Genomic DNA, 60,948 nt, shown 5'->3' on the forward strand with positions numbered 1-60,948 from the left:
AGAGATATACTTTGCACCATACATTGATTCGTAAGTGTTTTTGCTAATAATATTTTGTGAAGTATTATTAATTATTTTGGCTAAGTACTTGTGATTGATGGTAGGTATCATTGGCAACTTTGTCTCATCATTCCAAGACAATGCCTAGTTGTATGGTTTTGTTCATGCCATAGGAAGATTCCACCAGCTTTTAAAAACATGTTACAAGAGTAAGTATTTTTTTTTCAATCCTAACTTATATATCTATTTAGTTATAAAAACTTACATATGTTTTATGTTTCCAAAATTTCATTAGAATTGTGGGTAAGCCTAGAGGCCAACAACTTAAAGTCATATATCCAAAGGTTAGAACTCATTCATTTTAAAGTTATTAATTTCTGTATGTCAACTTATGACTTTGATGTGTTTATTTTATTTGTAATGTTCAGTGTAACAAGCAAGAAGATTCATGGGAATTTGGATATTATGTCATGTCTTGGATAAGAATAATCATTCGAGCTGCAGTTAAAGATGAATGGATAGAGGTAATTATATATATCTTTCACATATTATAAATCATATCAAACTTTAAAGAATGATATTCATACATAATGAAATTGTATTACTTTTTCAGCGATTTAAGAATCCATCACCTCTGCCAGATGACATTATCCACACACTAAGACAGGAATGGGCGGCATATTTATTGGAGATATGGAGTTGATACCACATGAATTAGAACTCCTTTCAAAAACTTTATTGTACAAGAATTTCATGTTGAAATTTTTAGTTTGTTGTTATTTATATTAGTTTAGAATATATGTTGAAACTTAAGTTCTATTATATATAACTGTAACTCTAGAATTGTGCTAAAAGTATTATGAAATTGTTCTGGGAATTTTCTGATTTTCAGGTGTATGGATGTTGTAAAAACAGTCAAATTTTTTTAAAAAAATGGAGCAGTTTGACGTTTGGTGTACCCTGACAGACGTTATTTAACGTCTGACTGTACCAGGGCCGACGTTATTTAATGTCTGACGGGCTCTGACAGACGTTAAATTGCTCAGGTTTTTCCTTCATTTTAGCGCGAAAATTGACGTCTGTGTTACTAGCCCCGACGTTGGATAGCGCCGAACTCCTAAAAGACCGACGTCAAGTGACGTCTGCTATTTTTCCGACGTTATTTTGACGTCACCCGATATGACGCCGGTGTTTGGGCAGACGTCAAAGGTCGAAAATGTCGGACGTTAAAAGGCTTTTTTGTGTTAGTGATACATCTGATTTTTCTTTATTTCTACTCGGGCTACTAGCAAACTGTGCTTGTCCTTCAAGAACAGTACTCGGTCCTTCTCCAGAACTGAGTTTCCTTTCTCCATCATTTGACCCATGCTTAGAATAATACTCTTAAGCTTGGGAACATGGTAAACATCCATGATTTCTCCAACTTGTCCATCCTTTTGCATGTGCTGGATTGTTGCACATCCTTTTACCGCCACATTGGAATCATCTCCAAATGACATGAATACGACCTCCATCTTGGTGAGTTCGTCACAGAAACTCTCGTCTCCACACATGTGATTGCTTGTTGCAATGTCTAGATACTAGACAAAGTTGTTTGAACAGCCTGGACTAAGTTCATCACTTGATTTCCTTTCCTCCACACAGCCTGAACGTCACTCGACATCCGATTTATAGCTCCTCAGTTCGACATCCGAGTTCTTATTAGTGAAAAAAATGACAAGTGTACCGGTCGCACATAGCAAGTAATAAATATCGTTCTCTTCATAAGGACTTATGCAACTCATGACAAATCTCACATTCAATAACCTAATTAGACCACAAAGTTTACATAAACACAATGGAAAATATTTTTTTATTTTTATCAAACAAGAATTTAACATAGTGTATTTACAAATTGTTAAGACTAGACTTTATCCATTTCATTCTTATGCATCATCAATCATCTCAATTTCATATTCATGTTAAAATCAACTCACAAATATACTCAAATCCTATCCCTAGTGACTTTGAGCCTATGATTACTCATCAAGTTTCAATCCATTGAATCCTCAAGAAATGAAATCATGCATTAATTTCAAGAGTCTAAAATTACTAATGAAACAAGTTCTATTCATAGATACAAGCATCCATTAGGTATACAATTTCAAGTCTAGATTCTAAAGATATTTTCCAACACCTCAAGAATCACAAATCAAGCATTGGAACAATCCACATCAAGCATTAAGCATAAAAATTAAATACTAACTTGAATTGGAAAAGCATATATATATATATAAGTATAATTTTACACAAGAATTCAATATTTTACATCTAATCTCAATAAATAGAAATTTCTCTCTATGGTGGAGAACCTAGGGATTTTCAAAATTGAAGAATAGAGATGAAATTGGAACCATAAAGTAGAAATAATCCCTCTCCCAAGGTTCTTGACATCTGCTTCATGCTCCAATTGTGCCTCTCATTCGCATCTTTGTCTCCAATTTCGTAGCCATCATCTTCTCCGACCCAAAAGGGATAAAACCTCCATTGATGAAGAAAGAGACCTAAGAAGGAGAAGGGAGAGTTTCCCAACACCCCTAGCACCCTCAAAGAGCCTCTCCCAAGCACCCAAGGTGTTTCTATTTGTGCAAAAAGAGGAATACCCTCAAACTCTCGTAGAAACATGATTAAATAATCACATTCGCGTATTGGGGTTGATATTCTCGCCCAGCGGCTTCATTCTCACCTAGTGAAGCCAAAAATCGACACTCTCTGGCTTGTAACTCACTGGGCGAGTAATATTTTCGCTCAATGTCTCAAATACTACAGTTTTGTGCAGTCATTTTCGCCCAATGACCCACTAGCTCGCCCAACGAGTCAGTCTAACGCCCAATGGTGGGTTTTTGGCCTTCCAAGGGTGGTCCAAGGTAGTATATACCTATAAGTGAGTCCTTTCTCCATGTTTGCAGTGTTGAGCGCGATTATAGTGCCACCTAACATGGGTATTTGTCTAAAAATCAATATTTCTTGTCCAATCATGCTTCTTTGAGTTTCAACTTGTTTTCCTCCACCAAAATTGCTTCCTATTGACTTATCACACACACACTCATAGTATAGATTAGAAGTAAAAAAACATAAAATAACTAAAATACAAAACAATGCAAAAACAACATAAACTTGAGGGTTAAACAAGATAAAAGCTATGGAGAAGTTGATTTATTCACAAAACTTAACACCAATAAAAGGTAGGAACCAACGTTATCAGTTCTTTATCATCATTAAAATCCCTATCTCGTCGTTGTCTTCCTCTATGAGAAGATTTTTCTCATTTTTTTTTTCAATTTGACAAAACTTCGTTATATGACTAGCCTTGCCACAGTTGTAGAAGCTTGTCGATATGCATTCTCTTGCGTAGTGGTCGTGCTTGCCACACTTGTAGCATTCCACTTCTAACTAAGACCGACCTCCTCAGCCCTTTCCTTGACCACGACCACGCCAATTCTACAGCTTGGTCTGATTTGTGTCAGCTTCAACATCACCTTGACCACATCCACCTCGTTCTCGGCCACCTTGTCGTCTGCCTCCAAGACCTCGACCCTGAGTGTTCCGAGTTCCATTCAAATCAAGTTGTGCTTGTAGTGCTTGGTCAAGCAATTCCTTCTTCTTCCTTCTCCTTTGTTTGTGGGCCTCAAGTGACCCAACAAGTTCTTCCACTAAGAGAATTTGCAAGTCCTTTGACTCTTTGATGGTGCATACGATGCTCTTGAAATCATCTATCAGTGATCTCAAGATTTTCTCCACAGTCTGGCTTACTGGCATTGGCTCTTCATTCCTGCCGAGTTGGTTGACCACCTTCTCTACTCGAGTAATGTACTCGGTTACCCACTATTTATCCTCCATCTTCAAGCATTGAAACTCTCCTCTAAGAGTTTATAGTCAGACTTGTCTGACACGGTCACTGCCTACGTATGCAACCTTTAAAATCTCCTATGCTTCTTTTGAAGATGCAACATTTGCAAATTTCTCGAAGCCGGACTCATTTCCCGCATTGTACAAGAAATACAAGGCCGATTTGTCTTTCACTTGCATCTTTCTCAGTGTGACAATCTTGGCCGCCGTCTGGTTATTTTCTTCCACGGGTTCTAGGTACTCGCTCTCCACTATGTATCCCATATATCTTGGGATCTCAGAAGGGTCTTCATTTGTAAACACCAATTATCATAATTGGTTTTCTTCGACAATTGTGACACAATCATTCCATTAGCAACTTTTGTCATTGCTTTTTTTTTTTTCAAAGCACTCAAGCGCACGTTATTTTCCTCACACTGTTTCACTCTCTCTCCTTTTTTCTCTCACTCGGTACTCACAGCATAAGAACTCTTATACCACTTTATAAAAGAAATTGCCACTTTGTGAATGAAACTCACGCACACGAGATAAAAAATGGGACACGATGGACACTATAAACAAAATGCAATCCATTGTGTATATTAGTATTGAACTAGGATAGGCTTTAAATAGTCGTATACAATGTAACAAAATAATCACTCTCTGATGACTAGTCATGTATAACATTGCAATATCTCAACAACGAATATTTCAATCACTATAAAAGAAAATTAACTTAATATGTTTAATAAAAATTGCAACTAACACTAAATAAAATTGCCATATTTTTAATTTAAGATTATCTTAACAGTTGAATCATCCAAAGTGATGCACTAGCACTAGTGTTAATACAATTATAGAGAAAAACAATTCATGAATGCAATCCCCTATTTAATATCAATATCATAATTATAACCCTAAAGACAGTTGTTTATGAGAAGGTATTAGGTAGAAGCAAGTGCAAAAGGTTGATAACAATGTTAGTTCCTAACAACTTGGTAACCAATTGTTTCCAAACATTATTTCCTTTAAACAAGTTGAATAACATAGATTAATAGAGTTTGTACCAGAGAAAAGAAAAAGAAACTATGTATTGTTGTTTTGAGAAAAGAGATTACAAGAAGATGTAAAAAGGAAAACAGAAGCGAGAATGAAAGCATATGTCTTAAGAAAGAGGGAGAGAGCTAAATATATACACACTCCAAAGCTAGGAAGCCGAGAAAGCCCAAAAAGAGAAGTGTTGACAGTTGGTTACAACTGAGCGAACCAGGGCTTGTAAAAGCATCAGGCAAAGGAGAGATGGAGAGTTTATCAGCCCCCCTCAAGATGGGAATAAATATTCTACATTCTCAGCTTCGAGAAGTGTTGGGTGAAAGAGGGCAACGATAACAGTTTGGTAAAAATGTCTGCTGCTTGCGGAGCAGAAGAAATAGGGAGGAGTTTGATTATACCACATGCCACTTTTTCATGGATGAGGTGACAATCTATTTCTATATGTTTTATGCGTTCATGGTAGACCTGGTTAGAGGCTATTTGAATGGCTGATTGGTTACCACAGTATAGCAGAGCAAGTAAGGAAAACGAGGCATCAAGGTCTTGAAAAAGATATATGAGCCACTGGATTTTTCAAGTTATGGAGGCCAAAGCACGATATTCAGCTTTAGAGGAGCTCTATGATATGGTTTGCTATTTTTTTGATTTCCAAGAGATAACCGATTGGCCAAGGTAAATGGAGAATTCGGTAATAGATTTGTGTGTTTCTGGGTAGGTTACCCAATCAGAGTCACTATAGGCCTTGAGTTCAATGGGTGTGTTGATGGGGAAAAATAGACCATTTCCAAGAGAGTTTTTGAGATATCGAAGGACACGAAAGGCTGCTTGCTTGTTAGAAGGAGTGGGAGCAGCAATGAATTGGATTAGATTATTGATAGAGAAGGAAATGTCAAGTCGCGTGCTTGTAAGGTATATGAGACGACCTGTGAGCCGTCTGTAGGATGAAGCCTCATCTGGATTAAGAAGTTGGCCAGTGTGTTAGAGATGGGATGTTTGAGCCATAGGAGTAGGGCTAGGGGAGGAATCTAGCATGCTAGTGTCGTGAAGAAGATCTAAGGTGTATTTACGCTGGCTGAGATGAAGGCCAGTGTTGTTGCAAGCAACTTCAAAACTGAGAAAATACGTGAGGTCGCCTAAGTTTTTGATACGAATGGCAGCATGGAGAAGGTCCGCAATGTGATTAATCTCGGCAACATTGTTTCCCGTGAGAAGAATATCATCGGCATACACAAGGAGAATGGTAATGTAAGGATTAGTATAATTAATAAAGAGAGAATGATCGGCATAGGAACAAACATAGTTGTGTGAAGTTAAGAACTGAAAAAGTTTGGCATACCATTGTCTGCCAGCTTTTTTTAAACCGTAAAGAGAGCGTTGAAGTTTGCATACGTGATTGGGTTGAGAGGATGGAAAGCCAAAGGGAGTTTCATAAAAACCTCTTCATGGAGATCATCGTGGAGAAAAGCATTGTTCACATCGAGCTGTTTAAGGAGCCAATTCTAAGAGGTGGCTAATACAAGAAGAAGACGAAGTGTAGTGAGTATAGTGACAGGAGCAAATGTATCTGTGAAGTTGAGTCCTTCAAGCTGATTGAATCCCTTAGCCACTAGTCTGGCTTTGAAATGTTCAATTGACCTATCGGATTTATGCTTAACCTTATAGACCCAACGACATCCAATAGCAGATTTGTCGGGGGGAAGGGTGGTAATGGTCCAAGTGTTGTTGGTTTGTAAAGCTTCGAGTTCATCAGCCATGGCCTTGAGCCAACGAGGGTCCTTACAGGCTTGGGCATAAGTGCGAGGTTCAAGAACAGAATTGATTGAGAAAACAACATGTTGAAAAGATGGGGATAGTTTGGCATAATTAACGTAGTTAGAAATAGGATATCGGGTATGGTTATGAGTTTGAAAATCATGATGGTAAGATGGGACCTTTTTGGGACGTGTGGAGCGGCCAAGCGGTGTAGGAGACACAATATCAGAGGCAACATTATCGTGGAGAGATGTAGCAACATCAATATGAGTGGGGGACACATCAATTACGTCGGTAGTGGATTGGGCAGAAGAATCAAGAAGTACAACAGTAGTGGTGGCGTCAGATATTGTAGAAATGGGTGCAGGAATGTTGGTGACATCAGTAGTATCAAAAGGGTGATAGTCATTTGAGTAATAGGTGGGAATATATGAAGAAATGTGCTGATAGGGAAAGTGTGATTCATGAAAAATAACATGGCGTGATACATCAATTTTGTGATTGTGAAGGTTAAGAAATAAGTACCTTTTGGTGTGGGGCTTAAAGCCTAGGAACACGCCTGAGACAACTCGTGAGTCAAACTTTGTCTGATGTACAACAGGGGTGTGAGCATAGCAAAGGCAACCAAAAACGCGTAAGTGAGAAAGGTCACATTAGAAACCATACAAGCGTTCATAAGGGGAATCATTGTTTAATAGAGGGGTGGGTAAGCAATTAATAAGAAAAACAACATGCTTAACAGCAAAGCACCAAAAAAGGGAAGGAAGATGAGCATGAAAAAGGAGAGCACGAGTGGTATTGAGGATGTCTTGGTGTTTGGTTCAACAATGCCATTTTGCTCAGGTGTATAGGTGCATGTGGTTTGGTGAGTGATGCCTTTTGTAGAGTAGAAATCATGCAGATAAAACTCAAGGCCATTATTAGTGCGGATATTTTTAATGACAGTGTGAAAGTGTGTTTCAATTTTAGTGACAAAGTCAATGATATGCTTGTGGATAGATGTTTTATCAGGCAATAATATGACCCATGTATAACGAGAGTAATCATCCACGATAGTCAAAAAGTATTTGAAACCATTCATAGAAATAGTGCAAGGTCCCCATATATCCATGTGAATAAGGTCAAAACTACGAGAAGAACTAAGGGGAAAGGGGGGTTTCTTATGTTTAGCCTTGTGGCAAGCATCACACACATAGTTTTTGTTAGTGCTAATATAGGAATATTTCTTTTGCAGTAAAGTCAATCTGTCATTGGATGGATGGCCTAAGCGTGAATGCCAAGATAAGGGAATGGTGGCATAACAGAAAGAGGAATTATGGAGAAAGTCTTGTGAATGAAGAAGATATAGGCCATCGTGAAGTTTAACTGAACCAATCCTCTTGTTGGTTGTTAGATCTTGTATAACACAGCTATAAGAGGTAAATGTGAGGGTATGATGAAGAGAAGAAAGTAGTTTGGAAACAGATATTAGATTAAAACAAAAGGAGGGAACATATAAGACATTGTAGAGTTTAAATTTTTTAAAGAAAGTAACGGTGCCACTGTAATGAGCATTGATTGAACTACCATTTGGAAGGCTAATAATAACAGGTGTGATGCCTTTGAAAGAAGAGAAATAGTGCAGGGAAACACAAATGTGATATGTGGTGTCAGAATCAACAATCCAAGTGTGATTGGAATGGAGAGGGAGAGGTTTTGAGGGAATATTACCAGTATTGGATTGGTTAGAGGTAGCAACACCAATTTGGTTAGCGTGAACAACATTATTGGTGTTGGAAGCATTCTTGAATAGGTCTGCTAAAATCTGGTATTGTTGTGGTGTTAAACGAATATGATCTTTATCAGACTGGTCTGTCGCGGTTGGGGCATTATCTTGGGTGGAGACATTATTGATGTGAGGCTGATGACCATTGGGAAACTTGTATCTGAGAGGGCAACCATGCTTATCGAAGAAAACTTCAATTGTGTGACCAGATTTGTTGAAAAAGGTGCATAGTTTTCGTGTAGATTGAGGTTTACTATTTTTGTTGTCTTGACCAGGAAATCCATGCTTGCGGTAACAAACGACTTCTGTGTATCCAGATTTGTGACAAAAGGTGCAGACTAGAGTAGATGATGCAGCAACAGAGTGAGTGGAAGAAGAATTGTAGTTGCCCGAAGATGGTGCAAGGGTGTCACGATTGCTGACGGAAGGATGAGCAGCAGCAAGTTGACGTTCTTGTTGTAGAATAGAAGAAAAAAATTTGGTGACAGCAGGCATTGGATCCAAAAGAAACATCTGAGGCTTGATGTTGGTGAATTGATCGTTAAGACCGCGGAGGAACTGCATCGACTGATCTTCAAGCTTTCTTTGATTTAAGATAGAAGAAAGAGGGCACGAACACTTGGGTTTGCAGGTGCATATAGGGTCAGGTCGGAAACTTTCTAATTCATCCCACAAAATTCTGAGTTTAGTGAAATAATCAGAAACACAAAGATCACCTTGATGAAGAGTGTTGGCTTGCATTTGGAGATCCGAGATTCGAGAACGGTCGCCTTAGGAAAAACGATTGTGCAGATCAGACCAAATGGCAGAGGCGAGGTCCATCCAGAGAATACTTTGTCGAATGGAAGGAGAAACTGAATGGGAGAGCCATGACACAACCATGTTATTACAGCAGTACCAAGATGCAAAAGAAGAATCGGTTTTGTTAGGCTGAATAGGAGTTCCAAGAACAAACTCAATCTTGTCTTTGGCGTTGACTGCAGTGAGCATATTGCAGCTCCAAGAATGGTAGTTGGAAACATCAAGAACAGGAGAGACTAAGGCAGTGGCAAGATTCTCATTATGGTGCAGATACATGTAACTATGTGACGATTGGGCTTGCTGATCTTTGGATGTGTCAGCCATGAGGATAGGCAAGAAGGAAAGAAGGAAAAAAAAAAGGATCAAGAAAAAGGTAAAAAGGATCTACTGGCTAATGATACCATAACAGAGTTTGTACCAGAGAAAAGAAAAAGAAACTGTGTATTGCTATTTTGAGAAAAGAGATTACAAGAAGATGTAAAAAGGAAAACAGAAGCGAGAATGAAAGCATATGTCTTAAGAAAGAGGGAGAGAGCTAAATATATACACACTCCAAAGCCAGGAAGCCGAGAAAGCTCAAAAAGAGAAGTGCTGACAATTGGCAACAATTGAGCGAATTGGGACTTGTAACAGCATCAGGCAGAGGAGAGATAGAGAGTTTATCATAGATGTTGCTGTCATTCATCAAAAAACTTCGGAAAACATAATATATTTTCATTACGAAACAAAACTCAAAACACATATGGTCCTAAACCTTAAGGTTGGTAAAACAAAAAATAGAACATGAGAGGAACATTGAATAGCCCAAAATCATTGTGCTAGGGGTGATATAAATGCTTTTAGAATAGAAAAGTCTGCACTGAAAGTTTTTTTTTTATGTTTGAAAAATTAAAATTAGAAAGCTTTCTTTCCTTCTATGGACACACGTCCAGTTACTTTTTCAGCATTGTTAATGTGAACAATAAAAGCATACTCATCTGTTGTTAAAGTAACATGCAAAAGGTTCAAAGTTATGTTCTTTATGAATTCAAACACAAGTATTCATTGAGGCTTATCTGTGCATATTTGAGGATAAACTAATAAGTGGCTTCATTGAAACTATGCGAGGAAACAAACATTTATATACAATTGATAGATCATAGTACGTGAAGAGCCAATAATAAACTGAAGTGACAATAAGGAAGAGGGTGACATCAATGAATGCTTCGACAACCCTCAACCACTCAGAAAAATAAGTTAACTTAATACTTAACAATATATATGGTACCATAATTTTTCCTCCTCCTACGCAATATTGGATATAGAGGATGAAGATTTTGTTAGTTAAATTATTTTCAAAGTTACAGCAAAGAAAGAAAAAGAAAAACCTTTCAAACATTTGAACAAATCAAGAGATAAATAACAACTATATGTGTATTTTTAGGGCTTGCCAAATACAACACCCTGTAAATCTGTATCTTTTAATTTTTGAATATACGCTTGATTTAATGTTATAAGTATTGATATATATTTTTTAATATAATAATAATAATAATTTTAATTTTAATTAATTAATGATTAATATGATTGACTATAACCGAATACGTATTTGATATTTAATAATAGTAACATGTGTTTATTAAATGTGTATTATTTTAATCATTAATATATTGAATGTGTTTAATATGTATTAATGGTTAAATATATTTATTAAATGAACAATTAAAGTTAATATATAGTTAAATTTTGGATAGTATTAAAGATTTAAATTATTTTTAAAATTAATTATATATTAACATTAGCTTTTTCTCTAAAAAAATATGAAACAATTATTAAAGATAAAATATATAAGATAAATTATTATTAATAAAATTCAAACAAGATTAACGAAATTAGTTTTTTTCTTATATTAAACTATAAATAAAATATGTAACCTTTTATCTATTCCTTTTAATTTAATGATATCTGTAACGTCCCATTTAATTTATACACGAAATTAAAGGAACGCCACACATAAGATAGCATAACAACGCATATAACAACCCAGCATGTTATGACTCCTCATTCAATACACTACGACTCGACTCGACTCATCCGGATACGTATAACTTAGTCGGATTCAGCGGACGCTTGCACTTGTGGTGGATACCTCTGCTCAACCCTGAGCTGCTCACCCCCAAGCTATGTGTTACAAGTGTTACGATGAATCAATTCTCCCTCACCACAAGGTTAGCCCTCAATGAATTTCGGGCCTCCTGCTACTCTCACCACAGGAGTCAGTCCGCTCTAAGTGAGACTAACTGGCCCCTTAGAGTGTCAGGATACAGTCCTTACCTTGAATCCTTACTTAGTTATACAGATGGAGCACCACCATGGACACCCACTAACAGGGGCCATGGGATTACGTCCCGACCACTGAAGCGCAACCCTGAAAGTCTCGCCTAGAGACCCCAAGGAATTATGCACTGACGCATACCAAACAAAATCCCGCAGCCAAAATAATATTCATCATGCACGTATACGTTAATTGTGCCAATGGTTAAAGCCAACGCCTTTCATGTTCCAGGCCCAACCCTTTCATCTCGTCATAAACCATCCATGTACCAAGGATTTCCAAATCATATCGTTATCATACCTTTTTCACACCAACCATTTCATTACAATCTCATGCGAAACTCATGCTCACCCATTATTCACAATTCATGACTTGTATCACCCAATCATACTCATTCATATCAGACCTTTATCACAATACTCAAAACAAGCACGCATAATCCACACAAAGCCAAGAAAGTCATCCCACATTGCACTGTCTCGCTCAGTCCCTCGCCCAGGCTGAGGGGTCTCGCTCAGGCGAGACGTGCTCGCTCAGGCGAGCCCCCCCTTCGCCTAGGCGAGGGTTCGATGGTGCACTCAGGAAACATCACGGGATCTCGCTTAAGCGAGATCCCTCTCGCCTGGGCGAGGCGTTCCCTCGCTCAAGAGTTCAAGCAGGTCGCCTGGGCGACCTTTCGTGCAACAGCCCTGGGCGAGCTCCCTGTTTCATCTCGCTTAGGCGAGATTGACTCGCTTGGGCGAGATTTACAGGTCTCGCCACTGTTCTCCACTGTAACAGCCACGTATATCAATCAACCAAGTATAACAGGCATTTTAATCACACAAAAACGAAGGAGGCATTCGTGAAATCATTAACTCACTCAAGAACAACCAAGATAACATCAAAGACTGAAACCCTAACTTCCCGTACCTGGGATTCAAGCTAGAAAATGCTCCGACCCGCACAGCGAAGGTAGAACTGCTCCTAGGGCGGTTAGCAGCGGAAGTGAACAAGGACTGAGTTCGAGCTTGAAGGAAGGGGACCTTAGGGCAAACCCTAGCAGAGCTTTTCGTGAGAGCAAGGGAAAGGATTGACGGCTGCTGCGTTTCTGTGAGAGTGAAAGTGAGAGTGGAATTAGGGCAGACCTTAGGACCTTATACGTTGGGCCGGCCTTAGGCCCACTAACTTTAGGGCAGAAAAGTTGACATATTTTAAATGGGCCTTACATTCCCTCCAACAACAAAAATTTTCGTCCTCGAAAATGAAAGACTCACCATGTAAACAGATGTGGATGTGATTTTCTCATGTCCTCCTCTAACTCCCAAGTCGAGTCACCCGTTCTCCGATCCCAGATGACTTTAACAAGATTAACGGTCTTTCCACGGCGTTCTTCAACCTTGCTGTCCTCAAGAGCGATGGGTGGTACTTCCACCGTGAGATCTTCCCTGATTTGTATATCTTCAGCCTCCAACACGTGAGCCGGATCGAACACATACTTCCTCAGCTGCGAGACATGAAACACCGGATGAAGGTTCGCCAACTGCGGGGGTAAAGCTATCTCATAAGCCACTGGTCCAATCCTCCTCGTGATCTGATACGGGCCAAGGAATTTAGGCGAAAGCTTCCTTGAGCGGAGAGCCCTTCCCACGCCCGTGGTTCGGGTCACCCTCAAGAATACATGGTCTCCCGCTGCAAACTCCAAAGGCCTCCTCCTGCGATCCGCATAAGCCTTCTGCCTACTCTGAGAAGCCAGCATCCTGTCTCTCACCATCCTCACCTTCTCGGTGGTCTGCTCTAACAACTCTGGTCCAACCAACACCGCTTCCCCATCCTGATACCAGCAAAGAGGAGTCCTACACCTCCTGCCATAAAGAGCCTCGTATGGCGCCATGCCAATGCTCGCATGAAAACTGTTGTTGTAGGTGAACTCTATCAAGGGCAACACCTCATCCCAAGCCCCCAGATGATCCAATATGCAAGTTCTCAACAAATCCTCTAATGACTGGATCGTCCTCTCAGACTGACCGTCGGTCTGAGGGTGATAAGCTGAACTCATGGTGAGCTTGCTACCCATAGCATTCTGTAGCGTCTGCCAAAACCGGGATGTGAACCGTGGGTCTCTGTCGGAAACTATGCTCGAGGGCACCCCATGAAGTCTCACTATTTCTCTAATGTATAACTGGGCCAACTTGGCCATGGACATCCTCAAGTTCATCGCCAAAAAGTGAGCACTCTTGGTCAACCGATCCACTATCACCCATATAGTGTCATGTCCTCTAAAAGTTCGTGGAAGATGAGTCACGAAGTCCATGGAGATGCTTTCCCATTTCCACACCGGTACCTCCAACGACTGCAGAACGCCACCGGGTCTCTGATGCTCCACCTTCACCTTCTGACACGTCAGACAGGCAGATACAAACTGAGCCACATCCTTCGTCATCCCCTGCCACCAGAAAGTTTCCTTGAGGTCCTGGTACATCTTAGTCATGCCAGGATGCAAGCTAAGACGGCTCTTGTGTCCTTCCTCAAGGATCAACTTTCTCACCTCAACATTACCCGGTACACATATTCTGCCTCGAAACCTTAGTATGCCATCATCACTTACGGTGAAGTCTCTGGCTTCCTCCGACCCAAGCTGTTCTCTAACCCTGTTCAGACCGGCATCCAACAACTGTTTCCCTCTGATCGAGTCCAAGAAGTCACTAGATATAGTAAGGGTACTACACCTAATGGACTCGGACCCCAACTCCACCTGTATCCTCATGTCTCTGAACTTCTCTAGTAGTTCCACCTCCTTAATCATAAGGTGTGCAGTATGTACTGTCTTCCTACTCAGAGCATCTGCCACCACATTTGCCTTCCCTGGATGATACAGGAGCTCAAAATCATAATCCTTGAGGAATTCCATCCACCTCCTCTGCCTCATGTTCAGCTCCTTCTGATCAAACAAGTACTTTAAACTTTTGTGGTCGCTAAACACCCGAAACTGAGCACCGAACAGGTAGTGCCTCCAGATCTTCAAGGCAAAAACTATAGCCGCCAATTCCAAGTCATGAGTGGGATAGTTACGTTCATGTACCTTAAGCTGCCTCGAAGCATATGCCACCGCCTTCTTCTCTTGCATCAAAACACAACCAAGTCCAAGATGAGACGCGTCGCAGTAGACCTCAAACGGCTTCCCGACATCCGGGATCACTAGTATCGAAGCGCTAGTCAGTCTTCTCTTCAGCTCCTGGAAACTTTCCTCACACTTATCCGTCTAAGTGAAAGGTTGGTCCTTCCGAGTAAGCAAGGTCAAAGGTGCCACTATCTTGGAGAATCCCTCTATGAACCTCCTGTAGTAGCCTGCTAGTCCCACAAAGCTGCTGATCTCCGTGGCAGATTTAGGACTTTCCCATTTTACCACCGCTTCAACCTTTGCTGGGTCCACAGCAATCCCCTGGGCGGATATCACATGCCCCAAGAACTGAACCTCATTCATCCAGAACTCGCACTTGGACAACTTGGCATACAGCTGCTTCTCTCTCAACACACCCAGCACCAACCTAAGGTGTTCTGCATGCTCCTCCTGTGTCCTGGAGTAGATAAGGATGTCGTCTATGAAGACCACGACAAACCTATCTAGGAAAGGTCGGAAGATCCTATTCATGTAGTCCATGAACACTGCCGGAGCGTTGGTCACACCGAACGGCATAACCACATACTCATAGTGGCCGTACCTTGACCTGAAGGCTGTCTTCTGTACATCATCAGCTTTTACCAAAATTTGATGATAACCCGATCGCAGGTCTATCTTCGAGAACACTGATGACCCATGCAACTGATCCATCAAGTCGTCAATCCTCGGAAGCGGATACTTATTCTTGATCGTCATCTTGTTTAGTTGCCTGTAGTCCACACACAGGCGCGAACTCCCATCCTTCTTCTTCACCAACAACACTGGCGCTCCCCAAGGCGAAGTACTGGGTCAGATGAACTGTTTCTCCATCAGATCTTCTATCTGTTTCTTGAGCTCTACCAACTCTGCCGGGGCCATGCGGTACGGGGCCATCGAGACTGGGCCTGTTCCTGGGACTAGGTCAATAGAGAACTCCACCTCTCTACTGGGAGGCAACCCTGGTACCTCCTCTGGAAACACGTCCCCAAAATCCTGGACGACTGGTATCACAAGCGTCGTCTCTTCTTTCTCCACCTCCATATGCGTGAAGACCATGTAACACTGCGCACCGTTCTGTAGTTCCCTCATGACACTTTGGGATGACACCAACTCAGGCTCCTCTGAGTCGGGAAACAACAACTTCTTCTCTCGACAGTCTATCAGAATGCGATTGGCAGAGAACCAATCCATTCCTAAGATCACCTCTAACTCCTGTAGAGGTAGGCAGATTAAGTTCACCCTGTACCTGCGCCCCTCTACCTCCACCGGAAGCCTAACGCACAAGGACGACGTCCTGACCAAACCCGACGCTGGAGTAGACACCGCAAGCTCACACTGCAGCTCGCGTACCGGTAGACCCAACCGTTCCACACATGCATTTGACACAAAAGAGTGTGTCGCTCCAGAATCATACAGCACACATAAAGATTCACCCGCTATCATGCATCGACCTATAACAAGATTACCTGAACCTGCAGCCTCTGCTCCGGTCATGGCATAGACCCTGCCTGTCGCTTGAGGCCGGTTGCCTCTATCTCTCCGCTGGTGCTGGTGAGGGATCTGAACTGGAGGGCGTGCTGCTGCCCTAGCAAGTGTGGGACAATCCTTCCCAAAGTGACCTTCCTTGCCATAGTTGTTGCACCGACGGTAACCTTCCATACGCGGGCAGACACTCCTCAGATGAGGGCCCCCACATATGTAGCACTGCACTCTACCCTGCTGGGGAGGAAGACCCCTAGGCCCCTGAGGCTGATGAGGAGGTCTGTCATACGGTCTCCTCCTCTCGTCGTGTCTGGGCTTGGACCCAGATGGTCCACCGATCCTCTGAGGCTGGTGAGGCCGCTGACCCTCTACCTCGTTCTTCATCTTCTCCATTACCCTGGCCTTCTCCACCAGGGCGGCAAAGTCCTTGATGGACAAGGGTGCCACCATCAAGCGAATGTCGCCGCGGAGCCCATTCTCGAACTTGCGACATCTCCACTCCTCATCGAGTGGCAAGGTTTAGAAACGGCTGAGGTGCTTGAACTTCTCAGCATACTCAGCTACTGACTTCCCTCCCTGTGTGAGCTGGAGGAACTCCACCTCCTTAGCGTATCTGACGCTATCTGGGAAGTACTCGGAGAGAAATCTCCCCCTGAAGGCCTCCCAAGTCACTGGCTCGTCTCGCTCCTCCATGATGGACTTCATGCTAGTCCACCAATGTTCAGCCTCTCCGGTTAGCATATAAACTGCGAACGCCAACCGGTTCTCTGCCGGGCACATCTTCGCATCGAAGATCCTCTCCAGGTCTTTCAGCCACTGGTCGGCTGCATCTGGGCTGGTCTTCCCGTTGAACTTCACGGGATGGTGTTTCAGGAAGTCTTCCAGACTCCACTCCCTGACTGGCGGTCGTGGCTCGGGACCAAACACAGGGGTAGCCGCCGTGTTCTCCTCCAGCTGGCGAAGGGCCTCCATGTGTTGCCGGTGAGCATCCTCGGCAGCCACCCTTGCAGCTTCCATCTGCTGCATCACCAACTGCTGCTACTCCAGCGACGCCGCCTGTCGCTGCATGGATGCCTCATGCTGCTGCATCATTGCAGCACCCTGCTGCGCCATAGCCGCTACCATCGCCTCTATGGCTCTGGCGATATCTGGTACGTCCCCTTGGGATGATTGCGGAGTCCTACGAGGAGGTGCCATAGTCCACTGGCACACAGAAAAATCACTTGGTCAGACTTGATAAAAGCAAGAATTTATTTAACTGAACACTCAGAGATACACAGAGAAAGCTAGGCGGACAACCCAAGTCCACAGACCTAAGGAATGACCGTTCTGATACCATAAATGTAACGTCCCATTTAATTTATAAACGAAATTAAAGGAACGCCACACATAAGATAGCATAACAACGCAGTCTTGGGGTTCGCAACATCACCCCTACAACACTAGGCACACCACGATGCCAACAAAAGTAGAATAACTGTTTAACTAGAAGTTTACAATCCAATAGCCTCGAATACAGGGGCCATAGCCCTAAGGAAAACATGACGGAAAGAAGTATAGGATCCATCCCAGATGGCTAAGCAGTGGAATCGCCATTCCCTTGTTGACCACGAGGACCTTGCCCATCTGCTCCCATCAACCAAATTGATGATCATCGCAAGGAAGAACAGCCACATACAACACAACCATGCAACAAAACGGGTAAGCTAGAGCCGATAACAATTTCATCATACAGTCAAATATATTTTCATCATCTCAAATCCATATAACAACCCAGCATGTTATGACTCCTCATTCAATACACTACGACTCGACTCGACTCATCCGGATACGTATAACTTAGTCGGATTCAGCGGACGCTTGCACTTGTGGTGGATACCTCTGCTCAACCCTGAGCTGCTCACCCCCGAGCTATGTGTTACAAGTGTTACGATGAATCAATTCTCCCTCACCACAAGGTTAGCCCTCAATGAATTTCGGGCCTCCTGCTACTCTCACCACAGGAGTCAGTCCGCTCTAAGTGAGACTAACTGGCCCCTTAGAGTGTCAGGATACAGTCCTTACCTTGAATCCTTACTTAGTTATACAGATGGAGCACCACCATGGACACCCACTAACAAGGGCCATGGGATTACGTCCCGACCACTGAAGCGCAACCCTGAAAGTCTCGCCTAGAGACCCCAAGGAATTATGCACTGACGCATACCAAACAAAATCCCGCAGCCAAAATAATATTCATCATGCACGTATACGTTAATTGTGCCAATGGTTAAAGCCAACGCCTTTCATGTTCCAGGCCCAACCCATTTCATCTCGTCATAAACCATCCATGTACCAAGGATTTCCAAATCATATCGTTATCATACCTTTTTCACACCAACCATTTCATTACAATCTCATGCGAAACTCATGCTCACCCATTATTCACAATTCATGACTTGTATCACCCAATCATACTCATTCATATCAGACCTTTATCACAATACTCAAAACAAGCACGCATAATCCACACAAAGCCAAGAAAGTCATCCCACATTGCACTGTCTCGCTCAGTCCCTCGCCCAGGCTGAGGGGTCTCGCTCAGGCGAGACGTGCTCGCTCAGGCGAGCCCCCCCTTCGCCTAGGCGAGGGTTCGATGGTGCACTCAGGAAACATCACGGGATCTCGCTTAAGCGAGATCCCTCTCGCCTGGGCGAGGCGTTCCCTCGCTCAAGAGTTCAAGCAGGTCGCCTGGGCGACCTTTCGTGCAACAGCCCTGGGCGAGCTCCCTGTTTCATCTCGCTTAGGCGAGATTGACTCGCTTGGGCGAGATTTACAGGTCTCGCCACTGTTCTCCACTGTAACAGCCACGTATATCAATCAACCAAGTATAACAGGCATTTTAATCACACAAAAACGAAGGAGGCATTCGTGAAATCATTAACTCACTCAAGAACAACCAAGATAACATCAAAGACTGAAACCCTAACTTCCCGTACCTGGGATTCCAGCTAGCAAATGCTCCGACCCGCACAGCGAAGGTAGAACTGCTCCTAGGGCGGTTAGCAGCGGAAGTGAACAAGGACTGAGTTCGAGCTTGAAGGAAGGGGACCTTAGGGCAAACCCTAGCAGAGCTTTTCGTGAGAGCAAGGGAAAGGATTGGCGGCTGCTGCGTTTTTGTGAGAGTGAAAGTGAGAGTGGAATTAGGGCAGACCTTAGGACCTTATACGTTGGGACGGCCTTAGGCCCACTAACTTTAGGGCAGAAAAGTTGACATATTTTAAATGGGCCTTACAATATCTTTTATCTATATGTATCTATCTCCTTCGTTCTTAGCCACCGATGCCCTATTTCAGCATGCCGGAATCTCCATAGATTGCATGAATGAGTTCTCACCAGGGAACACAAAATCAAAGTCTGTGTCTGAACCCTTGCATCTAATTAAGGGACCAAATTCGGAGTTCGAAATGAATCGCTATGGACAATGGAATAGAGATTCTGTGTTAGAAAATTTTCTCAAGAAAATTGAAGAGAAAGCACGTGAAAAGAAAACAAAGTATGAGAAATCTTAAGATGCTTGAAAAGTAAATTGATGGTTTGGCATTATTTATTCAAATATATGCACTTCTTGCTTCTATCATGACCTACGTGCATAAGTCCATTCATAGGCAATTCAAACCTTTGATACCATAAAAAATAATGTTCAATCCCTTATAAAAGTTGTTAAGCAATGATTACGGGTCTACCATCAAAATATTTTTTTAACTCAAAATAATGAGACAAATATTGTTTGATTAAGGAAGCTTTTTATCAATGTAAAAATTGATTTCAACTCGTGAATCAACTCGGTCAAGTTGGGTTGGGTTGAAAAAATTTTCACTTTTTTCGAAAGTAGGTTGAATTGAACCTGATTCACTTAACCTGCAGGACCTACTGGTTAAACGAGTTCGAGTCGGATTGAAGGTTGGTTGACCCACTTAACCCATCAACAATTTTTTACAATTTTTTTGTTATAATTATTTACTACTTCTAATTATATAAGTTTACTATTTCATATTTTTAAATACCAAAATGTTGTTTTATAGTATTTGAATAGTTTGAATGTTTAATTTATTCTTTTGCAAAATTATATATGTTGATACTTTAATCTTTAATTACTATCTTTATAATAATATTTCAAAAATTAAGTGAACATTTTGATTCTACTATCATAAAAAATAAATTGAGTTAATTCATTCTCATTATAATGTAATAAATATATAAACTAAAGTGCAAAAAAAAAAATCGTAAGTGAGCCAACCAACCAATCCATGGTGGGTCGAACTAGATTGCAAAATTTTCTAACTCACCAAAAAAGTGAGTCAGGTTAAACTGACCCTTTTTTAGCTCAACCCGTGGTAAGCCAACTCGTGTGAGCCGGGTTGGCTCACTATGACACCCCTAGGTTTAATAAATTTATCAGCAAATGGTATATTATTGGCCATTTTGATTTTAAAAGAAAAATTTGAAAAACTTAATTGTCTATTGGATAAATAATAAAAGTGTTCTTATTTATTATAGGAATATGCCACATGTTCCACGGGATCAAGCACATACATGTTTTTTTTTTAATAATAACGAGGTTCAATAACTTACGAATTAAGACTTTGGGTTTGCTTAATATCGAAAAAAGGAACAAGAAACTATAACATGTTAATTGACTATTTGTTTTACTTTAGAAGAATATTTCATTGACATTTCCGAAATGCACTTGTTGCTTTTCAGAAAAGGTGACGCTACAAAGGACAGACATTATGATTGTATAGGAGCCCAAAAATGTTAAATGACAGGTTTCACTTATATCAAATTTATTCCATAAACTAAAAAAGAAAAAATCTAAATATATATAACCTTTATTCCTGGTTCTCAATTTGGTAAAGAAGTTCTTTATAAAAATAAGTAGAAAAAAAATAGGAGAAATAAGATACTTTGGTGGTTAAATCAGAAGAAAAGGTTGAGAGGTTAACTCTTCCAAATCAGAAGAAAAGGCGAAAGAGTTTATGAGTTTGAACTCTTCCAACTAACATGTAGGAGTTATAAGGTAGGAGTTATAAGAGTTATAAGTTGGTTGCATGAGCTTGGAAAGAAGGTATAGAAGTCGTGGATTTAGCTCTCTTCACTAACAAAATTTTAAAAACTATAACATTTATCGATAAAAAAAATATATAAAAATGCTTTTACATTTTTCAGTCACACAAATTAAAAGTATTAGATTGTTCATCTAAGAAAAGAAATTATAAATTTATTTGTTTTATAGACTAATTTTTGTAGGTAAAATATTTTTATGATTTAATTACACATTTGGTCATCGTATTTGTTCAATTGGTTCAATTTCGTCTCTTATTTCATTTTTTTTTCAATTTAGTTCTCTAATTTTTTAAAATGGTCCAATTTGGTTATTTCCATTAAATTGACGTCAACACCATACGTGCCAAGTGTCAATTCATGGATTTTTCAATCTTTCATTATTGTTTTTTAATTCTTTTAATTTTTTCTTAATTTTATAAAAAACAAACATAAACTATCACGTGTTAAGTTATGGTTATGCCAAGTAGCAATATAGGGCCATATGGCAGTGCAATGCCACATGGCAGTGTAGTGCCACATGTCAATGTTATTGCCACATGGTAGTGATTGTTTTTAATTTCGTCATATATTTAAAATTTTGATTTAATTTAGTCCTCATATTTTTTAAAACTATCCAATTTGGTTTTCTTCATTTTGGACCAAACTATTATACATGTTAAAATATTTTTTTAGAATTTATGCATCAAATCACTTCATCTAAATACTCAAGTCATTTTTCTTTTATATTTTTAAACTTGTAAAAACGTAAAAAATAAAATAATTTGAGTATTTAGATGGAGTGATTTGATATATAAATTCTAAAAACATTTTTTAACATGTATATATAAGTTGTAATTATGCTTAATCACTAATTTGGTCTTAAATTGGGGAGGAACAAATTGGATCATTTTAAAAAATAGGGGAAAATTGAATCAAAATTTTAATATCGAGACTAAATTGAAAAAAACTAGTGACAATAACACTAACACATGACACTGCACTTTACTGTCACATGGCAAGACCATGACTTGACACGTGACAATTTATTTTTTAAATTAATTTTTTTTTTTAAAAATTGAAAATTCCATAATTGACACGTGGCATGTACGAACACGACCATAACGTCAACTTAACAGAAAGAACCAGATTGAACCATTTCAAAAAATTGGAGGACTAAATTGAACCAAAAAAAATAAGGGGAGTAAATTGAACCAAAAAAAATAAGTGGACAAAAATGAACCAATTGAACAAATACGAGAACCAAATATGTAATTGAAGCATTGAAAAATGTATGAATTTTAGATAAACTTTAAATTAAATTGATCTCGCCAGTAAATGATACTTGAAGTTGTCAGCATTTCGTTGAATTTCGTTATATAAAGAACCTCATAAATTAATGAAGAATAAAACTAAGCGCTTTTTTGAAACTAGAAAAACAAAATAGGCTTAAATATATTTGAAGTCCCTGAACTTGAATGTGAAATTGGAATTCATCCTTGTCCTAAATTTTGATACATTTTGTCTCTAAACATTGAAAATGAATGAATGTATATAGTCCTTTTAATCTAATAGAGTTAATTTATATTATGTGATAAATAGCATCGCAGACTAGCATTTGACCTATAACGTGTCAAACGGTATAAACAACTCAATCACCAATTTGAACTATTGTTAGATATGTCAGGAATTTTTAACTCAATTGGGTTAGAATGATTATATTCATTTATTTTTAAAGTTCAGAGACCAAACTACATCAAAGTTTAGGACAATGACGAATTCCAATTTCGCGTCAAAATTCAAGGACTAAAAAAATATTTAACCCAATAGGAAGCAAATCAACAATGATAGTTGTACTTCCCCTCCATCCAAGCTGGAGAATATTATTAAATAAATATAATATTCTCATAATATCCTACCATATGTACATATTATTCTCGTAATAAATATGATTATAATATATCATAAAATATTACACCATAATCAATATAATTATGAGCACAATATGTCACTAAATATGATAATTAATATACATATACAAAAATAATAAATTAAATGGAGTATAAACTGTCAATCATGATATTACTAAGTATAATTTTCCAATCATATCGCATACTCATATAGAGTACTCACATTCTATCTCATATAATTTTATTTTCTCATGCTCATAAAGCACTCTTATATTTTGCATGTGGATCTTCCCATACCCGTCTGAAGTATCAAATAAAAGACTAACTATAATAAATGAGATTATTTCACTATTTATTTTAGACATTTGGGAAAATCTTATGTGCTTTTCTATTACTTGTATTATACGAAGTACAACACAAAAAGTAAGACAAAAACAAAAAGTAAAATAAAATGTGGCTAATTATCTAATCCTTGGTCTTGCAAGAAATGAGTTTAACTTAAAACAAAATTATTTTTTATTCCAATTACAATTTAATTATTTGCATGAGATTATGTTGGCTAATTTTGCTTCATTTATATGTTTTAGTATTTTTCTGGTCTAAATTGTTTGATTACTATATCATCTTATTCTACATATTCTACCTTTATATTATGTGTTTTAGTTTATGTTTTTCTTTTCCCTACCAACCAAGGTAGAATTATAAAACCCTACCAATCAAGTTAGAAGTATAAATCCCTACAAACCAAGGTTGAAATATAAATTTCTACCAATCAATGTAGAAATATAAATTCCTACAAACAAGGTAGAAGTACCCGAGACTCTCTAAATTTGGAAGATCATATACTCGTTTTTAATATGACAATCCATATCATTTTCAATGGAAAATTTAGGTACACTTTTGCATTCTATTGGGGTATGTCTCAAAATTTATAAGTTCCAAATGTAACTCCAATTGCAAATGATATTAATATTGATATTGGTTTGTGAGAAGATCGTTTTCTTGATAATGATCCCTTCTTTCATATATTCCTTAGTTTTTGTAGTACTTAGCTCACACAGTTTGCCATCATGTAGATTTAGACATTGGAAACCCCATTTGACGAATATGAGAATGAATGGGTTTTGATGATAATAAAACATATGATGAAACAAACAAAGATAAGTGAGTACACATATGATCCAAATAACTAAGAATGATTAAGATTAATATTCAAATAAGCATTGGACATAGAAAGGTACAACTAAGTCAAAGTATTTTTAGACACTCATAAGTAACCATTAGACAACCATGTTCTTTATTGTGAATATATATATATATATATATATATATATATATATATATATATATATATATATTATGTGTGTGTATGTATTGTTTGTTCAATTTAACTTTTGGAAATATCTAAAAAATATATGTTCAAGTGTGTTTTCAAAACTGCAACATATACATCCTTTTGAGTGCTTTTAAATCGCATCTTTGAGTTCATACTTGTTATTATTTCATTAACAAGTTCATAGAGTTAGGTTTCCATTATCTTTGCTTGAGTTTTATATTCTCTATTTTGCTTCCATTAGGTTTCTTCCATGTTTTGTGCTTCTTGTTTTCTTTGAGTTTAAAGTAAATATATACTGCATTTTGGTGACTAGTGGTCTCAAATAGCCTACAAAAAAAAGGAGTGAAAAATAGTTTGCAAAAGATCAAAAGAAAAGATAGAAAAGAAGTACTCAAAGAGTCATGAAAAATATGCAAATGACCACCACTACTATTGTTTTTAGTATGCTTGAAATGCTTGCATTTGGAACTATTTTGGAGTGAACTAAAATTACTTTCTAATAGCGTAGTCTCGACCTTGATGCTAAAAGAGTGACCTAGGGCACCATTATCTCATTGATTGTGTAGACAAGAAGCACACCACTTCATATTCTAGTTGATTTCAGTTTTGTTCATATATTATAGTGTCTTTCCTTAGGTGACTCTATTTGTGTAATTAACATTTTTTCTTAGCTTTTATTTTTATTGCTTGTCATTCCTTGTTGCTCTAGGAATTTTCAAGTTGAATTCCTTTTGAATGAGCTTTTATTCATTTTAGACCTTTTCTTGCTTTCTCCTTAGCTTCTTCTTAGTTTTTGTGCTTATTTTGTGTGCAGGCTCTCTTTTGAGTTGCACCAACCCTTGAGGTAGCATCTTAGGGGGTGGAATCCTAAAGTGGACTTAAAGCCTTGGTGTAGGAAACAAAAAGAAAAAGAGAGAAACACTTGAGGAAAACACTTCATTTGGTTGTATTCTCATATCTTATCTTTATTTAAGTTGTAATTTGTTTCTTGTTTTACCTCTTGTAATCTTGACCTAATAAGGTGCCTTGAGGGAGCCTTTGGTGTTCAATCTCATCTCCTAATTAGAACCTTAATTTCTTATAGTGAATTGCTTTTAGTTGGTGAGAGTTTTAAAGGTTCTAAGTGCCTTCTAACCTTACCATTAGGTCGCATAGTTAGTTTACTTGCTTCCTTTAATTTCTTATAGTTTAGTGTGTATCTACTTGCTTATCAAACATAATTTCGTTTGAGACGTTTGGTGCAAAAGGGCTTGAGGTAAACTTTGGCTAGTAAAGACTTGGTTATTATGTAATCCTTTATGATTCACCTCTCTTTTCTAGAAGTCAACTTGAACTTCTTTTGCCTCCTTAAGTCTCTTGAGGAATTCCTTTTGAAATTCAAGTTTTTGTTGTATTAGAATGCATTGGAGTTTTCATCTCCTTTGCATCTTCTACGTTAACTTCTTAAGAAGTTCTCTAACATATATGGTTTGATGGATGTATATATGATCCTTAGCTTGTTTTATTTGCAGATCATGGAAAAACTTTAACTTTCCCATCATACTCATCTTGAACTATATTTTCATTATCTTTGAAATTCTTCACACATTTTCTCATTGGTTGCACCTAAGATAATATCATATACATAAATTTGCACAAGTATGTAATCATCTAAATAGATTTTGATGATACAAAATGTATAGTGAAACAAACAAAGATAACTTAATATACATAAGTTCCACATAAGCTTGTACCAATTAATTAGATCTTAGATAAAGCACTGGACATTGAAAGGGTTGGTCAAGTAATAAAATTCATTAGCCATATGAACATGAACATTAGATGACCCAAGATATTGTGAAATGATTGCTAGTGAATATTAATATGTATGTGTATGTGTTTTGATAAGCTAATGTGTATTCAATGAGTTTAAACCAAGCATAACACAATAAAGAAAAATTTAATGTTTGAAAGAAAGAAGCAAAAGCAAGATTTAGACAAGCTCAACTGAAAGCACTAGTTAGACGAGTTGAAGGTTGGATTAGACGATCAAGCCATCAGATGACTCTAGTTCTACACAAGTGTTAGATGACTTGGATTAGTTGAATGTATTAGAAAACTCAAGACTACAAGTTAAAATAAAAGGATCATGTGACTTTAATAGTGTAGAGCGAAATGAGTGAAATAGACAACTACATTGACCAAACACTCGTTTACGTTTTTCCCAATTTCTCAAAGTGTCACATTCATTTTCGTTTTGGATCTCCCAAATCGATTTCATTTCGCCAAGAATGGATCGATCTCATCATTACTACGAAAAATGAATTCCTAGTTGTTCTCCTCCTCTTCTCTCACTCTCTATCTTCACTCTTCAGGTGAGAAATTCTTTCTCTCTATACTATTTTTTTTCTTCTCTTTCCATTATTAATGTTTGATTATTCTATTTTAGTTGAGAAGTTTTGTGTCCTCTTGTAGCAGATTTAATCGAGCAAAGTTACAAACCCTAGTTTTTGAGAATGGGTCAGATTTAGTATTTTGAAAAGTAATTCAATGACACGTATGAATACAGGTATACACGCTTGAATCCATTTTCTTTACCTTTCTAATATTATTTTTATTTCAATGATTTGTATATTGATGTTAATTTTGTTGTTTAGACACATGGTTCTACCTCCTGAAGTGGCTAAAATGCTTCCTAAGAATCTGCTTCTTTCTGGAGTAAGTTGATTGTTTTTTTTTTCTGTTTTTTTTTTCAATTTGATTTTGTGTGTTTGATAGCCATTCATGTTTTATATTTTTAAATTTAAAGTTAGTTTACAGAGAACCTATCCTTGAAAAGTGAAGAAAACTTTAATAGCATTGGTTTAGGTATAGCTCAAAAGAATCAGAAAGTGAAGCAACTTATGAATTCACTACTTCAATTTTTTTACATCATTAGTCATAAAAATCTTGTTTGTTTATAACTTGAATTAAATTTATGATTCTCTTTAAATTTTTGTGATATGTCTTCTATGTTGCCAATTTCGGGGATGCTTTTTTAGGCAATTTTATCGGTGTGTGGGCAAGGTTGACTACTTGGCTTTGCGCAATGGATTTATCACTGTGAGACTCCGCAATATTACATGTTCTTTTAAAGCTGAATTTGCCTTCCTCTTTTGACAGTGCATTATGTGTAGGTACACCTGTTGGAAGTAAATTTAATTTCCAAAAGTATATCAAAAGATCCTTGGGGGATGACTTCAAGGTTGTTGTTAGTGTGAGGTAACTCTTGTAAACATTGAATTAGTAGCATTATATTGTATATATGATTTTTCCTATGGTAACTTGTTTGACATACTTGCTCACTATGTTGTTGACAGTCCCATCCTCTAGGCTTCATTTGTTGTATTCCCGCTACTAAATGTTAATGGTGAGCAACAGTTTTCTTAATGGAGTTTTATGGAATTCACAATTATTCAGTTGAAGGATAACAGTTGGTTTACCTTGTAAAAATTTGCAGGATGGCATGCTATGTTTTGGGCATCCTTAATTCCTATTGTGGTAAGTATTCTATTTCTAATAATATAATTTTTATTTAGACTGATTGGTAGACTTAGTAGAATTGCTTTCATAGTGGTTTGTTTTTGGAAAGTTGCCTTAGTTGCATGCAGTCATCCCTAGCTTGCCTTAATTATAGTCTCACGGGTTGTGTTTAGAACACATTGACTAGAAATGTGACTTAAATATAACTTAATTTGGGTTATTCTAATCTTATAAATGGATTTTTTTGGGTGAGTTAGACCCTAGGCCAAAATTCTATAATATTATTAGAGCCTCAACTATATATGACTTATATAAAGCTTATAAAGCAAGGGTAATCCTTCCCTTAAAAACCAATTATGTAGAATTGACTAAAAAGAGAACTTAGATCTAATTGGGTCATCCTAAACTCCTATCACAAATAATGTGACTGAAGAGTGGTAGGTTTCTTATGTAATTGTTTCTTAGAAAATTCATGTTAGATTCCTTTTTTAATCTTAATTATAGTTATTACTTTAGCTTCTCCCCCTGAAGGTTTATTAGGCTCTTTCTAGATGCATTTCTCCACAAGCCTTTGTAGGAAAAGAAAATTAGAAGGTAAAATGACATAATCTTCTTCCATAAATTAAAATTCATGAGTTAAAAATAACTTTTACAAAACTATTTGAAAGAAACATCACAAATTAACATATGTATGGACTAATATTAACTTCTAAGAGTAATCTATTCCCTTTTACCTTGTTCATTTTCCTGTATGTGCTTATGGATAAATTTATCCAAACCTTAATCTATTTCGACTAGCTACACTTGATAGATTTTTGGTTTGAAATCTTGTTCTCTTCCTAACTGCATTATCCTGATTAAATTCTTTTGTCTCCATGATTGATGGATCTGAATTCAGGTTTTTTATGAAGACATTGGGCAAGATAAGCGATTAGGAATAGCAAAATTACCACTTATTGGCCTGAAAGTAGAAACTAAAAATGAGTTTGAGTTGAGATTGCTGTCATCACTTGATACACTGAAAGCGAAAGACAAAAGACACTTAAATTTCACTTATTTTACTTTGTACACAAGTCTCTTATGATGTATTTTATTTTTTCAACATTATGTATTTTTTTAAATTTACATTATAATTGTTGATACTTTATCAAATCATTAATCAAATTAATTTTGTTTAATTTTTGTATAATTTATGAATTTATATATTTTATTTATTTTATTATAAAATTAATTTCATTAAATTAATAAATTATAAATGCAGATGGATAATTACAAATAGAGGAGGTTTCAAACCTCCACAAAGTAATAGTCACCAATTGAGAAGGTTAAAACCCTCCACAAATCAACCTCCGCAATATAACTCGGATACCAGGGGTTATCTAAAACCTCCGCGAATAGCTTATGGCAACTCTAATTGTGGAAGTTTAGAAAACCCCCGCAAATTAATTTGCGAAGGGTGAAAACCCCTGCAGATCGAAAAAAAACCCTCCACTAAATAATAATTTTTTTGTAGTGTTATCCTGTCACATTAAATTGTTAGAGAGTGATATTGGATTAAGCAAAACCATCGTAAATCCTTCACTATGTGAAGTGAACACTGTGAGCATTATTATAACTCTCCTACATGAGAGACCATTTGATTATTGCATTGTGAGTTCTTGATCTCAAGGGGAGATTGAGATAGAATAGCTGGAGAGGTTTGTGCTCATGTTCATACTAAACTTGTGAACCTAGATAGGTTGATACTCATTGCTATTCAAAGGTTTCGATTAATGAATTTCTTAATCAAGTGACTTAAGATACTAGATTTAGCCTCAAGTAGAGGTGAACTAGTATAAATCCTTGTGTGTATTCTTCTCTTCTTTACTCCTTACTAAATTTTAATTATTGTAATATGTATGCACAAAATTAAATATCAAATGTCCACAAGCTTTATTCAACACCCTTTCTAGATCCACTTTGTACTAACATAGCTTTGATCAAGGATAGGTATTGCATCGAGGGAGAGCTCTTATTCTATGAGTTTTCATGCTTTGTACTTGTGTTTGAAGACTCGTTGCAATGAAAGAATCACGTTCAATGTGGCCATCACAAAGAAGGGGAGATTGTTAGTCAAGTCATGCTTCTTGGAAGAATTTATAAAATCTATTTTTTGTGGTGATGTTTGAAGATGATATTAAAGATGTATTACTTGTTATTACTTTCATTGCATGTGTTTTTTAGTTTTGTACATGAGGTAAATTACCATTACCTCAATCTAGTACACAATCTTAATCATAAAACTTGTTTTGAAAAGATAAAATGGTTTGGAAAAAAATAATTTTAGTTTAATCGATGAAGCTTTTATGTAATTGAATATTTTATTAGTATAGTAAAGGGTTTTAGTCGTGATGATTTTGGTTATGTGGCTTCGGTTCTACAACTGAGGTATATCAGGGCAAGGTGAAAATGGGTAGCTTTTCTATCTCGATTGAAGACTAAGGTAGAAAGGTCCATATTATGCTTCAATTTTGTAAAACTGAAGCATAATACCATTTAAATTAAAAAAAATAAAAAACTAAAGGACCTATTGCCTTTGTTGTGAGCATAACTGAGGCGGAATAGTAATAAAATTAAAAAATAATAAATCTAAAAGGACATTATGTCTCAGTTTTAACTGTTGACATGAGAAGCCAAGGTGGTATGCTTCTTGAAGATTTGGTGAAGATTTAATGAAGCCCTTTTGAACTATCTTGAAGCCATTATCATTGGAATGAAGCCTACATTGATAAAGGAAAGGAGATTTAATGGTATTCATGTTGATCAAGGCTGGAACGTGTGCTCTCCACATAGTTACATCATTAAGAAAGTGTATTTGAAGTTTGTAATTCATATTATAGATCTTGGATCAATTCGTGATCTTGGATCAATTCTTGGACCTTTTTGCTTGGTTTGAAGCTTGGAGAAGGTGGTTTGTGGTAGGCTGGGTTGTGCTACCACTGAGGTTTGATCTTTCTCAAGCTTTGTGTGTGTGCCTGGTGGTTTTCCAGGTCTGTAAGAGGGTTTTTGTTGTGCTGGTATGATTCTTGTGTGATTCAAGAGTCTTTTGTGTGGTTTTTGCATATTTTGAAAGTGTAAAGGTGGATACTTTGTAAGTCTTTTGAAATAGTGCAAAGTCAAGCTTAGGTTACCTTGACAAACTAGATGTAGCTTAGGTTTGAGTGAACCAATATAAAAATCTCATGGTCTCCTCTCTTCTCTAACCTTTCTCTCTTGCATATTCATTTTAAAGTTTCAAGAACTTGTGTTTTAATCATCTTTTTCATGTTTTTGCATGTTTTCATGACATCTGCAGTATTGAGCATGTTTGCATAATCATTTAGAACATGTCTTGATCATTCTTGTGCATTGTTATTGGTTTAAAACTCGAATATGCATTTCTGCATTTTTTCCAGTATTTCAGTCGATTGTTTTTCTATTTCAATCGGTTGATTATACCAGAACATAATCTGTTTAGTAAAATCAATCAATTAACTCTGTTTTTAACCGATTGAAAGTATACAGTTCAGTAGTGTTTGCATCCTAACTTGGTCATCTAATTGATTCAATTAAAGGTGGTTTTTAGCTTTCAAAGATAGCCTAAATTTTTAACTAGCCAATTCAACCCCTCCCCCCTTCTTGGCATTTCAACCATTTCAAAACTAACATTAACTACAACTAAGGAAGAATAGTTAAAAAAATTAAAAACATTATTAAATCTAAAATGACATTATGTCTTAGTTTTGACCACAACCAAGGCAGAATGCCCCTTTTTTGCTTCATTCTTGGTATGACTTGAGGAAAAATGTGGTCATTTTTTTAATGCAATTTTTGTTTCTAATACATTCTACACATTAAACCTACAAACAAAATACCAAAAACCATCCAGAAACATAACATTATATTGTTTAAACCAAAATAAGACAAAAATGTTCTTAATATTATTCATTACAAGATCCTGTCCTTCCAATTAATAAATGTATTAAATATTATTGTACATTTGTATAATGTGCTTTGCACAAGCTATTCTTAAATATTTAATAGACTTCTGAGGGATTGGTGTAGTAGTGTCAAATTTCTGCACACAAGACAAAAATTTCAATTAGTATATAAACCAAGACAAAATAACTTATGAGTATTTGATATAATGAAATTATTACTATTTCCCAACTACTTGTCATACGAGCACAAACAATAGTTGACATCCATTGCATTACATAGTAACTGCATTCATATAAATCGGTTTGTTTATTACACTACAAGGAATACATAAATATAAATATTGAGGAAGAAAATAAATCGAACAATTATAATACTATAGACCAAAACAACCAAACTTGGAGAGCCAACAATCCAAGCCTTTTTGCCTTAGGAGTTGATTTCCCTAATAACATGCATTGTCCAACAAATGAACTATGAAAAGGCTAATGTTTTAAAATACACTTATATAAGAAAGAAAGTTCATCAAATTGAGGTTCTTACCAATCTATTACTTGTCTAAGATGGTTAGGGGGAGTCCTATGCAAGGAACAAAGCCACACATCATTGCTGTCCTTTATGGAAACCACAAAAGTTGCCAATGACGCTTCAATTTAAAACAAATTCATTGTTATACCTTAAAATGATAGATTATAAAGTCCTCTAATTTGTCTTCTTGAAGTCGATCTTCCATAGTTGAAACAACAACATTTTCAGTTTGAGCGACAATTAGAAAGTTTATTAATTTGTATGTCCATGTTGTATAACTTCGAAGGAAACCATCACAAATAATGTGTTCCCTAATTTTGGATGCATTCAACTTTCTCTCGTTCAAACAGTAAACATAAGGACATACAAACTTCATTTCATCATCACTTTTACCCTTATTACGTTGCGCAAATTGTATAAATTCTTTGGTTAAATTACTCTTTTGGTCCCTCTATTTGTCAAGAAATTTCAGTTTGGTCCTCAAGTTTTTCGTTGTCTCAACTTGGTCCTCATTTTCTTAAAAATGATTCAATTTGGTCCTTGTTGTTAATTTTGACCAGACGATGTTAAAGTCAACGACACATGTCAATTTTTGGTTTTTCTTGAATTTTTTTGAATTTTTTTTTTTGAATTTTTTTTTAAATTTTTTTTATTTTTTACACATGTCACTTCATAGTTGTGCCACGTGTCAAAATGACATAATTTGTTTCCTATATTTGTTTTTAGTTTCAATTTAGTCCCATTTTTTGTAAAAATGAAGCAATATTGTCCCTTCTTAGATTGACACTCAATTTAATCTTTGTATACAACTTATGATGATATTCTTAATAAAATTAACGTTTTTATTAAATATTTGTAGAAATATTTTTAAACAAGTTTTTTTTTAAGTTTTATTATTAAACAAAGTTAAACCCCAAACTTAATTTCAAAAAAATTAACAATTTTGTCATCATATATAAAGGCATCAAGTGTATCATATTATACAAACTTAGTGAAGATTAAAAATCAAATAAATTGTCACACATAAGTTTTGGAACTAAATTTCAAGTTCAAAACAAAATCAAAGTCTAATGTTTTGTATAGAATTTAAAGTTAACTTAAAATATTTATAGACATATTTAAGAAAAACGTTAATTTTAGTAAGAATATCACCATAAGATTTATAAAAAAGGTAAATTTAGTGTCAATTTAATAAAGGACAATATTAATTAATTTTTACAAAAATTGTGACTGAATTGAAACTAAAAATAAATAAAGACCAAATTGAGTCATTTTGATATGTGGCACAATTGTGAAATGACACGTGTAAAAAAATTTTAATTTTTGAAATTAAGTTTGGGGTTTAACTTTGTTTAATAATAAAACTTAAAAAAAACTTGTTTAAAAATATTTCTATAAATATTTAATAAAAACGTCAATTTTATTAAGAATATCATCATAAGTTATATACAAAGATTAAATTGAGTGTCAATCTAAGGAGGAACAATATTGCTTCATTTTTACAAAAATTGAGACTAAATTGAAACTAAAAACAAATATAGGGATCACATTGAGTCATTTTGACACGTGACACAACTATGAAATGACATGTGTAAAAAATTAAAAAATTCAAAAAAAAAATAAAAATTCAAAAAAACTAGAAATTGACACGTGGCGTTGACTTTAACACTGTCTGGTCAAAAAACTAGAAATTCACACCTTTAATAACCTTTAAATGAATGACCACCTCACTTTTGTATTCAAGGTATGACCTATTCCATTCAAGAACATTCACTTTCTTTATTTTACTGATACATATTAATTTTAATAAATATATCTAAAATTTCATGAAATTTTGTCAGCATTTAGCATTGGTCTTCAAGTTATATGAAATTGAAGTGATTATCAACCACAATCAAATGTGCACCCGAAGATCAATACAAAACACAATTAACAAATATTCATGAATATTAATATATATATATATATATATATATATATGCACTAATAAAGTACTAAAAAGTTATTACATTCAAATTATTAATATTATTTCCTTTGTAAAAAAATACACATTCCTTCAAATAAAAACTAGGATATAGTAAATAATTTTCGTATTCAATCTTGAACGAGAAACTAAGGCTAACTCCACACAACAACGATCTCAGATCAAACAAAAGAAATCAATTTATTTAAGCATATAATTAAATAAACATACAACAACATACAATTATTTTAACATATAATTAAATCAATTTATCTAACATACAAAAAATAAACAATATACTAAAAAATTATAGGCTCAAAGTAAAAATAAGAACCTGGGAGCATGATTCGTTAGCAACAATGGAGGAGAATGCAATTGTACCCACGTTTTGGAGAGCTACACACAGTCCTACCACAATGCAACAGTACCTGAACATAGAGGTATCAAAAATGTAACCATCAAAAGTAAACATGGACAAAAGTTTAAAAAGTAAACTCTGATAAAATCCATGCCTACTCAATGAGTGGTTCCATCATCACCAATCCCATTTTTAAAAGCAAAAAAAATTACATACCCAATTTCTATCAAAATATAATTTCCATCTCCCAAACCTAAGCATAATGTAGCATCCCAACTTTTGGATGTCACAAAAAGTTATAAAATGAGCACTTTTAGTGGAAACGATTATCGATAAAATGAACTTAGTAAAAATTCACAATTTAATCTATTAAAAACAATGTAGTTCAAACATCCATATTGTCTAATTTTTTTAAATAATAACTACATTGAAAATAAATTACATTTTCTTTAATACGTAATTTAACAACTTAATAAAAAACAACATAAATCTCGAGTTCACCCCTTTCTTTCATCAATCTACTTCATGTCATACTCATCTGCAATATCATCTGCTCTCGTATAACACATGCATCATACAACCATCACACACACAACAAACACACAACACAAATAATAAGGGTAAACTAATCATAAACAATGATGTATAATCGATATTCAGCAAAAAAAAAAAGACATTGCGAATAATATTCAAAGTATACACAACACAACCATCCAAGTAATATACTTAGGCATTATAATCACAATCACATCATGATTAGGAAATAAAGTTCCATAAAGAAATCCCCTCCCAAAGTATACACAACACAACCATTCACTCACTCTTATTTAAGAATGAACATAAAGTACACGAATATAAAGAAATAAGAAGAAGAACCAACAACACACATTCATTCGCCATTCATACATCCCACTCAAAAGAAAAGTAAACCTAAAATCTTATACGTGAATCCCTACACTCACAATTTAAAAGTGATATAATTTCTTTTCTTACAATCTGTGGACCTCCCTACCCTTTATTATGTGATAAAAGATAGTATAGCATAGGAGAAGAATTGAAACTATGAACCGCAACCCATGGACTAACTACATCCCACATGGTTCGAGGTATGGAAACATGCAACAAGCTATCAAAGCTTCAACAACACATTACATATATGGCAATTAGATAAAAACATGAAGAAAGAAAAAGTAACACCAAGCTACACTTTTCTTTAAACATATTGAACCAATAGTTATCACAAAGTATTTACGTGTGGTCATTAAGCTAAAAGGAAACAAAAGTGAATTCATATATGGATTAACATTCCAAATACTATTGGGTTCTCTAGGAACACCAACGTATTAAAAGGTTTAGCATTTAACAACACCACCTGCACGCGAGTCTGCACCATGGTTTTCTACCAAACAAACCAAATCTTGATATGTAAAATAAAAGAAAAAAAACAAAAACGGCCCCACCATGCTAAAGTCAAATCACCAAAAGAAAGAGAGCAAATTATGCCTAAGAAGAAGAAAGGAAATGTGAATATTGCAACCAAATGCACATTAATTACAAAAGAAGAATAAAGAAAATAAAACAATAAGACTATCCCATCATGCAACGTCCTATCAAACTAAAGATATACAACATATTAAGAACAAAGCCTTTTAAGTGTGGTCTGCACCAAAACAGGAGGAAGGAAAAAAAAACTAATTTCACAAGTGAGTCATGGTCTCCTAAACATGTTATGAAGCAAAAAGAAAAAAAACAAAGGTCATCCTAAAAGTCCGACTACAACAACGTGATAGTGGGTTTAGGAAAAACAACAGCTAACCACCACTATAAGTTTTTGAAATCCATAATAGATCACCAAGAAGAACACAAAGGAACCATATTTTCACGCAAAATCTCACACGTGAAAATAGAAATGAAACCAAGTTTCATGTGGGTGTCTTCTACCAAGCACATGGGATACGTAATAGTAAAACATTGAAGAAAAGGGATAACCAGACTAGGCCTATACTATATATACGTCTCCAATCCAAGGAACAAGAACCAAAACGTTGCCCTTGGGAACCCAATATTTGAATACGGACCATCTTTTGGCAGCATTAACATACCACCTCAAAAATTGTAATGATATACATGAAAAAAATATTGAAAACAAAAGTTGTATTCTCAACCCCACGACCATGAAAATGCACTACAACAAAAAGAATACTTCTATGACTACCATGATTTTCGAAAAACATCTTCACATACAGGAATCTCATTCGTGATCGAGAACAAAAACCCATGTGATCTATGTATATAAAGTAGTCCATCCCCATTTAACAAGTTTAACCATTTTTTTTAAAAGAACAAAAAAAACATGCATCAAAAGAACAGGAATATTACATAGCTGCATCCCTGGACAACGGATGCAAGAGCAAAACAACACGAGGATTCCCAACTTCCAAAACATGCATGGCATTCATCACCAACAAAAACGAGAGAATAAGCAGAAAACATGTATACACACATAATAAGCAACAAGATTAAGCTTCCCCTACCTATTTAGCAGCTTTCAACCTACGTTTTTCTTTAAGCTCCAACCTTCACTCTTCACGGTTTCTCTATAACCTTTGCTTTACCTAAAGGGTTGAGGGTTTGCCATAAACATCCTTCATTTTGTGATTTTCCCCTATTAGGTTAAGTAATCTCACTATTTTATTTTGGGCCCTTCACATGTAAAACCCAACAGTTGGTTTCTAGGAGTTGCTAATAATATGCCATATCTTTTCTTTCCCATGGAACATTAGCGTACACATGACCTTAGAAACTAGAAGAGAGAAAAAAAAAAGAAAAAGAGTAAACAAATACAACCTTTTCCTTGGCCAGCAGGACTCAAAGCTATGGCCCTTGCACTACCCAAACACACACACACCAGCCATTATGCCACTCGTTATCTCATTATAATATGCACACTACAAATTTATATACACATATGTTCCATATTTTATATAATATTGATAATTAAAATAAATAAAAGTAATAACTTCAATCACTCAAATAATTATTCCATATGTCATAATTAAATTAAAATCACTAATTTAACAAATTAACAATCTTAATCAAGCCATTAATTTTTCTCATGGGTTTCTCTTTATTCTAAATTTTCCTAGGTCTTACACATAGCATATTCAACCCATTACACACCTAAGCAAAGCATATTCAACCAAAGCAAAATATTACAACCAAAAATGAAATTCGGTATGATGCAAGAATGGACTAAAAATGCGCAAAAGCAATGACCAAAAAAGAAATACAAAAGAAAGAAAAATGCAAGAAAATATCGTACAAGGAGGGGGTTCAACAGTGGATAACAATCGCGGCATAGTGGCAATCCATTGTTGGTGCAACCGCAATGGAACTAGTGCAGAAGCGAAAGTAGTGGCGCAACTCTCGTCGTCGAGGAAGAAGGAAGACGAAAAAGAAAAATGAACGTGTAGACGAAGAACAATGAAATCTAAATTTGATTTGGGGATCTTTTCCCTAGATTCTACCTCGGTTATTTACTTAAACGAGGTGTGAAAACCCTTCTTTCCTCGGCTATTTACATAATCGAAGCATGTACACCATTATGCCTCAGTTCTAAGATAAACTAAGGCCATTTAACGAATAAAATAATTAAAAAAATTGGAAGTTGTGTAAACCTTTTATGCTTCAGTTTGGGAGGAACCAAAGCGCAAAACTCTACATTCAAATTAAAAAAATGAAAATAGCAGGAATTTTCAAATTTTGGAAGACTTTATACTTCAGTTATATTAGAACCGATGCAAAAAAAGGCTTTTTATGCTTCAGTTAATTGGACAATCGAGGCATAAGAGTTCGCTAAAGTTGCAAAATTGCCACCACGTTTGAATATGCTTTTGTTTCGCTATAATTGAGGCATAAATGGCAATTTAAACAACCCTAAATCTACATTAGTAATATGTTTTCATAATAAGATAATCAATTATTGGTTTTGATAATAAATTAAAATTAAGAACAAACAAATGAGTTTTTAGCTTGTCTTTAAGGATAATCAATTAACAAACTTAATAATCAATTAATATGTTTGTAAGATTTTCCAAAAATGATGAAGCACGGAATAATTGATTAATTTGAAACATAATTGATTAAAACAAAGAGCGTTTTCACTTATATTTAACCTTTTTTTAGATTAATTGATTAAATGTATTTGAATAAGTTTAAAAACAAGTTTTTGAAAACTCTATGAATTGAACCTTTGATTCAATTTGAGATAAATTTTATCAAACATTACAAAACCTAATGTAAAACATTTATAAAGAAAGAGCTAAGCTATTTTTACATTACTCCAATCCAATAATTATTTAAGAAATTTTTCAACTATTTTTCTCAAAGAGTAAGAGGTTATGTATTATTTCTTGAACTTCACGTATGGTTGCTTTTGTTATAGTTGGTAACTTCTTTAAATTACTAGGTTGTTAGGTTAATCCCATATCGTAAATTTTCAAGGTTAAGTTTTTGTTCTCTTGAAGTTTATTCAATATTTTTTGTTATTGTATTCCTCTTCCTTGAGTGTGATCATGAGTTAGTCTACTTGTTTCCTATGTTGTATATATGCTTCACATGTATTGAATGTTTCTAAGCGACATATAAAGACAATTGATTTTGATTGTTTTAAGCTTGAATAGGTAAGACTGAATGCGAGGATTTGTTGTGATCTTAACCAACATAAATCTTTTAGTAATGTTTCTCAACCTTTCTCAATCTTTTCATATGATTCGACAATTAATTTCTTTCAGGTTTTTTAATTAGACTTATTATTCTTAAAAGAGTTTAAGAAATGGGTTAATTTTTTTATAAATTTTTCAAAACCAATTCATGTCCTCTTGGTTTAATTTAGCCTTAGTCTCTTATCCAACCGTCATACTTGGCTAAGACTAAGTATTGTTTGGACACAATCACCTCCTAATTAAAATTAAGTATTGCTTGGATTACAATCACTCCTGGCTAACACAATTTACAAAGAAAGCTATCTAAAAATATTACATGTTCACTTAAATAAAGAGGGGTAAAGTCCTAAGTGTATACAAATGAAGTTCACTATTATGGATTAGCTAAGTAAGACGAATAATTTTTTTTTTCACATTTAGGGCACAATGATTACTTAAAGATTTAAATAGTGTTAAAATGTTATTGTGTCAAACTTTCTTCTTCAAAGGTATCTTCTACTTTTAAAGGATTAGAAGAAAGAGTCATGACAATCCTTTCTAGTTGTTTAGATCTCCACAGAATGTCTTTTTTCTTCATATTGTGACTATTGACTTTCAAGCGTAAAGATGCATTAAATTCTCTTCATGCAACATTAATTGCATATCTCTTTTTCAAGCAACATTATGAACATGGCATGACTTATCAAGCCTAGGTCGGATAACTTTTATCCAAATTCGAATAAAGAGCATAACAGTACGAGGTTGATGAACTTTGTAGAGTTGATATCTAGTTTTTTCATAGAAGTTGTTAGTGAGGATTAACTTTAGCATATTCTTCTAGGAATATTTAATATAAACAAGCCATCATGGGATCTTCTTGTAAGATGGGAGAAAAATTAATATTCTCTAACACATATAAAAATGATTTTGAATAATATTTGAGTTGTTCCATGAAATTCTTACAGTTGCATCTCTTTATCATTTACCCAAGTGAAATCTTATCAAATGAGGATAATTACACAAGGTACTTTGCATTAACTGCTTTCAGATGAAATATTGCACCTGAAGCATTGTGTTTGTCATCATCAAATGAAGAATTTCCATTTTGTCACAATTTGATGCTAGGACAAATTCATGTTTTAACTTTTTGTTGTGGAAGCACTTTTTCCTTCCTACGGGTAGTGAGGAGGTCGACATGGAAAGCCTCTTCCAACATTCGAGGCCTGAGGAATTCACGGGGGTGTACTTGGTGAATCTTGGCATTTTGGGTAGAGAAGGCCTAAATGTCATTTTGTGGGTGTTTTTTTTGTTAAGTTTCTTGTCATACATGTTTTCAGCTTTGACTTTGTTCTTGAACTCCTTCAACTTTTCTAGTATCATGTATTTGGTTGATCTTTGTCACAACCCATCCATCCCCAAATGACGGCAACCTCCTAGCCATGACCAAGTGCATACATGAGGATAGAGCTTCATCGTGGAAGGAACTACATGAAAAGCAATGGAAATCAATGCAACAAGCATCAAGAGCATTCAACAAGCATTGCCTAGTGCCAAAAGATGGCACCAAGCGTTATAGCTGCCGAGGAAATTCGCGCCCAGCGTAGCACAAAACTCAGCAGCATTTACCTTTGTTCACTATTTTGGTTATAACTTTCCTCGCAAAACTCCAAATGCGTTAATTCTTTTTTTTTTTGGAAACTTGACTAAGGGATTTCATTTGACTATAATAATGTCCTTTTTGAACCTTTGAGATAGATGCAATTTAGTTTTTAAAATAGAGTCAGTTTCTATTGGGCCTTGTATAACGAGCCAAGTAGTCTAGGTTTTCTTTAGGCCTTGTATTTGAGCCTTGGGCTTATAGTGTTGGGTTTTAGACCTAGAGTAGATGGGCCTTAAGAAGACACGTGGGCGAGAGTGATAAGTCCCTTGTCACTGAAGTTTTTATTGACTAATTGCATTTCTTTGGATAAGTTTAAGTTGTTAATTTTGAGTTTTTAGTTTAGATTTAGCTTAAGAAGTATTTCAAGTTAGTTTTATAAAGTTAGCTTAATTAGGCAATGTTAGTGCATTTTTAGGGTAAGTTTTAATTAGTTCTAGTTCATAGTAGCATAATCTAGTTGATAGTTGTTTAGTTCCATCTTTAGAAGAGAATTAACCCAGATAGTCTTTGCAGAATTCTACACTATTTTGAGTATTTAGATGTAGTTTCATAGATAGATAGGTAATCATAGTTAGTAAAGTTAGAATACCATAGTCTAAAGTAGAATAATGGAGTTTAGTTTAGGTCATAACATTTACTCATTTTGAATAGTTAGTTAGCCTTAGTTGTTGTTTTCTCTTAGGATTAGTTTTATACATATGCAGTAGTAAGATAGTTATGGTATTTTTATATCTTAGCTTAGTCTAACTTGGCTTACCTTAGAATAAGCATAGTTTTAGTTCTTTTAGGTAAATAAAGTGCTGACTTGATTTACAATGACCTTGGTCCAGGTTAACATACTCAAATCCAATGGTGGGAGCTGATCAAAATCTAAGAAAAGAAAATTATACAGGTAAAATGAATTGTGAAATAAATTAGAAGAACACTTAATTGATGAAGTTTGACTTTAGGATTGACTTTTACATTTAAGGTTCCAATTGGTGATTTAAGAGTTGGAGACCTTCAAAGACATTAAAATGGACTTATACAAAGTTGATTTAACATGAAGGAAGCACCTATTGTAGCAAATTCAAAATTTGGCCACAAGGAGCCATTCTAAATGTTAAAAGGTTGACCAAAAGTTGACTTTTTATTTTAATGCTCAAATGCAAGTGCAAGTTGATGGAGACTGTGAAGGACACCTAAACACACTTCTGCAAGGTAGAATTGACCATTGGAATGCTTCCAAATAGTGCTAGATGAACCAGAGTTAGGAAATTCAAGTCTAGTAACTGGTGTAATTAGTTTCAGGAGTTTTGGTTTTTTGGTTTTTGAGAAACTATAACGAGTGCATTTAGTTAGTTTTGAAGAGGATGAGGAAAGTGATATAAACCACGAACAATATGAGCCACAAAGACATTCATACAACCATTCATTCATTCACACATTCACTCCATTTCAGACCATGACACTTCACATGGAGAACACAAAAACTCTTTCACATTTCTTCACTTTTCTCTCTTCATTTGGAGTTTTCTTGAAGTCATTAATTGCACAATAGGTTGTGACATCAAGATTCTCCATACTTCTGTGTGATTTCATCCATATTCACCAAACAATCATTGTTGTAAGTGCTTGTAATCCATTCATTGTATGTTTGCTATTCATTTTCATCGATTATTACTCTTATTTTTCTCTTTTCTATGCTAAATCAAGTTCATGATGAAGGTTGATTAATTGAACCTTGTTGATTCAATACATTACTGAATTCTGTTTGGAAACACACTCAAATTTAGACAGATGATGCACAGTCATCTAACTTCTATCAAAGGTCTTTTTGATTAGAATCAACAACAAGCAAACAATTCAATCTTAATCCGTGAATTTTGCTTCAGTTGAGCTATTTCTGTTATTATTCTTCCACTGAATCACTAGCATTGCCTTTAGGAAGTCAATTTGATTTCACGGTAGTTAAGTTCGTTAATTAGGTTTTCATATTTTTGAATTAAGGTTTTTACTCCATCATTTTGATCCATTATAGTTTTTATAATGAATTGATGTGAATTAGGATTGTTTTGCATTATCAATTTGCTCATCCAACCATTTCATGCTCATATTGTGAACCTATCCTACAACTTAATACATGAACACCACTATGCATTATTTCTATTTTTAGTTTTTAGATTTTCTATACATTCACAACATAATCGTTCAAATGCAAATATGCCATTCCTAGGATTGATCTTTGGTTTCATGCTATACTATAAAAAGTGAGGAAATCAATTTTGATTAAATTACAAAGGAGTTTATCAAAGAGTTTCTAGAAACTTGTGGCCCCTTAGGAAGAGTGGTCTTCAAGTTGCTTTCTTTTGTGAGACACAAGCTCTTGCCATGTGGTGTGCTTCTAATGGAGATGATTAGTGGCCATGTGTCATGCTCCTAATGGAGAGGATAAGTGGCCATGTGTCTTCCTCCTAATGGAGATGATTTTTACCTTGGTCTCCTAGTTAGCAAAGTTGAGGTTTTTAGGGTTTTGCTTCTAGTTTTGAGACAACTTAGGCAATAAATATAGGTGTTTCCCCCATGTAAAAACTACCTTTAAATTTGAGTATTGTCAAGGTACTCTAGCCACCTTCCTTAAAAGTGAGCCCAACCTCTCTTGAAAGCACTCAAACACCACCATAACTTGTTCCCCTTGCTTAAGTCATATAGCTTGGAGGAGGAGCCATTATCCCATCACCATTAAATCACAAAAACTGAGACATTCCACCACATTCCATAGCTTATACGCACACCATTCACCTTTGAAAGACTCCACCTTGCTTGGGTCATAGAGCTTAGAGGGGCTTCGTCCATCATTTAGTATCAAGAGCTTTGGTTCTACAAGAGCTAAGTATCTTGGGCCTTGGTTTTTTCCTCAATTCCATATTGTCTTATATGTTTCCTTACTTCTCCTCTTATAAGTATCTTGTGTAGTAGTTACTGTTTTTATTTCAAAAAGAGAAAATAGTTTACAAAATATCAAAAGAAAATCTAGAAAAAGAAGTATCAAAAGATCAAAGAAAAATACATGAAAAATGTGCACTATGACCACTAATACCACTTGTTTTTGGTGTGTTTAAGTTGGTTGAAATTTAAAACTATTTGGTGTAGTAAAAAATATTTCTACAACAGATATGCCTTAGCTTTTTTAGCAAAAATGAGTGGCGTAGTAAACCATTAGCTCATGGGTTGCATAGACAAAAAGGACCCCTCTCTACTCTAGTTGTTTTTTGTTTTGTTCATCTTTTCTAGTACCTTTCTTTAGGTGTATCTTTTTTTATTGTTTAACCTTTGTTCTTAGCTTTTATTTTCTTTCTTTTCTTCTTAATCATTTTCAGTTTTGTCATATAAAACCTCATTTTGTGTAGCTTTGCTTCATTATGGCTCTTTTCTTGCTTTTATTCTTTGAACTTCTCGGTTTTGGTTTATATTTGTGGTAGGCTCTCTTTTGAGGTGACCTAACCTTTGAGGTAGCATCTTAGGGGGTGGAAACCTTAAGTGTACTTCAAGCCTTGATGAATGAGCAAAAAGAAGAAAAGAGAAACACCTTGAGAGGAGCATAAGCACTTTAGTTGTATGCACAATTTTTTAGTTGTAATTCGTTATGTTTAGTTTCTTATAAACATGGCCTAATTAGGTGTCTTGGGAAAGCCTTTGGTGTTCAATCTCATCTCCTAATTATAACGTTAAACTTATTAGTGATTTGAATTTAGTTTGTGAGGTTTTGAAGGTTCTAAGTGCCTTCTAACTATAATTAGGCCACATAGATTAGATTTATTTATTTTTTTAATTGCTTATAGTTTAGTGTGTGTTTACTTGCATATGAAACTTAATTCCATTTGAGAAGTTTGGTGCAAGAGGGCTAGAGCTAAACTTTGGCTAGGAAAGGCTTGGTTATTAAGTAATCCATTGTGATGCACCTCTCTTTCCTAGAAGTGAACTTGAGCTTCTTTTGCCTTTTAAGTCTCTTAAGCAATTCATTTTAAAATTCAAGTTTTGTTTGTGCTTTTCATCTAGAAAATCTTTATGTCTATAACACCTTCTTGTCAAATTGTAGTGATTCTAGTGAAGAGACACCAAAAAGCTTAACTCAACTAGCCCATCAACTAAAATCACTAAAAATTTGAAGGAAGCAAGAGGCCATTTTGAAAGAAAAAGAGAAAATAGAAAAGAGATGTCCATCTTGCTATCATAGAAGAAGAGCTTAGGCTTTTTAACCAAAACAAGAAAAATTCCAATAGAAAATTAGGAGTGGGAGCCAATCCAAGAAAAGCTCCAAAACTCCCACACAACTCACACACTCTGAGAAGGATAGTAGAATTGTCAACCAATACTATCAACCTTCTCCACCAAGAATAGTTAAGAAGGGTGTGATCATCAAGAACCTAGTCCTAGAGAAGTTAAAGTAGATCTCCCTCACTTCCATGGCAAAGAAGATGTAGAGGCACATTTAGATTGGGAGATGAAGGTGGAGCAACTTTTTGCTTGCAACCAAGTAAGTGAGGAGACAAAAGTTCCCTTAGCCACCCTAAGTTTCCAAAGTAATGCCATGTATTAGTCGATATCTTTAGAAGGGAAGAGAAGGCTAATTAATTCTCCTCAAGTTGAATATTTGAATGACTTGAGAAGTGCCATGAGAAGCAGACGCATACCCTTCTACTATCATAGAGGGCTTATGGACAAACTCCAATTACTACAACAAAGACACATGAAGGTACAGGAGTATAGACCAAGGATGGAGTTATATATGATGAGTTTGGGAATAAGAGAGGAAGAAGAGAAAATTATCTCTAGGTTTCTTAGTGGTTTTAATCTTGATATTAGAGATAGATTGGAATTGTTGCCCTACCAATACTTAAATGATTTAGTGCAAATTTTTGAATAAAAGTATAGCAACAACTCGTAAGACAAGGTTTGAAAAATCTCCACTCTAACACTAGTGTTAAGAAAAACTACAAGAGGGAGGGTAAGAAAGTGTTAAAAAAAGAACCCTCTCAGAGCTTAGGGAAGGAGAAATAAAAGCAAAGACCAAGGGAGAGAACATCATCACACACTTACACAAGGAGAGAAATTTTGTACTTCATCCTCTCACACCTTCTCAAGTGAAAGAGGACCGAGTGCAAAGGAGAAATAAAAGAGAAAAAATAAAAATCATGACAGTTACACACACAAAAGTGAGGTCAAATGTTCTAAGTTTCAAAATAGTACACAAAAGTCCAATGAGTGCCTCAACAAAAAGTACTCATGTTAAAGGCCAAAGGCTTCTGTGGAGATTCAAAAGAGGTTGTCTTTCTCTAGTAGAATGGAAAGACAAGACCAAATAAGGCCTTGTGTTGAAAATGGAAGTCGTTCCAAAAGCACATGGATTCAACACAAGGCAAATAAGAGCTTAAAGGAACATGCTCCCAAACTCCAATGCCTTGGTAACTCATTTGATTAAAGGTGTATGATCCTTAGGAGCTACATGTTTTATATAATTATTCTACTAACACCTGCTTCATTTTGTGTTCTTTTAGAAGGGTATTTGATCTCAAGGGAAGAAGTTAAACATCTAAAAGATGATTAAAGATGTTTCTATAAGGAAACAAAAAGACTTGAGGGGAAATCCTTTTGAAAAGTGGGGAGGCGGGAGACAATGACAACCCTTTAACCATGACCAAGTGCATACATGAGGATATGGCTTCATCATGGAAGGAGCTACATGAAGAGGAGTGGTAATCAATGCAACAAGCATCAATGACATTCAAAGGCATCGCCCAGTGCTAGAAGATGGTGCCCAACATAATAGCTGCTGAAGGCTGTGAGTATTGAAATGGGTGAAATGCCAAGAAGGGGGTGAATTGGCTAATTAAAAACTTAGGTAAATTTTGAAAGCTTAAAACTCTTTTAACTTGAATCAAATCAACCACGAAATGAGGATGCAAAAGCTACTAGACTGCACACTTTTAATCATATTATGTAAACCAACATATCAAAACACAAAATCAGTCGAATGAAATACTAGGAATTCTGCACAAATTGAAATTTGTAATTTAAACAAAAAATAACATGAAAGACTTATCAAGATTGATTCAAATGAGTAATACAAATATAAGTCAAGCTTCAAATCATGCTAGAACACACAAGAACAATTACAAGATGCTAGAACACAAAGCAAGAGAGAAGAGTTAGAGGCAAGCACAAGAACACAAGATTTTTATACTAGTTCACTCAAATCAGAGTTACATCTAGTTTGTCAAGGCAACCTGAGCCTGACTTGCACTATTTCGAAAGATTTACAGAATCCTCAATATTACACTTTCAAAATATGCAAAAATACATCCTAAGACCCTTGAATCCCACAAGAATCTATACAAGCACATCAAGACCACCTTTTCAGACCTGGAAAACCACCAAGAACCACCCAAAAACTTGAGAAAGATCAAACCTGAATGAAGACTCTTCCTAGCCAACCAAATCTCTTTCTCCATGTTCAAAACTAAGAAAAATTGATCCAAGAAAGATCCAAGATCAATATCCAATGACTACACTTTTGTATGATCAAGAGAGAGAGAGAGAGTTTTCCACATAATATCCAATGATTTCACGCTCAAAATGGTAAATCAAACCCCTCTCTATTGAAAAATAGAACTTATAGTCAATCTGTTAACAAATTCAACAGGTTGATTTTTCATTCAATCTATTGATTTCACTTAACTTAAGTGAAATCAATCAATTAAAAAACAAATCAACTAATTCAATACATAACAAATAAAACTACGCAACAAACATTTTAACCTATTCAAAAATCATTCCACATGTTAAAAGAAATCATTTAACATGTTTAAAAATCATTCAACAGATTAAAAGACACCAATAAAACCTTATACATCTATACAATGCTAAACCTTTTCGGTAACTTTAGTCTCTTAACTTTAATTATCCATAGTTTTAGTTTTATGTATTTTTTTCATTTTGATTTTTTGTTTTTTAATTATTTATAATTTTATTCAATTTTTATTTTAATCATCCGTAACCCTTTATTACTTTAAGATATGACATAGTAACGTTTTTCTACAGCAAGGACAAACAATAATATCAATATATTTAAAACTGTAAATTGGATAAAATTAGGTTTAGTTAAAAGCTAAAAATCAACTGTAAAAAAAAAAATAGAAACCAAAAGTAAGAATAATTAAAATTTTAGAGACTAAAATTATAAACAAAAAGAAAACTAGAAACAAAAATAAAGATGTTTTTCGAAAATATGAAAAATAAAAATATAATTAAACTTGTAATTTAACAACATAACTCATTTTCTAATTTCAATGTTTTAAATTTTAAATTTTAAAAAGAAAATTGTTTTGTTTATTGTAGACCGGTTTTTTGTAAGAAATTTTCACTCATCAATTATAGTCTTCATTTCAATTGATCATCAATTAAGATTTCTGAATGTGTTAGACCATGTACCGTGTTAAATAAAAAAAATAAAATGTTTCATTTCTTACCTTTTTTATTAAAAATTTAAATTAGTTTATTTTTAAAATTATATAAGTTTAATTTTTTTAATTAAATTTTATTAAATTTATTTAAGATTTTAAGTATATTTTATAAAACATGTGAGTTCTGAAAAACATATCCAAATACCAAAATAAGACATCAATAAAACCTATGCAAAATAAAAAAAGTTCTTCTGTAAAATGTTTTTCCAATAATTTTTCTGAACTTAATTTTTTTAGTAATATGATCATGATCTGTCATTACTACCACTATCTCTACTGTAAAAAAAATAAACAAATTCAAAAATTTTAATATAATAAATATAAAAATAATTATAAATAATAAAAGACTACCTAGATATGGTTCATTTACACCTAATTAACTACAAAAAATCACAAATATTGAAAACATTTTATAGAATAAGAAAAGAAAAAACTTCCAATAAAATTATTTAAATTCCTATTAAAATGTAATATTAATTTAAGGAGTTCTCACAAACAACAAACATATTCGATTAGAATTCATTTTAATTTTTTATATAATTAAAAAATACAAATAATGTGCATCGGATTAATTTTCATTTTATTTATTTACGAAAATTGTTTATAAAAAGTTAGAAAAAATAATTTCAATTTTGTCAACCAAAAATAAAAAAGTAAAATCTGAATAAATATCTAAATTTATTTGAAACATAAGAAATTTAACAACATTCATAAAAGTAAAAGATTAAATTGACTGAAATTTTAGAAAAAGTAAAAGTTAAGAAGAAAAATATATTTAATATTTAAAAAATGTGATTGGAATAAATAGTTGAAAGATTACAATACTAATTTATCCATAAGTTAAAGGATAAATTTTAATTATATTATATTTTTTCAGAATTTTTTTTTTAACCTAATTTTTGTTAGGTTTATAAAGAGGGGTATCACTAGAGAGAACAAACACCAATGAGACCTGAGCCCAACCACATAAGGCATTGACACCACTCTCAACCCAAAACCTTAAGGCAATGAGTTTATGGGTCTTTATTCTTATATAGTGCTTTACTTTCTCATTTCTGGTCAATGTGGGACTTAGACTCACACTTGAATTCTTAACAATTTCCCCCCTCAAGGGTGAGTCCCTTCAACCACGAGTACTCTTTTCTGCCCTTTTTTGTAACACCCCAGATGGATATTACTAGATAAAACTGATTTTTCACAAAATATACTTTAAGAAAATCAGTCATTTCAATAAATTCCCAAGCGCGGGAAATTTCAAACTTGTCTCGCTATAATCCATTCGTACTGTCTCATCTTTATTACAAGTTCATAATGGATAAAACATCATAATGTCTATTACAAAAGGTAGGAAAGCATAGCATAAAGAAAATCCCCCATCGGTAGCCCCGCTCTGTTGCTAAGCATCAGCATGATCACCTGAATTCACGTCTGCTCCCACGTAACAAGTCACGTGATCATCGCCAAACACAAACACACAAACAAGCAAGGGTGAGCTGAGAAAGAAAAATTATACAAATAATAAGATAATAAGAAGTGACCCTCACCCAATCTAACTTAGTCAATTTTAGTTTATCGACCTTTTTATAACATTATACCCCAATCTCATAACCTATATGAGAAAGATCCATGCACAACCTTGGTCCTTAGGGATTATCATGCTCCCACGAACCTACCCGCTCGTGGTCCAACTCTACGGACCTCCCCGCCCGTAGTTCAACTCTACGAACCTCCCCGCTCGTAGTCCAACATGCGTGAACACCTACTATGAACCTCCCCGCTCATAGTAGCCTCAAGTGTGAGCACGGAACATACGAACCTCCCCGCTCGTATCCCCACACAAGAGTACAACAGATACGGACCTACCCGCCCGCATCAATCACGCATCTCCAATCTCCGTTACGAACCTCCCCGCTCGTAACTAATCCAGCATAACCCTGACCAAGCCATCAAGCTATCCATGCGAATCCATCTGTAATGGGCCCCTACCCTTACACTATCGTTTGGCGCTGCCTAAGCGCCGCCAGACCAAAATTGGGCTACAAACCGCTTAACCCATAATACCATAATCACCTTATATTATTATATTATCTTAAAATGATATAATAATTCAAAATTGTATATTATATTATCTTTAATATAATAATCCAAGAATATGTAAACTACCAAAAGTTTACTGAGAGTCCATATAAATTATTATCTAATCTATCATCAATATAATTCTACTAATAGAAATAGAATTAAAAACTATACTCCAATTTCTCTTCTTTTTTTTTTTAATCTTTCGTATTTGCATAAAAAAGAATATAGTTTGACCTTTTATAATTTATATGTCCAAAACAAATATACTATGATTTTAACATGAAAGAATTTCAAACTTTTCTACAGTATTTATTAAATTTAACAATATGAATTCTATTGTGAATAGTAACCCGTAAACTCATCAATAAAGCACCCATGAGATTTAAGCTAATAAACCAAAATAATATTATTTAATCTATTATGCATCACTTTAGCATAAAGAGAAGAAAAATTACTACAGAATCAACCTAATAAAATGCGCTCCCCTTTTTTTTTATAAATATACTTATATTCTCTCTACAATTCTTCCCATTATAAAATATCAATCATTATAAACTCTAGGCTTTATAATAAACCACACACACCAACAAATTTTATTAACCCAGTTTTCCAAAATCTGTCATGCGAATATAGATGTAAACATACTAAAATTAATCACATCCACAATATTGTATACACACCAACTCTACTGTTGTGAAATAAGCATCATTCAAATAACAAAAGTGTTGCCTAATACATAAACTACACCCCTCAACATTTACTATTCATATCACCACAATTTCGCATCACTCATCACATTGACAAGTAATAATATAAAAGAAAATAAAGATACAGGGGTTGCCAATGAACACAAAACTACTGTAAATCCCAATTGCTTATTTCCCAAAAATTAATACTTAAAAACTTGACCGTAACTATAATATCCAAATCAATAAAATACTATTTGAATACTTTAACATCATTCATGAAATAATCTGCAATTGTCCGAAACAATTTTCAACTTTATCCATATAATATAGAAGTAATATGATCAAATCGTCAACCAATGTTAATCATATTCAATAAAACCTCATCGTTATAAAATCACGAGAAAAAAAATAGCAACTCACAGTACTAAGAGCCTTGCTCTGATAAATATTCACAGAAGGAAAAATCACAACCCACCAAGTGGCCAAAATCATTTTTAACTAATAAAGTAAAATACAATTTCCTAATTTAATCCAATAAAACATACCAAAGAATTTTCCAGAATCAAAATTTGGATTTCTCCCTTTACATCAAAAAGTTAATCAAAAAGTGCATTTCACAATTTCACCATTGATTCATCCATAAAACTTAGATATCATATTATAGTCATCAAATAAAGACACTTCATCATTCTATAATTCAAATTACAAATATTGTTCTACCCACAAACAAATGGTAATAAGAAGAAAAAAAGATTAGCTCCCCTTACCTGGTGTTTTAGCTTCAACAATTCCAAATGAATTCTTCCTTGTTTCCCAAAGCTCCCCCTCCTTGCCTCCACTCTAATTCCCTCTCTGGATTGCAATTTCTCAGAACTCCCTAGCCACACAATATGACTCTTTGTTTTCTCACTCACTCCTCCCCCTCTCACCAATTCAACCCAAAATAAATAAAAAAATTATGAAAACGAAATTAATTTAAATTTAAAGTTTAATAGCCATTACTACACCTAAACTGCTACCTTTTTGATTTCCAGAGAATTTCTACAGTTTCTAGATCATTTAACCACTTGGCAAAATAGTAAAACATAAGAATAATATTCACTCTAACCGAGATTCGAACCCATATCCTTCCTACCCATCAAACACATGCACACCAACAAACTATCACATGATTCCTGTTAATTCACACATTCGTATGAACCTAATTCATGCTTTCACGTTCACGATATAATTGCAAAATAAAATAGAATTAAATAAATCTACTAATGACATACTCAGGACTTGAACCCAAGTCCCCTCAACATAATCAAGTGCTCTAAACCACTTAGGTTAACATTATTTCTTGTCTAGGATTTATCAAAGAACTCTCTTATGGTAGTCTCAACCCCTCATTTCTTATACTCTATTAATTATTAATTTTTATGAATTTCCTGGATCTCACATTTTCTGTACCGTCGTTCTTTCTTAAGGGGACACGCTTTACCTGACCCACACTGTTAGGAAGACTTTCGATACTAGGACCATACTGCACTCGTCTGAGCCGATTTTAACCATTGGCTCTGATATCACTTGTTAGGTTTATAAAGAGAGGGTATCACTGGAGAGAACAAACACCACTGAGACCTGAGCCCAACCACATAAGGCATTGACACCACTCTCAACCTAAAACCTTAAGGCGATGGGTTTATGGGCCTTGATCCTTATATGGTGCTCTACTTTCTCATTTCTGGTCAATGTGGGACTTAGACTCACACTTGGATTCCTAACAATTTCCTCTCAAAACTGTAGGTTAAACAAAATCTTTTATCATATTTTAAAAAGGCCTAAGTTATGAATATTTTGTAAAAATAACATTTTATCAATTTATTTTAAAATTTTAATATTGAAAATCACTTAAAATTATTCATTGGCCAACATCAGTATTTTTTAAATGAGATTCGTACATATTTATAATTTTAATAAATCTACTATAAATATAAGAACCCAAACTGGTAGGGATATTACCCTTCTACCCATGTTTAATTTCTCAACAGTTGTCCATTACGTTGGTTTTTTTGACATTTTACAGATTCATCTTTTACGTCTAAATGCAGTGTCGCCTAATACTGCAGCTGATTTGAAATCTTTCATGTCAGACTCTATTTTTCGGTAGCTTCCATTACACTCTATTGATTTATTCATTTCATATTTTCATTTCATTGTTTCAGTGGCTTATCTCTCTCAAAGTCTATCATTGTTATGTTTTTTCTTCCTCAAAGTCTATCACTACATATTTCAGTTCTGAAGTTGTTGCTTGGGTTGTCTTTGGTTGATCAGGTGATGTCTTTGTTTTTTTTCCTTGGTTTATATATGGTTTGGTTCATGGTGAGTTCATTTTTTTTTGGCTTCATCATGTTAAAGTTCTATTTTTTCTTCAACATTGTTTGATAATGTTTGTCCACGCTGGTTCGTCAAACTGTACAATTCAAATCTTTCGTTGTCATTTATACCTTTGTGTTTTCTCTGCTTCATCAGGTGTTTTTTTTTTGTTTTTTTTTGTTGCCCTAGGTTTTCCTTTGGTTTATTTTAAGTTCAACTTTAGTTTTTGTAATTTTTGTTTTGTTTTTAAATTTGTCTTCTTTCTTCATATTGTTGATATTTGTTGAAGTTTACGTTTACTGTTTTTGTTTTGTGTACTTCATGATGTAACTTTTTTGGGTCTTTTTTTCCGTTGGCCGTTTTTGTCGTTTATTTTGTTGTAGTTCCAGTTTAGTTATCATTGTTCTGTTTTTTCTTCACCATTATTTTTTTATCTCCATTAAAGTTTTCGTTTTTATGACTACCCTATAGGTTTTTGTCGAAATCTAGGTTTTCATTTCCCTTTTACCTTTTTTTGTACTTTGGATCTCCTTTGTGGGTGGTATTTTTGTTATTTGCTTTGGTGTATATGTTTTCTGTGATACTGGAAGGTATTTGTATTGATGATATGTTTTGTTGTTTTTGATATTGTCATTTTTCCTAGGTTTTAATGGCAAAGAAGTTCGATATGATTAAAGATATTGATGGAAGGAGGGAGACCCTGAAACTTGGTGTGAGAGTACTTGATTTGTGGTATATTCATAACCGCAATTCCAATGTGCACCTTGAAATGATTTCATTGATCAAAAGGTAATAATTATGTAATTTTTGTTTTATCCTTTATTGTTTTTGAGAATGCTGTATTTATCGATTCTTGGATTGCCATATCATTTGTTAGGGGGACAAGATACATTGCATAGTTAAGAAGGACGAATTTGATATCTGGGATGGGAAGTTGAAGGAAGGTGATACATATATCATGCACAATTTCAAAATTGTGAAAAATGATGGTCAATATAGAGTGTGTGCACTTCCTTTTAAATTATTGTTCATCGGAGCCACTTTTGTTCGTCCCCAAGCTATTGCAAATGTACCCAAAAAAGTTTACCAATTTCGAAGTATAAAAGAGGTAGTGGTTGGTAATTTGTCTCCGAATTTGTTGATTGGTATGTACAATTAGAATTATTTTATTTGATTTATTTAGGCAAGTATGATGTTGTAATTATTCCTGAATTCAATTTGTAATCTTTATGATTTCAAATTTGATCGGTTGGGTAGATAATGTCAAAACTAATGCGCAGTCTAAAAATGTTGTTTTTAGTTTGATGGATCTGAGGTAATTTCGTCATAATGATTATTTTTACACCACATATTATTTATTTTAACAAAATTCTTCATATGCAATGGTGGTGTAGTTTCTTGTACGTTATGGGATGAATATTGCAAGAAATTTTTAGAAAGGTATAATGAGAATCTGAATACAGACAAGTTGGTTATGATTCTTACTCAAGCCAAGGTTAAAGCAGCTATAGGTAGTTATGTTGTTATTTAATTTTTTGTCAAAAGATCTTAATTATGTTCCTGATCAATTTTGGTTTGAATAGGGGAATGGCCAGTGTATGTGTCCAATACATGGAATGAGACCAAATTACTTATGGATGATGATATTCCTGAAATTATCCAATTCAAACAACGGTTAAATGAGTAATTATCGTATCTTTTTTTCAATTTTTTGTAAAATATGTACATGATTATGTATGAGTCATATAATAATACAATTCTAAACAAATGTTTTATGATTACTTATATTTCAGAATTTATGTTGATGAATTAACAATTATGAGTCAATCTGGTAGTCAACTGACTCAGTCCTCCCAATATAGTGATGCTGAAAGGTTTGTTTATAAATGTTTAGTGAAGAGCATTTCTGAAATTCCATTGATAAAAAAGGTATGTTTATAAACAAAGGTATTCTATTGTTTTGATTATATAGTAGATTGTTTGGTATTTGACAAAATTATTTTCCTTTAGGAAATCATATGTGTAATTGTGGCCACAACTATTAAGTTTAGTCTTGATAACGATGGGTGGTACTACTTCGTTTGTAATCATTGCAACAAAAGAACTAATGAAACTGGTCCTTTCAAATGCACCTATTATGATCAAGAAAACAACATTCCCATGTTCAAGTTAGTATGTTATTTTATATTCATTCAAATTAATATGATCAGCTTTTTGTATTTGATTTGTTATAATATTCCAAATGTTTATAGGTATAAACTTCAGTTACAAGTTTGTGATGATGCGTTTAATTATGCTAACTTTGTGGTGTGGGATCAAGAACGTAGAAACGTTATTGGTATTTCCGTTGAAGAATTGCAAAAGGAAATGATAAAGGTTAATATTGTCAACATCAGTCTTATTAGTTCCTTTGTCATTCATATTAAATTCTTTTTTTTTTCATTTGTAAATTAGGTGGGTGAAGATGATCCCAAGTGCTTTCTTGATGACTTGGATGTAATGTTAGGTTGTACTCTTGCCTTCAAAGTTCGAACCCAACCAAGGAACAGATGTGCCTCTGTCATTAAAGTGTCTGACTTACCTGAAATAATCAATTACATTAAAAAGCTTATACAACCCGTAAAAGTAATTATTTTGAATAATATTTCTTTGGTATACTTCATATCTGCTTTTAAATTATACACTTTATTGAATATGATATTATTCTAACTTTTTTTGTATTTCATAGCTTGCTGAGTGCAGTCATAAGAACATAATTGATCTATGAGGTGATAGTTCCAGTGGCATGGTTAGTCCTTTTAAATATGTCTTCAATTTGTTGTATGTATTGATTGATTTTCTAATTTTCCAGCGACATAAACTACATTTTAATATTATTGTTTCGTCATGTTATTTGGTTAGATTGCTGAATTTCGTTCCAAAGGGGTTTGTAATTTAGCAGCAGACACTGATAATGACTTGGTAATTATTTTTGTATTTATTGAATTATGTATTTTGAATTTTTTTTAAGTTATAATTAATATCCTTGTAATTTATAAATTGATGCATATGAGTTTGAGTGGAACAGCTGACAATGATCCTGATAATTCTTCTTTGGGTACTCCATCAAAGAGAATCCTGCAAAATAGTGGTGTTTTTGTAGAATCGTCTCAGGACATAGAGTCTAGTAAACTATCAGCTACCAAGCTGCTGAAGACTATCAAGAAGGAAATCGAATGACTGGACTATGTTGTTTAGTTTTTTGGAATTTCATGAATTAATAATTTCATCACTTTTGATAAATGTATGTTAATTATCGTAACCACTGATACACTGCTTTAGTTTTTATCAATCATAGAATGTTATCAAACTTTTTTTGTATTTAGTTTCGTATGCGACATAATGTTATTATCAGTTAAGTTATATTATTATTTCATCATCGTAATTTTTTTATTAACATTAATGATAACTTTTGATTAACAGAATTGTGATGTAATCATTGTGTACATAATATAATTTACCTCACAAACACTTAGTTTAATTGGTTTAATTATGATACTAGAAATCTACTATAAACAATAACCTTGATGGGAAACAAAATAAGTAATGTACTATAAACAATAAGCTTGATTGGAAACAAAATAAGTTATAAGTTATCCATTCGTTCTAAATTCCAAAAGCATCCATGAAGAAGTACTTCCAAAACATATGTAATCGTCAAAATACGGTTACATAACATTTTAAACTTAATCCTTCGTAACATTAATAATAGTTTATCGATTTCTATCGACCCCGAAAGTTATGACATCTCCGGCTTTGAATACATTTTCAGCACAAAATTTCTTCCATCCACAACTTAAAAAACATCCATATGTCCTTTTTTTGCCCCATCTTACGGTGCATGAGCACGAGCAACCAATGCTATTGCGAATTTCATGATTTTTCATGTTCTTTACCAAGGCTCTTGCAACAAACTCGGAATTCAAATACTGAAAAATTAAATTGAAATGTATTAAAAAATCAGAATAAATGACATAAAGCAAAATATAAGAACATTAATAAATCATACCAGTGAAGAAGACTGAACATCATAGTCGGTTAAAGTCTTGATTGTTGTGTAGTAAAACTCACTTTCTAAACCATCGTCCTCATTTATGGTAGGTTCATTTTCGATCAATGGTTTGGAATAATTTATTTCATTCCCTGTCAAAGAGAATATCCTAAACAAGAATTTGTCATCCCCGATAAAATTGAGATGCAATACCTCATCCTCACGTAGATCATAATAGGTTACCATTTCTGGTAATCCATGTCTAGCAAATATCCTTCCTGTGTAAGATCCCTTAATGAAAACTTCATAATTCTTTCCCATAGGGTCTATCATCTCAACTTTCTGGTACATGTCAGGATTTGAGGAGTCAAATATTGGTCCCTGTAAGACCCGTAGAATTTAATTAATTAAATAAATAATTAATTAATAAATACGGGAGGGGTAATAATTATGACATTAAATTATGGTTGGTATGACGTGGAAAAGTGCTAGCTCATATGGTTGAGAGCACTTTGATTGTGCGAGAGGACTTAGGTTCGAGTCCTATGTATGCCATTTTGTGTTATTATTCATCGTTATTTTAATATAGCACGACCATGTGGTGAAATAATATGATAATTAAATTATAATTGTTAGCATGAAATATGAATTGGCTTGGTGGTCTGGTATTGATTTAGCTTTGGCAGGGTGAGGGGTTCGAATCTTGGTGAACTTCAATTGAACACTTTTTAGTCATTTTTGGTTTTTGGCATGAAGGTGAAGGGTTAACGTAAACCCTAAAGAAATGGCAGCCAAGAGGGGGAAGAGAGGCTGGGAAACGGATCATAAAGGGGGTCCATGAATGGCAATAAACATCACCATTAAGTTTAGGTTCGTTTTGTATTATTACCTAGTTTTAGGACACCTTTAAAAGGCCAAAGTGAGGTAAGGAGAAGGGTTTTGACAAGCTGAAAAATATACCAGAGAGAGAGAGCACGAAAATCTGAAACTTCTGTGAGTTGGAGTGAGACTTGAGGGGGGGGTTGAATAGAAAGGAATCAAGGAGGGTTGGTGATCAAGGGAGATTTTCTCAAAATATCAAGGTTGAAAGCTAAGGAACCAGGTTAGGGGAGTTTTCACGTTAGTCCTTTTGTATGAACATGTTTTATATGGCTTGTGATATGAATTGGATGCATTATTTTCGTGCTGTTATTGGTTTTCTGGAGTTCTGGAAATTTTCCAGAAACCGCCTGGCGGGCTGTTCATAGCCGCCAGGCGGTGCATGTTGTTTTCTGCCATTTCTGGGTTCCTGGGAAGGAACCGCCTGGCGGTACATACCCGACCGCCAGGCGACGCATGTGATTTCACCAATTTCTAGAATTTTAGTATGAATTGCCTGGCGGTGATGATCAATCGCCAGGCGAAGCGAGTTGGTATTAGCGATTTTTGGTATAGTTTGGGTTCAGGGTGAGTATGACTGGATAAAAAGTTAGTGGTAAATGTTAGGGGGTGATCTGACATGTGTTTTATTGAATTGTAGCGTAATCGAAGTCGTAAATTGATGGAACAGTGCCTATGAGTTTAGGGTTGATTGTATGAGATCAGAATTTATGGGTTGAAAGAGGTTACTGTGAAATTGGGTTATAGTAATAGTGGGTCATTGTAATTAAATATTGACATTTGTTGGGTCTGTGATTGTATTTGGATTTGCGGGTGATGAGGATTCGTAAAGGAAGAAAAACTAGTTGGGCTTCGTGTGCTGGAAATTCTGAGAAAACCCAGAACTGATGTACCGCCTGGCGGCGCGAAGCTAGCCGCCAGGCGACGTAGATGACAGCGCAGAGGGAGTGCTCGTTGTGATAGAGCGAGTGTTGAGTGCCAGTAGAAGCTTGGGCGTGAAGATGAGTGCAATTGGTTGGAGTTGGGAGTTTTAGAGATAGGAGTTGATGGAATGGAATGATATAGATGGAGGATAAGGTAAGAGAGGATGAGAATATTAGAATAATGAAGGAATATTGAAATTGAGGTTTGGTATGAGTGGTGTAATTGGGTGAGGGCAACATTAGACCCGGAGGGGTATTGTTAGATAGTGGACTGTAACCTAGGTATAGTAGAGGTAAGTATAGAATATGGGGAGGTGAACTTGTGTATCTAAGTGAGTTAAAAAAAAAAAAAAAAGGGGAAGGAAAAGGAGGACAAGTATAGTAAGTGCAGGAGTACTGTTTGGAGAAGAGGGTGAAATATACTAGAATTATAAAAGATTAGGTGAACTCAGGCTAGGAAAGTGGTTTCAAGTAAGGTACTTCCATAGATGCGAGGGCATTGTGAATGGTCAAATCTGAGGGACTTGTTATGAATCAGTTAGTGAGAATAGCATTAGAAGCTAGAAGCAGTGAATCGTGAAACCCGTGACAGGGAATTCAAGTGGAATGCTGCTGTACTGATACAGCGCCTGGCGGTTGGATAGGCTCCGCCAGGCGGCGGTGACGCGAACAGTGGCCCCTGGAACAGCGTCCGCCTGGCGGTGTAGACTGTTCCGCCAGGCGGTGGTTGCAGACTTTGTGAATTTGAGGCGCTTGGCGCCTGGCGGTACGTGTCCCCCGCCAGGCGGTCTGGAAGCTGTGGCGCCTAGCGGTACGTGTCCCCCGCTAGGCGGTTTAGATGCTGTAAATCCCAGTTGTTGGACCTCGTAGGGTGTTCTACAAGGTTTCTGGTAATGCTTCAAAGGTGATGATGCTGGAGTTCCTTGAGTTGTGGCTCGGAACGTATCCCTTGAGTTGTGGCTCGGGATAGGGGTTAAGCACGTGGTATTCCTTGAGTTGTGGCTCGGAATAGCATCTCTTGAGTTGTGGCTCGGGATGGCGGATGGACACGAGGAACCCTGGAGTTGTGGCTCGGGTTGGCGAGTGTGGCCGGTATGAGTGTGCTGGTAGTGGCCAGTACGGATGGGTCCAGATAGATTGCCCTCCTCAGTTGTTGGCTGACGAGTTTGGTAGTCTTGGGACGATACGGACTTTGTTCGTATGTGGGAACTCTACCTGGCGTTGCGGTGTATGATCCGTAGCATGTATTCCCGCACGTGCTCTATCGGTTGTGGCCGATAGGTATGGCAGCAAGTCACCTTAAAGTAATTAGCAGAC

At 35.1% G+C, this 60,948-nt stretch overlaps 1 protein-coding gene across 1 annotated transcript; it reads left to right on the forward strand.

Annotated features, from left to right (window-relative positions):
• Positions 1-27,141: 27,141 nt before the first annotated feature.
• Positions 27,142-57,107, forward strand: LOC114175174 (uncharacterized). Its single transcript, XM_085670301.1, has 14 exons — positions 27,142-27,198; positions 53,510-53,589; positions 53,649-53,757; positions 54,443-54,556; positions 54,677-54,944; positions 55,194-55,310; positions 55,383-55,482; positions 55,593-55,728; positions 55,810-55,967; positions 56,052-56,175; positions 56,254-56,424; positions 56,528-56,587; positions 56,701-56,760; positions 56,867-57,107. Exons 1-12 carry the CDS (start codon positions 27,142-27,144, stop codon positions 56,564-56,566), a joined length of 1,473 nt encoding a protein of 490 aa, XP_085526427.1. The 3' UTR covers positions 56,567-56,587; positions 56,701-56,760; positions 56,867-57,107.
• Positions 57,108-60,948: the final 3,841 nt, after the last annotated feature.

Source organism: Vigna unguiculata, chromosome 3 (assembly GCF_037176805.1).
Source record: "Vigna unguiculata cultivar grain cowpea cultivar isolate G323 ecotype 2 chromosome 3, ASM3717680v1, whole genome shotgun sequence".
In the NCBI taxonomy this organism is placed as follows: domain Eukaryota; kingdom Viridiplantae; phylum Streptophyta; class Magnoliopsida; order Fabales; family Fabaceae; genus Vigna; species Vigna unguiculata.

Bases quoted from the DNA above. Each gene is read 5' to 3' on its own strand.
- LOC114175174 (XM_085670301.1), top strand. From the start codon at position 27,142: ATGGTTCTACCTCCTGAAGTGGCTAAAATGCTTCCTAAGAATCTGCTT. The intron at 54,945-55,193 runs GTATGTACAATT...ATGGTGGTGTAG, and splicing joins GTCTCCGAATTTGTTGATTG to TTTCTTGTACGTTATGGGAT. The intron at 56,425-56,527 runs GTAATTATTTTG...TGTATTTCATAG, and splicing joins AGCTTATACAACCCGTAAAA to CTTGCTGAGTGCAGTCATAA.